The following is a 72,089-nucleotide window of genomic DNA, read 5'->3' as shown; positions in this document are numbered from 1 at the left end:
CATAATGCTCACGATAGAAGGATTCAACACCAGGAGAATCCTTATGGATAATGGCAAGTCAGCAGATATCATCTACCTCTCTGCCTTTCAGCAGCTAAAGCTAATTCCAGGAAGGTTACGCCCATTTGACTCCCCCCTCGTCAGCTTCAGTGGAGACAGGGTTTATCCCAAAGGCATAGTAACACTGACGGTCACAGTAGAACTCACCCGAGACAGCTAACTCGTCAATTGGACTTCCTAGTGGTGGACTACCTTTCGTCTTACAATGTGATCATCGGAAGACCCACACTCAACTGTTGGAAAGCGGCCACGTCCACCTATTGCTTAAAGGTGAAGTTCCCAACAAAAAACGGTGTTGGCAACATAAAAAGAGATCAAGTACTAGCAAGGGAATGCTACCAAGCCATGCTGGCTGCAAATGAAAACCATACAAGGATGATCGAGGAGAAGGAAGAAGATAAAGTGGAAGTCTTGGAGATAGTGGAGCTGGTCGAAGGGGATGCAGCAAAGACGACTAGAGTAGGGACGACTCTGAGCCCCGAGATGAGGACCAAGCTCCTATAGCTCCTTAAAGAGAACCTAGATATCTTCCCATGGAGTCACGAGGACATGCCAGGTATATTCCCAAAAGTCATCCAGCACAGACTAAATGTGGACCCCGAGAAGAGGCTTGTCCAGCAAAGATGCCGAGTCTTTGCTCCAGAACGGAATTAAGCGATTATGGACGAGGTTAACAAGCTATTGTCAGCAGGCTTTATTCGAGAAGTCTACTACCCAGATTGGCTCGCCAATGTCATCCTAGTAAAGAAATCGAATGAGAAATGGAGAATGTGCTTGGACTTCACTGACCTAAACAAAGCTTGCCCAAAAGATAGTTTTCCTTTGCCGAGGATAGATCAGCTCGTGGATTCTACAGCAAGACAGAAACTACTGACGTTCTTGGATGCATTCTCAAGATACAATCAAATAAAGATGGTTGAAGAAGACTAAGAGAAAACTGCTTTTATCACGAGTCAAGGGCTCTATTGCTATAAGGTAATGCTCTTCGGACTGAAAAATGTAGGGGCAACTATAAAGTTGTGATTTACAACTATGTGTTATGTTAGTTTTATTCCATGACAAAAAGTGTTGTATTTACTTTGATTTGTTCCTTGTATTTTGTGAAATTTTATTGTATTGGGTTTAGTATTAAATTGGTGAAGAATCAAGCTCAAAATGAAGAATCAGTGCATTTTCACGATTGGCTCGCGAGTAGCTCACGAGAAGAGTATCCCGCGAAAAGGGCACATGAGAAGCACATGCTGGAAGCTGAAGAGTCGTACCAGTTTGAAGGATTTTGCAAATGTCTCGCGAGTACGGCCTTCCCACGAGATACCCACGAAACTCTCTGCCTAGAGTATTTTTAAGTGTGACTTTCTTACCCTTCACCCATACTATATATACCCTCATTACCCACAAATGTGTAAGGAGGCCATTCAGAGAGAAAAACCCTAGATAGGTTTTCAACAACACACACACCCATCTTTTAGAGAGAGAGCTACCCATCCTTAGTGAGAAATCATTGTAGCCTCTTCTCCTTCCCTCTCCCATTGCCATACCTTGAGAGGAGATTTATTCCCAAACACAACCCACACCTTTTCAGAGTGTAGATAGTGTTTTAGAGATTGGGAAGCTTTGGGGATTTGCCAAAAGAAGCCGGTGAGGGTTGGCGGATGCAATCGGGCATATTGCCGGATCAGAAAAGCTAGACAAGACACGGTTTCGAGAAGCCTTGTTGGAGTAGGAGCTTATTGGGCTTAGGTACACTAGGTAGATTAGGCTTGGAGGGTCTCTTGCTATTCATGTATCCCAACTTATTGTCTAGTGGATCGATTTACCGCTTAGAGGATGGCAGAGAGGTTTTTCGCCGAGCTCTTCAGTTTCCTCTTCGATAACACATCGCCGTGTTATATTGTGTTTGCATCTCTCTTCCCTTACTCTTGTGTTTTACTTTTATTATTTGTTCTTCATGTTTATGCACTAGAGTAGTATCGGTTCATTGTGCTCATTTACTCTTGTTTCCGCACTTAGTTTAAGTAAGAGTAAAAACAACCGAGCCGTAATTTTTTAATTTGGCGTCTAAACAAGCTCTTGTGTTTTAACACAAATCCGAGCTTTCAGCAACCTACCAGAGGTTAGTAAATAAAATTTTCAGCAAACAGATCGGAAGAAATATAGAGGTATTTGTGGATGATATGCTCATCAAGAGCAAAGAAGAGCTCGCTCACCTGGACGACCTTAGTGAAACATTTGCCACACTCAGACAGTACCATATGAAATTGAATCCCAATAAGTGTGTTTTTGGAGTAGCATCGGGGAAGTTCTTGGGGTTCATGGTGTCCCAAAGGGGGATAAAAGCAAACCCAAAGAAGGTGTGAGCCATTCTCGACATGACATCACCAAAGACCGTCAAAGAAGTCTAAAAGCTCACAAGAAGGATAACGGCACTCAATAGATTCATCTCTAAAGCAACGGACAAATGCCTACCTTTCTTCAAGACGTTGAAGCAAGTCTTTGCCTGGACTGGCGAATGTGAGGCAGCATTTCAAGAATTGAAACATTACCTGAGAAATCCACCCCTCCTAAGTCTGGCCAAGGAAGGGAAAAACCTGTATTTATATCTGGCAGTATCAGGTACAGCCATAAGTGCAGCCTTGATTCGAGAAGAGGACAGGAAACAGCTCTCAGTTTACCATGTTAGCCAAGCTTTCCAGGGGGCAGAAGCCAATTACCCAAGAATTGAGAAAATCGCATTTACGTTGATAATAGTTTCGCACAAGCTGGGATTGCATTTCTAGGCTAACCCCATCCTGGTAATGACAGACCAACCCATTAAGAATTCCATGAACAAGCCAGAGGTAGCAGGGAGAATGGTCCAATGGGCAATTGAGCTTAGCCAGTTCGGCATTGAGTACCACCCCAAGACAGCAATTAAAGCACAGGCTTTGGTAGACTTCATCGTCGAGTTCACCCTCACAGACGAGGACAACCACCCTAAAGAGATAGAAATGTGGACGATACAGACCGATGGTTCATCGGCCCAAAAGAGGGGAGGAATAGGGGTCATTATCATTACCCTAAACGGAGAAGTGCTTAAATATGGAGTCCAGCTGAAATTCCCGGGCACCAATAATGAAGCAGAGTACGAAGGAATATTGACAATACGAAATTTGCTCCTCTCTAGAGTGATTCTAAGCTAGTAATAGGGCAAGTAAAAGAGGAATATGAAGCAAAGGAGGAGAGAATGCAAAGATACCTTAGGCTGATGAAGAAATTAACATAGGAATTTGACAGGGTGGAATTCACATAGATCCCAAGAAGCCAAAACATGGTAGCAGATGAGATCGCGAAGCTAGCATCATTAGAAGAAGGATCAACGAGCAGGGACTTGAAGATGGAAGTCCATAAACACCCCAGCATTAAAGAAGTCCCTACATTTGCAATCCATAGTACAAATAGCTAGATGACCCCGATTATATTCTTCCTCCAAGATGGACACCTCCCCCAAGACACCAAGGAAGCTAGGAAGGTCAGAACAAGAGCAGCCATATTCATAATCCTGAATGATTGTACAAGAAAGGCTTTTCCATGCCCTACTTGAAGTGCGTTGATGTAGAAGAAGCCTAGTACATTCTAGAAGAGATCCATCAAGGGGTTTGTGGAGACCACGTAGGCCCTAGAGCCCTTGTAAGCAATGTTATCCGAACAGGTTACTTCTGGCCTACTATGCAGGTAGACGTAAGAAAGCTCGTCAAGAAGTGTGACAAGTGCCAAAGATTCGGGAATGTCCAACACCTCCCAGTAGAGACACTAACGACAATAGCCTCCCCTTGGCCATTTGCACAATGGGGAATTGACATCGTCGATCCACTGCCACGAGGTAAGTGACAGGTACAATTTCTACTAGCTATTATTGACTACTTTACAAAGTGGGTTGAAGTAGAGGCATTGCCAACCATCACCGAAGCAAAAATCCAAAACTTTGTATGGAAGAACATGATCCACAGATTCGGGATTCCACAGACAATCGTATCAAACAACGGGCGGCAGTTCGATAGTCAAGGCTTCAAAGCTTTTTGCTCAGGTTTAGGGATCAAGAACCAGTATTCATCTCCGGGACACCCACGGGCGAGCGAACAAGTAGAGGTGACCAACCAAACGCTGCTTAAGATCATCAAAACCAGGCTGGACGACGCTAAAGGATCCTGGCCTGAGGAATTATCCAATGCATTGTGGGCTTACAGGACTACAGCAAGAACCCTAACAGGAGAAACCCCCTTCAAACTCACTTACGGCACTAAAGCAGTGATTCCGGTCGAGATGGGAATAAGTAGCATCAGACGAGAAACATTCCACGAAGAAGGCAACGACGATCAAGTAAAGATTAACCTGGATTGCTTGGACGAGACCAGAGACAAAGCCATCAACAGATTGACGAAGTATCAACAAAAAATGGCCAAGTACTATAACAAAAGAGTGTAGCTCAGACGACTTGACATAGGGGACCTTGTTTTGCGCAAAGTCTCCCTGGCAACCAAGGACCCAACCCAAGGAAAACGCGGCCCAACTTGGGAAGGACCCCACCAAGTTGTCCATTATTCAAGACAAGGCAGTTACCACCTGGAGACCTTAGACGGACAGAGACTTCCACAACCATGGAACATTGAGCACTTGAAGAAGTACCATCAATAGATGTAACAAATTGTATTCATTTTAGAGATGTAATAAAAAGATTATTCAGCCAATGACCTAATGCGAGCAAATTTAGCAGCCTAAAAACCCAAAAAAATGGCTAATTAACAAGATTCCACACAGACGGATGTAAGTTACTGACAAAACCAAGAGTGACAAGATCCCTTAAAGGGGTGTAAGTCACAAAGAAAATGGCAAAGTAACAAGATTTTGCACAGACGAATGTAAGTTACTAACGAAGCCAAGAGCGACAAAATCCTTTAAATGGGTGTAAGTCACAAAAACAATGGCTAAGTAACAAGATTTCGCACAGACGAATGTAAGTTACTAACGAAGCCAAGAGCGAAAAAATCTCTTAAATGGGTGTAAGTCACAAAGAAAATGGCTAAGTAACAAGACTCCGCACAGACAGATGTAAGTTACTGACGAAGACAAGGGTGACAAGATCCCTTAAAGGGGCGTAAGTCACAAAGAAAATGGCTAAAGTAACAAAATTCTGCATAGATGGATATAAGTTACTGACGAGGCCAAGAGTGGTTAGATCCCTCAAATGGGTGTAAATCACGAAGATAAGTTACCGACGCAGAAGGAGTAACTAAGGGAATGAGGCGAATAGAGATCACACAGAAACAAGAGTACAAACAAGTAAGTATACAATCACGAGTATAATTAAAAGCCCAAAAACAATGGGCAAACACCATCATTTTCATACTAAAAATTAAAAGCCCATAAACACGAGACTAAAAACATTATTCTTAAATTAGAAATTTTGTTCTGGAAATAGAATTAAAAAAGCCCAAAACACATTGGGCACCCAAAAAAATATATATACATGTGCAAGAAGTCATAGACAAAATAGGTTCAGGCACCAGCAGTAGCAGAGGGAAAAAGGCCACTTCTAGGAGCATTACCTTCAGGTGCATCACCCTCAGGAGCCGTGGACTAAGAGGCTTCATTAGCTGCCATCTCTCTATCCACCTCTTCTAGATCCAAATTCTCGAGATCCACTCCTGTAGGGTGCTTGACGAGGTATCGCCTCAGGAGCTCAAAACCCTTATAATACTAACTAAAGAGCATTGTGTTGTACTCCTCAGTCTGGTGAAAAGCCTCAACGGCCTTAGCAGCAATGGTCTTGAGTTTCTCCCTCGCAACTAGAAGTTGCTCATCTTTCTCTAAAGTCAGTTATTGCTCAGCTCTGAGGTCGTCCCCCAAGGTTTTGACCTTCTCCTTAACGATGTTGGCCTCGTCCATCACTTTGATCAAGTCCTTCTACAGTGTGGAGTTCTCTGCCTCTAGAGCCTTCATTTTGGAAACCGCTAATACGACCTTGGGCTCTTGAGTAAGGAACTTCGAGGTAATATGAAGACTCTCCCCCAACACCTGTAAAAGAAGAGTGAGGCCTTGCCAAAAAAAAAAAGAGGAATGAAGGATGAAATGACGAGCACTTTACCTGGATGAGTTAGTGGATATGACAATCCATAACCTCGTTAGAAGGCATACTGGAGAAAACCTGCAGCTCCTTAGGAGTGACGACCTCATATGCCCTCTCTACCGCAAGCCTGGCATCATCCAAACATTAGAAGGATGAGAATCTGCCTTCTCCTTCCCCTTGTCTTTCAACTGTGGTCTCTTTAAGATAGGGGTGACCTCTTCAACTGAGGTGGCTGGAGAAGTGGTCCTCGGCGTCTCAGTGCCAGGGGCAACTGGAATGACGGAGACTCCCTTCTCTACCACCCGCACTGCTCTCTTCCCTAGATTAGACAGTGGCTCATTTTTCTTTAACCTCATTTTTGTGTACATATCCTTGTTAAATTTGGTCGTCATTCCTACAAAGAGGAAAAACCCGTTAAAAAAAAAAGAAAAAAAGAAAGAGAAGATAAAGTTAATAACGAACTGAGCTCACTTTTTCTCTCCTCTCTCTCAATAGTCCGCAGGACGAAGGCAGAAGGCTCTAGCCCAAGACAATGCAAAGCCAAAGTGCGAGAATCAATCAAATCGTTGAAATTGTCAATTGACTTCGCGTACTCGATAGCAGCTTCAACACGATTCTTATACCTACTCTTAAGTTTGGGCCATTTTTTCACTGTATGAGACAACAAACAGGAGAGTTAATGGCAACAGAATGTAAAAATAAATAAATGAAGTGCAAAATACTAACAGGAATGATGATGCACCTAAACTCGGGGTTCTCCACTAACAGAGAAACCTAGGGAGATCACCCCACACCTCGTCAGAGGGAGTCTCCCATTCATCCCCGGACACAAAAAAGAAGCGAGACTTCCAATATTTTAAATGACAAAGGCAGGTCCCTAACAATCCTGGTTCTCCACTCCCAAGGTACCAACTCATAGTACCCATGCTCCTTGGACTCCTTTAGACGAAACAAATAAACAAGCTCGTCCACCTTGATCATATCCCCTTTAGTAGCGGCCAGCCATATTTCCATACAACTGATCACTATCCTCCAAGAATTGGGCATAAGTTGCCCAGGAGCAATGCCGAAGCGGCCTAGGAGCTCCATAATGAAAGGATGGACGGGGAATCTGAGTCCACTTAAGAAGGCAGCCTCGTAGAAGCATACCTCCCCAGGCGAGAAGTGGCAAGCTCGTTCTTCCTCGTGAGGAAGACGAACCCTAACCCTATCAGGAAATTGGAATCTATCCTTGAATCTAGAGAGCATCTCGCTGTCTAAGCCACACATCTCCCCGAGGGCATGGAAAGCCTTAACTTCACAAGGGACGGAGACGATGGTATCTCCCTCCACAGGGTCGTCGCTAGACGACAACCCGGTCTCAAGTTCACTTGATCTCACCTTAAACATTGCCCCTCTCTCACTCACCAAACTCTCAAACCGATTGATCGATTGACAAAGCACAGGAGATAACTCACCCAAAACAACACCTAAACCACTACCCCCAAAAACAAAATTCTCAACCAAAGGGAGAAAAGCACGGGAAGTACCTAAAGAAGCCCCTAAACGTGTAAAAACGAAGGAAACCGAGGGGCAAGCTACCCTAACCTCAGCGCTATTGACCATGAAAACCAAGAAATGGAAAGAAAGAGATGAAGCCTAAAAAGCCCAGAAAGCCCAGAAACAAACACACAAAGGAAGAGAGAAAAAAGAAATCAGAAATTCGCCATAATCCATGTCGTAAAAGAAAAAAGGAAGGGAAGAAAGGCATACCTCAAAAGGAAAATGCAGAGAGAGAAGTTTAAAAACCAAAGCACAAAAAACTGAAATCCAACGGAAAAACCAAGAGTCACACAATTGGCACATTAACTGAACTAGCCAAAACGCGCCACGTGGCCACGATGTACGAGGCACCGCCACTACGCATTAAAGGTGGAGCAAAACCCCAAGAGCCACGCCTAGTCAGAAGACCTTTTGTGTTTTGATGGTCGTCCTGACACACCACAACGACCACAAAACTTGGGGGGCAGCTGATGGGATTGATGAGATATCTCGTCTTGGAAAACCCCAAAAAATACCTTCATCCATCCATCCTGGGCATAAACGAGGACAGACAAGTCATTAATAAGAGGATTCAATACATCAGACAGTTACAAGCCAACTATCAGACTGTTGGAGCCTCATCAATGTGCACACTAATAAGCCCTAAGGTGTTACAAGAAAGTGAATTAAAACCCCAATCAAGGCCCCAACGGCTGGAAACCAAAAAAGTTATACATACACACTCATTAGGAATACAGAAGGTACATAATTTCAGCCCAAAAGAAATACTTTTACACTTCTCACTTACTCTCAAAAGATTTCTAGATACTAACTTAGGCATCAGAGACGTGGCAGGCGCCACACTGGTGTCCATCTCAAGAAAGCTTTGGCCCATTTTGCAGGGGCAGTGACGAGGTCTCGGCACCATCTAGACGGGTACACTCGACTGACGAATAGACTTTATCAACTACATCTTAATCTTTAAGCACCCAGTTTAATCTTTTAAGTTATTCATCATATACTTATGAAATCCAATTTCATAAATATATATTTTAGTAACTCCTTACTAAAGTAGTTAGGCCTAACACTCTGAATAACAAAACTCATTAAACTTATCTCAAGGAAATATTTTGTATCTCTGTTAAAAGATTATGAATTCCATCTTAAGAATATATGTTCTATCAACACTAAATGTGGTTGCCCAACATACTGAGGTTTTGATCGTGACTTTTAGATCTCACTCCTAATATATCAAACAGCCTACGCCTCATGATCAGGTCCATTATTCTCTCAAGATTAAGAGTTCATGTAAATAGAAGTTGTGAGATTTATTATTCATTTGACAGTCATTAAGAGAATAATAAATCTCACAGCGGTTCAGTTCAATATGTCTTAACCCTTAAAACATATCAACACATTAACTAGAAGTATCCACTTCCATGATCAAGACAAATTTTTTTAGTTAACATGTTATAGTCTCCGCAAATGAAACGCCTAATTTCATCACCGACTACGAACTATAATTTTGAGTTTACAAAGAACTTGTGCTCTATATCTTCCATGACTAAATCACATACTATGCATCTCATGGACTATATGATAATATCCAATATTCATGTTATCATTATTTTAGATAATAATAACACAACTTTATTAATCACAACATTAAGTCATACATAATGTCATACATAACATCATACAATAGGATTTAAGAGCACTAATCCTTACAACCCCTTCATAAATATTCATAGTAATACAAAGTCATGAATGCAGACTGCCACTTTGAAGATTACTACATCTTAATCTTTAAGTACCCGATTTAATCCTTTAAGTTATTCATCATATATTTATGAAATCCAATTTCATAAATATATACTTTAGTAACTACTTACTAAAGTGGTTAGGCCTAACACTTAGAATAACCAAACCCATTAAACTTATCTCAAATGAATATTTTTTATCTCCGTTAAGAGATTATGAATTCCATCTTAAGAATATATGTTCCATCAACACTAAATATGGTTACCCAATATATTGAGGTTTTGATCGTGACTTTAGATCTCACTCCTAAGCAACCTACACTTCATGATCAGGTCCATTATTCTCTCAGGATTAAGAGTTCGTGTAAATAGAAGTCATGAGATTTATTATTCATTTGATAGTTGTTAGAAGAATAATAAATCTTACAACGGTCCAGTTCAATATGTCTTAACTCTTAAAACATATCAACAAATCAATTAGAAGTCTCCACTTCCACGATTGAGACAAATCATCTTAGTTGATATGCTATAGTCTTCGCAGATGAAATGCCAAATTTCATCACCGACTACAAACTAAAATCCATGAGTTTACAAAGAACTTGCAATTGATATCTTCTATGACTAAATCACATAAATCACATACTATGCATCTCATGGACTACATGATAATGTCCAAATATTCATAATACTATTATTTTAGATAATAATGAAACAATTTTATTAATCACAACATTATGTCATACATAATGTCATACATAGCATCATACAATAGGATTTAAGGACACTAATCCTAACAATGCCAAGTGGCACTCTCCTTTGAGGATTCTCTTGCAATAAAAGATATAGACTTTTTGTTTTCTTTGGTTCATCGTTTCAAGATTATTCATCTATCTCTCACCAAGATAAGTACTCTTTGTTTACTAAATAAACACCAATTAAAAGATAACGAATCTTTATTTTCTTAAGTACATCATTTCAAGACTATTTTTTCCTCTTTAGGTTTTCACCTCTTGCACTTCTACTCCTTTATTTATTCCTACCCATAGTCTTTTTCATCATCCTAACTCAAATGCACCTATGAGATTCTCCAAACTAGGAAGGATGTAAACGACTTGTGGTTTTGATGCGGAAGTCAGAGGTCATTGTGGGTTTTTTGAAGGTTGTGATTGGATATGGGCCTTTGGTTGTTTGAGATTTTTTGAGTTAGAGCTTTTGTGTTGGGTTTACAAAGATGTGTAACTAGATTTTTGCCAACAGGCTGAAGCCATGAAGAAACTTTTATGGGCTTTGAGACTTTTTATTTGATAGATATATATATGTCACTATATACTATTCTGTCAACCTTCAACCCTTATTTTACTTTTTTTTCTTTTTCTTTTTTACTTATTCTCTACGTTAATCTTTTTGTATTTTTTTTTTTTACTTATTCTCTACAATAGTCTTTTTGTATTTTTTTTACTTTTACTTTGATACTAATGTATTGTATTGCACACGCATAAATAAAATAATTTTTTTCCCTTGTTAGTGTGAACTATAAGAATTGTATTTAAAGTTATGAATGAGGTTTATAATTTAATAGATTTGAGAAAATTTGTTAATAGTAAACATGAAGTTATTTTATATGAATTTAAAAAATCGTACGAAATCTTTAGATTTTTTTTTTTTTTGGCAAAATTCCTTATACTATATATATATATATATATATATTGCTCAATTTCCTAATACTATATTTGAATGCTTGGGAGCTTGCTTCACAAATATATTAAATACTAAGAATATTTTGAATATGAACATTGAGGATAATTGCACGGATACTCTAACAAAGCTAATTAAAGAAAAACTCATTTCCCTCTCCCTTATGTGTGTGTGCGTTTGTTTCTCAAAAAAAAAGAATGAGTAATTGTCCCACATTACTTAAGAGAATATATTGTGTGTAATATAATTTGTCTCACCCTCCCTTAAAAGTTACCATGGCTTTTGAGTAGAGTTGTAGTGTGCCTTTGTGTTAAAACCTCTTTCTCTCTCCCTTGTGTGTGTGTGTGTGTGTTTGTTTCTCAAAAAAAAAAAAAAAAGGATAATTGTCCCACATTACTTAAGAGAGTGTGTTGTGTGTAGTATAACTTGCTCTACCCTCCCTTAAAAGTTACCATGGCTTTTGAGTGGAGTTGTGATATGCCTTTGTGTTAGAACCCCTTTCCCTCTCCCTTGTATGTGTGTGTGTGTTTGTTTCTCAAAAAGAAAAAAGATAATTAAAGAAAATGGCATACCATCAGTTTGGAAAGTAAGTATTTTCTTTATACCTCATTCTGTATACTGTAATTGCAACTTAGTACCAGTTTTTCTACATATTAATTTTAATATTAAATTTATAATATGATATGGTCTTCTAGGAATGCCTAATAACTATACAATTTCAATATCATATAACAAGGGTCATTCTACCGTACCTCCAAAAAAACAAGGGGGTACGGTACCCACCTATTTCTGAGTCGTTAATTTATTTTGGTTTTGATTTTGACCATTGATATAATTTTAAGGGTTTTTGGTTACCGGTGAAACCGGTTTTATATATAAACAAAAAATTAAAACATTCTTTTCAGCCCTTTCTCCTGTCTCACGTTTGCTTCTCTCATCGTTTGCTCCTCGCATCGTTTTCTCATCGTTTGCTTCTTCTCTTCCATTCTAAATCGGCGGCGACACCCACAATCTTCAGGTTCTCTGTTTCCATCTCAATCTCCAACTTTTATTGACTATTCTTTCTTCTGGGTTCAACCAATCACTGTGAAAATTTAGGGTTTATATTGGGTTTTTCATTATACCACGTTTGGTTGGTGAGAAAAAAAGGTAGGAATCGAAGAAATTAAAGTTAGGTTTTTTTCTTTATCTGGGTCTTATAAAAGTAGTAATGTGAATGTCCACTTAATTTTGCCCAACAAACAATTTTGGAGAATAAGGCGTTAAAGACAGGAATTTTTCTTAATGCTATATATATTATATTGTGCTTAACTATATATTTTTGTTCTGTATATCTTTTGCTTCCATTCATTCACATAGATTCTCTCTCTGTGTTTTTGTGGGTTTTAATGTTTTTTCAGTGACAGAAAAATTTGGTAGTTATGGTCTTCTGGGTTTGGTAATCTCAAAGAGTCTTACATTTGTATCCCTAGCTCGTGTGTGAGCTACTGGATTTAACCACCATGTTTCAGACTAACTGGGAAGCTGATAAAATGAGAGTTCTTTTTCACTCTTCCCCTACATTTTTGTTCTTGTTGTTGCATTATTCTATCTGGGTTTCTCTTTTCTTATCATTCTATGGCTTTCCTTTGCTATTTTCTGTTTGATTTGGGTTATGGGTTTCTAAGATTTTCTGGGTTTTTTCTCCTTTTTTTTTTTTTTTTTTTTGTATAAATTATTTTGATTCAAGTTGTGCTCTTTAGTTTTGTGCTAATTTGTGTGTGTGTGTGTGTGTAAATTTGCATGTGTTGTATTTGTATCTTTTCTGTACTTTAGGGTTTGTGTTTTTCTGTTATTTAATGGAGTTAAATTTGTGCAATAAGTGATTTAGTATTTTTATTTTTATTTTTATTTTTTATGTTTGTGGTTGTAACATTGGGGTTCCTGGACTGAAATTGTGTAATGATACCACAGTTTCTTTGTACGCTTTCTATAATCTCTATTTCGTATTTAATCTTGGGTTATTGTTGTTTTGAGCTATTGTTCTTTGTAAAAGTTCTAATTTTTCTTCCCCTAATATTCATGACCCAGACAATATGTTCTTGCTACTTCTAAATTACAGGTTAGATGTGTATATCCATGATTATTTAGTAAAGAGGGATTCAAAGGCTTCTAAGCAGGCTTTTCAAGCTGAAGGGAAAGTATCATCTGATCCTGTTGGTGAGTATATTAGAACAAGATGTTGGGATGCAAAGACAAGTCTCATTTCTGAGAGACTCTTTTTTCTTCATCTCTTTTTAACCTTTTTAATTGGTTTACATTTTTGGAACATGGGTTACAGCTATTGACGCCCCTGGAGGTTTTCTCTTTGAGTGGTGGTCAGTATTTTGGGATATATTTATTGCTTGAACTAATGAGAAGCACTCAGAGGTTGCTGCATCTTACATTGAGGTTGGTTAAGAATATTTTATTTTCTTGGACATTCTCCTTTAGTATTTGTTTTGTTTTGACAATGATTGTACAAGAGAGGAGGAAATGCGGTAACTACCTGGTAAAGCAAGAGAATAAATAAACTTGCGGTTCAAAGACATAGAACTTTTCTATCATGCATTTTCCAAATTGTTTCATCTAAAGACACTTATCCTTTCAAGAAAGTATGGATTTTGAGCTTCCCATGCAGAATCAACTTGAGCTCTTATGTGGCATTAATTATGGGAAATTATTGATTCTCTTTCCATCTCTAGTTTAGTTGGTGCAAAACAAAATTATTTATTAAGATTTGTTTGAAAAACGTTAGTTCTGATCTCACTCTTAGATGTTTATACTTTGGAATCCTAGATATCAGCTAACTTTGTGATTTGCTAATTCTAAAATTGCTTGTTTTATTCCTGTGACTGGTGTAACACATTTATAGTTATCATGGCCTTTCTGGTATTTATCTTTTTCTTTGTCTCACATCTTGGAAATCGAAACTAATCTGCTTCTGTTGCTCTGTCTGCTTTTGGAAGTCTTTAACTTGGTATCATCTATTATAATTATTGCTAACTGTATCTTGCATTTGTCCTTGACTATGACAAGAATTTAGAATCAGAAATGAAGGTTTCTCTTTCTCCATGCTTAGCCTTTAGTTTTTCTTTTCCTTTCTGCAACAAGAGTTCATCTCCCCCAAAGAAAAACCTGTGTTAGGTGTTTCTCTTGCTTGACTGGTTTATATTTTTGCATTGCTCATTGACAATTGAGTGAATGACAGAATTTTTCTTAAAGAAACTAAATCATGTTATCTCCTTTACATGTCCTTATGTTAGATGTTTCCTGCCAAGATGTTTGTAGCTAAACTGATTGGCACCTCCTAGTGTTTTAAACGGACACATCTAGAGTTCAAATCTTCTGCCCCCAACTATTGAATTATCAAAAATAGATGTGCCCTGATTGTTCCTTTTCTTTGATTTCTCTTTTTCCTTGGTACATATGAGGTGAATCTTTGGCTTATTTAAGGGGTGGGGTTGTGAGTTTGAAGATCATTTGCACATCTTCAGTGATAGTCATTTCCCATAGGTAGCCATTTAAGAACTTTGATTTGCTGACGTAGAATTAGTATGCCAATCTTTGTGGAAATCACTTATTCTTTCTGCAAAACTGTCAAATAGCATAAAGTTCCTAGTTGGAAACATGGTATAGGGGGGTAGCCTATTTTGACATTATAATTGTTACGAATTTTTTTAATGCTACAAATACAATTAAAAATAGATGTGTACAGCATGTCATTCCTATGGAAAAATATATGAATTCTCCCCCAGTACTTTTGGGGGGAAGCTGCACCAGACAAACACATTCTTGCATTATTCTCGTCATCAATTTTTACTACTGTACTGTATCAGTCAAAGCTTATGGAATTATGAAAATGCAGACGCAGTTGATTAAATCAAGGGAGCAGCAGCAGCAACCTCAACAACCACAACATCAACAACAGTAGGTGAGACATGGATCGATGACGTGGCAACTAGTTACAACTGTTGGATTAAATTAAAGGTTGAGATTATGAATCCAATTTTTCTTATATGAAAGTACAGAACGGTGGTACTACTCAATAGAGAATTCCATAAAAGTGCACTGACATGTGATATTGGTGTTGCATAATGTGAGGATAGTACCTTTAAATGTGAGAAAAAAATAAGAGAATTATGAATGTGATAAAAGTAGTGGCGGAGCTAGGATTTTAGTCTAGAGGGGGCAAAATTAAAAGACGATATTAAAAGTGAAATTTATCTAATAAACATTAATCAATATTAATAACAAAATAAATAAAAATTGTAAGCAAATATGAATATATTTCATATTATTAAAATAAATAAACAAAAACAACAAATTCATAGCTACTAAAAAATTTACAAACTGATGGAGTAAAAATATGATTAGTGTTACTTAAAAAATATAATGAATAAATGTTTGAAATTATTTTTTGTGATTGGTGACATGCTAATTTGTAAAACATAAGTAGTAAAATTTGTAATATCTCTAGCATCATTTAAAGATAAAATGTTGTGAAAAGTATCATAAATAGTAACAATGATGTAAATAATGATATAAAAAAAATAGTGAAATAGGTGGTTTGGTCACTTTCAAGTTTCAACAAGTAGAAGTTTTTTTTTTTTTTTTTTTTTAATTTGACTAATAATACAAAAAAAAAAAAAAAATTAGGAGTCAAGCGGGGCAAGTGCCCCCCCTCTGGCTCTACCAGTGGATAAAAGTACAGTCACATGTGATGTTGATATTACGCAATGTGAGGCTGGTACCATAAAATGTGAGAAAAAAAACAAGGGAATCACCGAACGTGATAAAAGTACAGTCACATGTGATGTTAGTACAGTCATATGTGATGTTGGTATTACGAAATGTGAGACTAGTACTATAAAATGTGATAAAAAAAATAAGGGAACCATCAAATATAACCAAAAAAATAGTCACAGGTAATGTTGGTACTACGCAATGTGAGGATGATACCATAAAATGTGAGAAAAAAAATAAGAGAACTACCAAATGTGACAAAAGTGCAGTCACGTGTGATATTGGTACTGCGCAATGTAAGAATGATATCATAAAATGTGAGAAAAAAAATAAGGGAACCATCGAATGTGACAAAAGTACAGTCACATGTGATGTTTGTACTGCATAATGTGAGAATGTTACTATAAAATGTGAGAAAAAAATAAGAGAACCATTGAATGTGACAAAATTACAATCAAATATGATGTTGGTACTACATAATGTGAGGATCGTACCATAAAATGTGAGAAAAAATAAGGGAACCACCGAATGTAACAAAAGTATAGTCACATGTAATGTTGGTACTGCGTAATGTGAGAGTGAAAAATGTGAGAAAAAAAATAAGGGAACCATCGAATGTGACAAAAGTACAGTCACATGTGATGTTGGTACTGCGCAATGTGAAGATGATACCATCAAATGTGAGAAAAAAATAAAGGAACCATCGAATGTGACAAAAATACAGTCACATGTAATATTGGTACTACACAATGTGAGGATGATACCATCAAATGTGAGAAAAAATAAAGGAACCATCGAATGTGACAAAAGTATAATCACATGTGATGATGATACTGCGTAATGTGAGGATGGTACTATAAAATGTGAGGAAAAAAAATAAGGGAACCATCGAATGTGATAATAGTACAGTCACATGTGATGTTGGTACTGCGCAATGTGAAGATGATACCATCAAATGTGAGAAAAAAAATAAAGGAACCATCAAATGTGACAAAAATACAGTCACATGTGATATTGGTACTACACAATGTGAGGATGATACCATCAAATATGAGAAAAAATAAAGGAACCATCGAATGTGACAAAAGTATAATCACATGTGATGACGGTACTGCGCAATGTGAGGATGGTACTATCAAATGTGAGAAAAAAAAAATGGAACCTTCAAATGTGACAAAAGTACAGTCACATGTGATGTTAGTACTACACAATGTGATGATGGTACTATTAAATGTGAGAAAAAATAAGGGAACTAACGAATGTGACAAAAGTACAGTTACATGTGATATTAGTACTACACAATATGAGGATGGTACCATCAAATGTGATATTTTGGTAACCTGGTATAGCAGGTTGACTACTAGTGGGTACCATACCCCAAAAAAAAAAAGGGGGGTACGCTAGAATTACCCCATATAACAATATTAGTAAACAAAAGACAATCAATAGTTTGGAAGTACTTCTAGAATAAGAAAAATTATAAATATGAATTAAGAAAAGAGAGCTAAAGCATTCGACAGTAGTTTGGGAAAACATAAATACTATATACAACAGAAAACATAAAAATTATTTCCAAATGAAACTACAAAGTGTCCGCACATTGCGTAGGACATTATTTAGTTTGTTTCAAATTTTGAAATCAATGAAAATCCAAAAGTATCTATTCACGTGATTTCATCATACTCATGTAACACCTATTCAACTTTTAAAATTTGAAACATATAACGCCTATTTAACTTTTAAATTCAAGTTTCTAGGAGATAGTTTCACATACACATACACTTTAGATTAGACTAGAGTAGAAATTATATCTTTTATAAAATAAAATAAAAAAATTGAAACATGTAATGCTTCTTCAACTTTTAAAACTTAAGACATGCAACGTTTATTCAACTTTTAAAATTTGAGGCTGAGAATGGAAACAAATTTCACATTAGACGACATTTAATGTGGCAAAACTGATGGTAGATCTGAAACAGATTGAAATTTGAAAACATCTTTTCATTTGATTTTATTTGAATCATGCAATAATTGTTATGGTTATAGATATTAATACTGAGATAAGAAATGATTTTTTTTTTTTTTTACGTGAATTTTATATGACTCAACTAACATTTGTTTCAATTTTACAAATCGATGACCATGTAGACAAATCAATTACACAAATTTGACTTATTTGTCTTGAGATTCAATTTGGCAGAGTAGATAGAATAATTAAATAGTAAATACTATCAATATTAGGAAGAATCTAATCACATGATTACATCATACTCATGTAATGCCTATTCAACTCATAAAATTGAACCACCACGCACCCTCAGCCGCTCAGCGTGATAGTCATTCTATAAATACAAAGTTAAGAGGGAAGCAAGGGTCTAGGTCCAAGAGGTCTAAAGGAGAGTAAGGTCTGAAGTGTCAATCTCCAAGAATAAGTTTTATACACATATACACCTAGATTAAGTTAAAGTAGAATATAAAATTTTTATTTAAAAACCAACTTTTTATAAAATTTTATTTGACGTAAGACCAATGGCAGATCTGAAACAAATTGAAATTCAGTATGCAAATTTTTATATGTAACTAGAAACACAAGGTAAAAAATTGAATCACTACTCTTTTATATATGAAATGTAATATGTTGAAAAAACTCCACCAGAGTGCTATTTGATTGGAGCATCATAGTATTGTGAGTTTCAGACAACAATTGATACATTATTCCTAATTAACCTGTCCTCAGAATGTCATCCTAATAGAATTAAAACTTAAAATCTTAAAGAGCTGCATGCCCAATAGAATTAATATTTAAAAAGGGTAGCAGGCTATCTACTTAAATGCCTGCTTTATTTTCTTATCAAGTTAACATTTGCAGTCAAAGATATATTATTAAGTTATATATCACTAGCAGAAAAATGAGCTATAAGATCCAAACATCTACCAAGAAAATCAACTACATCTCACTTACATAGGAAATCTTGACTATCATTTCAGAGAGGAGAATTTACACACATTAAACAGATAATTGCGACAAATCCTACTAGTTTAACAAAAAAAGCACAAAATTTCATAGAGGAATTAATCCAACTATTGCACTTTTGCTTTAAGATTTTCTTTGCAGAAAGGAGAATTTACACACATGATACAGAATTGCGACAAATCCTACCAGTTTAACAAAAAAGCACAAAATGTGTCACCACTCACCAGCCAAAATTTCAGAGGAATTAATCCAACTATTGCACTTTTGCTTTAAGATTTTCTTTGCAGAATCGTATTTTAAATCAGGTTCTAATAACATACTGCAATGAAGCTGCATAGCTTTCAATTTAGTAATTGAAAATATGAAAATTGATATTCCACCAATAGGGAAGATTGGATGCTGCAGCTGTAAATGCAGCCAACTATGAAACCCATGAAAATGTGCTCCCTAACAGCATTGAATTTAACTACTAGCAGAGCCTGCTTACAGGGTCTAGGGTTGATTGTGGTGGCACAGCTTCAAGAACTTAGGCATGTGGAAGATGTTTCTACAAATTAATTCTGAAAGGTCACAATTGCAACCTTTTGAAAACTTGGAATTACAGATTGTTGACCAACTATAGGCATGTACAAGAATAACATAAGGAATGCTCCCTTTTTTTGGCAGTTGAGTGTCAACTGTCAAGTAATCACAGGAGATGCCATTTCTGAATTAGTTTCCTTCATTTATCCACATATCTAGGTTTCAGACATGCAACACCATCCCAAAACCGTAGAAGGGGGAAAAAATTCTGCTCTGTCAAAGATATGCTGGAGTTTCCAAATTGACTTACGCCTTAAATGGAATGAGATTCAGATAGCTTGGGTACCTCGAGCTTCCAATACTTTTTGTATTGCATAATGACATCTGAAAAGTATTAATTCAGTTAAGTACATGGTATCAAAACAACTTCTCACATTTCATATTATGTATAGAGATTATACTAAAGTATCCAAGAATTCACTAGTATTACCTCCAAGGGAGATGGTCAAGAAACATAGATGGTGACACAATAATATCTTTGAAGTTTTCTCTGTTTGCTATGTAAGCTTTATAACTTTGAGCCTTCTCTAGCACAGTACAGCATTTCCACAGAGACGTATGTGAGCTTCTTTGAAGTGGTACCATATGAATTATAAGGCCTGGCAGATACAATTCTGGGGGATCCCCAGCTGACCCATTTTCAGATCTTGGGACGGTTTCCATAAACTGAGATATGGGGTCATCACGTGTATTTACAGTGGTTGCAATAGGATTGGTGAATTCACCATCATCGATTTCAATAATAGAATCATTATTGTCAGCCTCATTCCAGAGGGAAAACCCTTGATGCTGTCCCTCGCTTACTGCAGTGGAAGTGGGAATTGCTCAAATAAAAAGATTATGCTCCCTAGTTACAATAGGTACAACCACGAGTGCTAAATGATCCCAGTAATTGATGGCAAAAATAATAATTATGAATCTTTCAGCATAAAATAAAAAATAACCACAAAAAAACCCTACCCCCATCCCATTTTATTTGTGAAGTAATCCATTTTTGGCTGCATCAAAATATTTGTCCAGTTGTAAAAGTCAATAGTCATTAATTTTGCTGACATCCCAATACAAGTATTCCCTTCCATAGAGAATTTCGAAAAAATTGAATATATTTTCCTTCAAGAGACAACATTAAATGATGGTCCCTTAAAAAAATTGATTTTTTTAAATTGGACAAATAAAATGAGACAGAGGGGGTATTATATTATAAAAAAAAAACAGGGATACCTTGAGAATCATTCTGATTCTGAGTCTGACTTCCATTGATGTGGTGGTTGAAATCTTCAGCTGTGATGGCCCCAGAATAAAAATCTGAAGCAGGATCTTTTACCTCAGTCCTGTTTCTCTGATAGTTGCTCACATGCAAAAATCTGCGTGCAAGTTGAAAAATCATGGCGGTATCAGTCTTGTTATCTTGTGACAGTGCTGTAATTGCGGCTGCACGAAGCCTCAGGATTGATCCAATTGAAAGGCGAGCTGAAAATTCATTGTTGCATACAGTGCTGCAGAAGGTTCAAAGACTTTAAAATACAGAGAACAACCTACAAAAATAGAATCACTGGCCTCGAAACTATGAGCGGCATGGTGTAGGAATTATATGTACCTTGTAACGAAGTCTGAACAAGCATTTGCAACAACTGAATCCACACATGGAAGGGGCCCATACGCATAGACATGTAAATTTGGGTATCGGCTATAAAGCTGTGCACAAAAGATAGGATATTTAGACAAACAAAAAAAGATTTCAAAGCAATCAGAACAAGTTAAGAAAAAGAGAAGGGGGAAAAAACATTAATATTAGCCCTTGTCTGGTTGAATGTCTAAGTAGTATAGACTTTTGATTGATCTTATATAACAAAGTGGGAGCATCCAATCATTTTCCTTAACAATGGATATCAATATTTCTTCCATCGCCAGCTGCTACAGAGCCTAGACCTTTTGATATCTGATCTTGTGTTTGTCATCCTATTCATAAATTGTTATCCTTCTTATCGCTTGTAACATATTTTCCATCCATTCATTAGTATTTTCTCCTCTATTTCCATTCCTTGTTCTTATGTGCAAGCCTCACCTCCAGATAGGTCGAAGACTCCAAGGTATGAATGATAATTGGAAACTAACTTGTCCAATTCCAAGCAAACACAGTTGAGTGCCACAGGTCATATTAGCACAAATTATCCTAATAGTACCATTGAGCACCAAAAAGGTTGTTTAGTCAATAGGAGCAATACTCATATGTTTGGTGTGGATTCATTTTAAGCATTCTCTCCTATGGCAAGACTCAATTCTGTTAGTATTATTTATAAAGAGTGGCCTGATTATTAATTAGATATTAAGAATACTTGTTACCTAGGTATGTGCTTAGAGGAAGGCAAACTAAACTAGGTTTGCATGTTGAAGAAAGCAATTTATTGTCTTAAGAGGTACACTAGGTTTTGGGTCTTTATAAAGTACTTGAGGCTATTTGATAAAGGGATGGTTTAGGGTTTTGAAGTTTTGGATTTATGGGTTTAAAAGGTGACAAACCAATGTGTGTTTGCAAGGTTTTCAGGCTTCTAGGAATTAAAGCAAGGATTAGAAAAACAATAAAGTTCTAGGCATCACACCTAGGATTTCCCTGGCATCATGCCTCGGAGCAGGTTGTGTCACAAGGGCCTCAAAAAAAGCTCCATAGCTTCAGAAAATATAGAAAGCTTATTCTTCTCCTTCAATAGAAAGTATTAAATCCATATAAATAGATTGACTAATACCTCATCCAAGTGGAACATGGATTTCTCAAAACTCCTGAAAAGAGCTCGACATGAACTCTGTGGGCTTTTACTACTAAACTCCTAGTATTTTTGCTACGAAGTCCAAAGTAAATAATTAAACTCATATAAAACCAAAATACGACCCAATGGATTAATAGAAACCAGAAAATTACATATCTGCAACTAGTACATAAAATTAAATTAAAATGAAATTGGCTAGACGCTGCCTGCATCACATTTAGACACTTTAGTTCAAAAGATGAGTACAAGATTATGATCCATATAGCATGTGGGATGTTATGGATGACATCTCTCCTAGGAAAGATGGGCTTTTCTTCTCTCTTCTTTTTTTTCTTTTTTTTTTTTTTTTGAGAATCCAGACCCGGAGGCCAAGCTTTATTCATGAATGAAAAGATTACAAAAAAGATGGGCTTTTCTAATCTTTAAATTAATAATGATAATAATAATAGAGAAAGATAATAATTTTTTTAAATACACACACACACACACATATATATATATATACGTGTTACATGATAACTAAGCAGCAATGTATATGCCATTTTGTCTAAATTATGGTTATGATAAAGCAAAATGCAACATCCTATTTCAAGCTTTGCAATCAATTAGAATTTAGAAGGTACTTTTCATAAGACATTAAGGAAGAATCATTTTTTAACTTCATAATATGCCAGGCATTATAGACGTCCATGATCCAGCTTGCAGAGGGGAGTGTCAAGAAAATTATGTGAACAAGGCAAATCTTGTACTTTTACTACAACATATACAGAGATGATAACATCATGTCTATCTTCATCTTAGAATTTCATAATAGCCATGAAATAGAATATTAGAATCCTTTTCATTAGCTTCTAAGTAATAAAGGTCAACTCAAGGTTAAGATATAATTTTGATAAATCTAAAGGTCATGTGCCATGTCATTTAAAATCTCAATGTACTAAATAAGGAATGATAACTGCTGGTGACTCAATTTAAATGATCTAGCCCTAAGTACACCTTTAGATTTGTAAAATCAAATCTTCACCAAGAATTGACCTTTTTCATTATCAAAATCAAAAAGAGTGAATCCTCATCCAAGATTAGCATACATGCCGAACTAAACAAATACATTCTTTCAAGAAAGGCCATACTTTGATTCCTAGCAATGCACCAATTGAACCTCCAAGGGAATGCCCCACTATGCGAACATTATACCCATCACACTCACATCTAGCTCCAAGCAATGAGGAAAGGTAGCCACTTGATTTAGACTCTGCATCTCAATTTACATCACATTGTCCAAAGTGAAAAAGTAGTTAGGCAGAATGCAATTTGCAGTAAAATTGTGTCAAAAACAGAAAATTTCAGTGTGAAACAATTATAAAGGACTTGATGAAATGAAAGCAGCCCCTATTTCACAAAGTTGGGTGTAACAAGGTTTATAACTAGAAAATATAAGAAAACTCATAATATGAGCACTTTTATCACAAAATAATTCATATAAGACATCCTACATCATCATTAATAAAGATGTCAGCAGCTTAAACTTTGCAGTTACATTGAACTTCTTCAGATTAGAACATTACAATCTGCAACCCAGGCATTCGCATTGCTCGGACACACTTCCCATTATAAAATCTTTAGAACAAGCTAAGTTCTCCCCTCATGAAAATTTTGAAGAATAATGCATCAAAAGGGTTACAAATTCATACATACAAAATATATAATATTTTCCTCTTTCCAAGGTCTAAGCTTCAATATTCATCAAGCCACTGTTACAAGGTGTATGGCGAATTGATGTGGATACCAAATCAAACCTATTAATGTTGATTGATATTATTGGACCTATTTGACTAAATGTAATTGATGTGGATGAAAGACGTTTTGGGATTTAATTTTCTTCTATTTTCACATTTAATGTAATTGGTGACAACTGACAAGTTATTTTCTTTCCTTGTTAAGTTAGAAATTAATTTTCTTTCCTTGTTAAGTTAGAAATTAATTTTCTTTCCTTCAATGATGTAATTTAGGTGAACTATTTAAGGCCCCAAAATGCAATGTTTATGCTAATCATGGATTTATAACATTTGGGTTAAGAATTTTCTTCTAGTGCTTGGTGCAAATTCCAAGCAAAATCATGTGCTGATCCTTAGGCTCCTATCATGATTGGTACTTATCAGTGTTGGTAAAAGCACGAGCCACACTTAAGTGCAAAGGTCTCTTGGAGCCTAGGCGTAAAGCGCAAGGCGCGTACTTGGCGTAAAGCAAAAGCACAAGTGTGTGCCTAATTGAAGTGAAGTGTATATTTAAAAATAATAATTTAAAATTTTTAAAAATAATTAATAATGAGAAACAATCAAACAATCAAATTATCATATAAATTGATATAAAACAGTTTATATAATTCATATAACATTTATATAAGGCCTACTTTTGCAATTTTAACACAAAAATTGCAAGTCAAGTCATTTTAAATTTTTGGATCAGCTGGCATGAGTACTTCAATGTAACACCATTTCTTAAATCTCCGATAGCCGTAATGCCCTATGACTAATTACTAATATTAGATAATAATTTAATCACTTATAGACCATAAGTCTTTAAGAATTAGTCTTTTTAAGTTCAACATCAACTACTAAAGTAACTAAACAATTACCACAAATATATTATATCATACTTTTTTCATGAATGAGCTAAAGAATATGAAGACATAGCAGTATTGTAATTGATATGAAGTAGATATCCAAAAGCAAAAAAATAGAAGAAGAAGAAGAAGCAGAAGCAGAAGCTGGGTGGGTAATTGTTTCAGGGAGGTAAAACCAAGAACAAATAAAAATAAAAATAGAGAAGAACTATATGTCTTTTTGATAAGTTAGGACAAGTTACACTCAAATTCATGTCTTTTTGATAACTAAGTTACACTAAGTATATGCCAAATCAATGGTTTAATATCAATAATGTCAAGATCCTAAAGTTTTAATTCAGTTTTGATTTTTTTTAATATAAAATTTTTTTTAAAAAAAGCAATAAAGCATGCTTCTTTGAGTGCGCCTCGCTAGAGGCAAAAAGCGCTAGAGCCTTGGGGCTATGCGCTTTGCACTTAAGCGCGATTTTACCAACACTAGTACTTATTCCAAGCAGTCCCAAGTGCTGATGCCTAGGTCATATCAATTTTCCTATTTTAACACTTGATGCTAATTTCAAGCAAACCCTAGGTGCCGATTCCTAAGTCCTATCCCTTTCTATTGTTCTTCTTTTGTTCCCAAAAAACACAATCACCTCTTAGAGTCTATTGTCCTGCATCATAGATATTCTGCATGTTAGCTCAATTTTGAATGAGAAGAGAAAAACTTTAATGAAGCTTAATCACATATAATTTTCTTTCTTCAGATAATTTTATTCCATTGGTGTTAATACCAGTTTCCATTTTGAGAATATACACAACTAACCCAAGTATATATGAATTTATATATAAGCCAAATTTAAAAATAAATGGTAATTTTGTTGAAGCAAAGAAATAAACAGTCAGAATCTTAGGATGACTCAAAAAATTCAAAAATTTTATATTAAAATGGTCAGTAAAACAAAGCTCAGTAAGTTTGAAGGAAAAAGGTCATAAGTTTACCATGGTCAAAAGCAGTCCCGTCAATTTGCATGAAAAGATCCTGTGCAGCCTCAACTATACCTGAGTGACCATAGTGTGGGAAAGATGAGTCTACGCTGCACTTCACAACTGGATCAATATCACTTGAACTACAAACAAGAATGCAGAAGTTAAAACCAGCGGAACTGTTCAGAAGAACAAAAACCCACCACAAATAAGGCTTTTATTTTACAATGGCGGAGGGGGGATTTAAATTATGAAAGTTTATGTAGGAAACACCAGGAACTGCCAATTGAAAAAAAAAAAAAACTAACCACAAATAAATCCATTTAAGCAGATTAACACAAATTTTCAGCAAATCGGGGAATCTAGAAGAGAACAATTATGCAATAAGTCAAACTAGAGAATTTTAAAAATCTTATTTGGCTTTGGTCCCACCAACTTAACTGCAAAACCCACAGCATGAAGGAAAGAAGATGCTGTGGCAGCAGAAACTAGCCCCTTCCTCCAAATGCTTCTCCTTCAACATTATTTTGCAATTCAAGACCTGCTCTCCTTTTCTATCTTTATCTCAAAAAAAAAAAAAGGTCTGCTCTCCGTTTCTCTTCTACTAAAGGTCAAAAGTCAGACTGTAAAAAATGTAATGGATCTTCATATTGCCAAATGTTGAAAGATTGAATTAAGATCAAAGACCATGGAAATGTGATGAAGACAAATCCAAATTTTGAAACTTCTGACTTGTTGGGTCAATGTTTGAGAGATTCCATGACCATTTTTTTTAATCAACAGATATGGAAATTGCAATAGTAGATTAGTGTCAGAACCAAAGTACAATATTGACTACAATTTTTTTATCCCATTTCTTTATATTCAGATCTGCCTTGTTTGAGGTTGGCAAGTGGACCAGCTAAATCTTGATTTCCATGGATGTAGAAACAAATCTATAACAGTCAAAGACCATGGATACTATTGTAGTACACGTCCCTAGTCTCAACTCATCAGGGCTGAGCCCCTAGTTTGGAGTACACCCCTAATTTTCAATCAAATTGTGATAATATGTTTAAAAATTAGCTAAATTTCAATAGTTTTTTTTTTTTTTGGGATAGCGTAGAGAACCTTTCTAAAGAAGAGTTCTTTGGGCCGCCTATGATCAATAAAGCTTACAAGTAACTGATCCCACCCACCATTCAGTAGATATTTTTTTAATAAAGGTTACCTCTTTTTACAAATTTATTCTGATAATATTGAATTAATTATGGCATCACCTCTGTTGAACCTGCAGCAGTTCAACCCCAAAACCTTGAACCTCTCCATTTCATGGTTTTTTAAAAAGTCCAGTCTTTAAAACAGTGCAACAGGCCCAGCTAAAAAGTTTATTCACACAAGATTAATTTTTTTAATTTTTTTTTTAAAGCCTTATTAGGATGTAAAATTGTACATTATAGAAAGTTTCAGACTCACTGCAAGATTTTTTTTTTCCCCCTTAAGTATTAGAAATTTGGAACATACCCAAATTTTGTCTAGATGTAACTTCAACGGAAATTTGACAATACAAGTTCTAAGAAAGGACATTAACTAACCTACAGTGGAATGTTAAAATGCTGAAGCTTTTAAGGATCACCTAAGCAATGATTCATCATACACTCACCCATAAAAATACACAATAGTACACAGAGAGAGAGAGAGAGAGAGAGAGAGAGATACTTCATCAATCCATCCAAGTCATCTGCAGAAAGGGTGCACTCCTTACATAAACCATCAGTTATGAGATCTTCAGCGGTCTCAGTTCCTCTTATAGCAATTACTACCGATCTCAAATGATGCAGAACCACAATGAAGTATGCAGCTTCACATTTTGCCTGGAATAGAAGGTAAAGAAAAAGAACCAAATTGAAATTATATGTTGCTGGTAAAGCATAACATAATAAATCAGAACATGGCATACTTAAGAACAAAGGAAAGAATATAGACATATTAGACACTGAAAAAGGGACTTTCAGGATTCCGAAAACCACAAACAACAAAAAAAATTCAGCCATTTAAGACCACAAACTCACAAAACTCCCAATTACAGATGTGGGTATATGCATGCATGTGCATGTATTATTATAGTGCTCCTAGAAATCCCATAAGACTTTTTCTTCATTTCTTTTTTTTTTTCTTAATTTGATTGAGGTAGGAGAAATGTTTTCGAACTTGGAACATTCAAGGAATTCAAAATTTGAGAGGATCAAGGGTTGGAAATCCAAAAAATCAAGCAAACCAACATCTGACCATAACATCATAAATACTTTTAAAAATTTACTATAATAGAAATAAAAACTAGGATTTTTATCTATATAAGTAACACAATTAATACCAGGAGAAGCTTTGGCCTAAAGGTTAGACGGTAAAATAATCATAAAGTTTGGGGTTCAAGTCATAGCATTTATTTTATGTTAATTTTTATAGTAGAGTACATTTAGGGCTAACCATACAAAATACTAACATGGTCTAATGGTAAGTACCTTGCATATCTATCACTTCATTTGAGACTCTAATCTTGCCATTATCAATATACACATTTTTTCAATAAAAATCCCGAGGATACACTCACAAGCATGACCGGGCAGTTCGTGATTTGGAGGTTACATCTAGTCAGCCGTCAGACAAAGTCTCAGTATTCGGTTTTGACCAAAATATAAAAATGTATAACCAGACAGGAAAGCAGACCAGCTCCTGGTTTAATTGTCCACCAGCTAGTCTAGTTTCCAAAACACTGAGTAGAGAAATAGCTACATGCACAAAAGGAAAATATATATATATATATATGTGTGTGTGTGTGTGTGTGTGTGTGCGCGCGCGCATGTAATTGGTTGACCATTTTTTATTGCATTATCTGGCAGTTAAGTAGTTCCCAATTATGTTGATGGGAGATCCCTAGAAGTCACAAATTGACTTCCTTGTATGTGTTCAGGGATAGCAGTAGATGGTTAGTCTTAAAAGTCTGTCTTTGTGCTGAACATGAAGCATATAGAAGCAGAGGAGTACTATATACTTCCAAGGGAACTAGCATGCCAATAACAAACTCAAGTATATTTATCATAAAAATATTTACTCAAAGCCTCCGTCACTATTACAAATAAAAACAGAGATAACAACCTCCTTGCCTCAACCCCCTCTAGCTACCAAAAAAAACCGCCTGCGACTTAAATTAAAATAAAAAACAAACTGCCGAAACAAAATATTATCCATGATCTCCATTTCTTGCCAAATCCAAACAGCTCTAGCAAATACAGTAGGAAAAGCCAATTGTCATGATCATAGGCTTTCTCCCAGTCCAACTTGCATGACAGTCCGAGTAGTCAAGCCTTCAATCTACTATCAAGACATTCGTTTGCAATCAACATTGAATCAAGAATATGCCTTCCTATAATAAATGCATTTTGAGATTGGGAAAGAAGCTTCCCATGGACAACCTTCAATCTATTAGCAAGCACCTCCACCTACAAACTTCTGTATTGTCATGCTTTTAGATGATTTTATTTGACAAAAAAAATGTATAAACCTCCAACTAAGCTAAAGGGTCTAAAATCCTTAACGTCAGAGGCTCCTAGCTTCAGAATAGGAGCAATAAATGTTGCATTTAGAATTCTCTCAAACAACCTCGATTCATGAAACTCCCTTGAGCGTATTCACAAACCACTTCCCAACAATTTTGAAAGAAAGCAATCACGACACCACCTGGACCCAGTGCGTTGTCCCCATTCAACTGTATAATCGTATCTACCGCCTCATCTACAATTAATTCTCTCTCCAGCTACGTAACATCTTTGTTCTCTAGGAATATGAAAGATAAACTTTCTAGCAAAGGCCTCCATGACCCAGTTCTAAATACACACCTTATAAAAGTATACAATGGCATCCTATATCTCTCCCTGAGTATCCCAAGTACTCTCCCTACAGGAAGATTACTCCAAATGGGCTGATTTTCTGATGAACATTCCTGTGATGAGAGTTCACAAGGCGATGGAAATATTTCATGAATTTGTCCCCCTGCTTTAACCACACAGCACCCCAATTTCTGTCACCGTGAGATTTCCTTTTAAAGAGTGATTTTTTCTAACTCGATTATCCATTGAGAGAGTCCCACTATCTTCTCTTCCTTCCAATATTCGCATCTCATTTAATACTTATTTTCCCCATATTCCCATATCTCCCAATACCTCCTTATTCCATTTCTGATAATCCTTCTTCAAAGCTCTCAGCTTACTTGTCAAGATATAACTAGGAGTTTCTTGGCTTGTTTTCAAACTTAAAGTGAGATTTCATTGAAACCTCCGTTATCAAGCACTACTGCACAATGAGCAGAGAGAAGCTGGGGCAACACATTTTGGGTTATATCTGGGAAGTGCTCATCCCACTCAGCCGATAGCAAACAACTATCCAACCTAGATTTGGAATGAGGCTCTTGGTTAATGGACCGGTTGTACTTTATTCGCAGTAGAGGCAAATCCACCAAACCATCCAATATAAAATCTGAGAACCCCCACATGGTTGTTGTATGTCCCCCCTTCCCCACCCCCCTCTCCCAATCTCTCGCCATTCTGGCATTTCCCAGCAACTAAGCACCCCACCAGTTGTCACAAGAATCTTCTATCAGCATACTAATTAGGGCCATAAACATCAGAGAAAGCCCAATCAAACTAGTCTATAGGATACCAGAACTTGCAAGAAATTGCATGCTAACCTTTGACGCAGTCCAGAATTTCAATTGCCCAATTGTCCCACATCAGTAATAACTCCTGCAGTCCCTACTGCTTCCAAAATCACCAATTCAACAAACCTATTCCCCCATAGACTCCTCACCGCTTCTCCATTGATTACCTCCATTAGTTTCTTGCAAACAAATTAGCCTTGCCATTTCAAGAGCATTTCTACTGCAAGTTCTTCTCCTTATTCAGCCCACTGACAATCAATAGATGATTTATATTCATTAAGACAGCATTAGACACCTTGATCTGCAAGCACCTGCCACCAGATAAATTCCTTGTCTCTCAAAACTAACCAAAGATGTCAAATTCCTTAACTCCCTACACCCCTTGACTGGCCGCTGATGCTGCTGCACCTTCAACCCATTTTTCCCCTTTGGCCTCCACCTAGCCTCAATGGCCTCAAAGGAATAAACAACAACTCTCAGAACAGTGGCAGTTGCACAAATCATTTAATCCCTTTAAAGAACTTACCTATAGTCTTCCAACTTTAGTTCCATTCAAAGATTAACAGATAAAGAATGCTCATGGGGAAAGATGACATAAATAATGAGAAAATAAAATGAGATGAGTTTTTTTTTTTTTTTTGATAGGTAATAACAATCTTTATTGATAATAAAAGTACAATGAGTTTACAATAGTAAACTCACTGCACATATATGAATACAAACCAATCAAATGGAAAAACTAACAGAATTAAGTCAAACAAAGAGAGACAATGTATAAACCCCCAAATACAAGACCACTCAAATAAAGTCCTAAGTAGCAAGGACTTCACACAATCTACCGGTCTCTCAATTTCCTCAAAAGTTCGGGCATTGCACTCCTTCCAGGTTAACCACATAAGACAAGGTGGTACCATATTCCAAACATTTGAAGAATGAACCCCCAACCAATTCCACCATGCAGAGAGAAGAGAAACAATAGTCTTCAGCATCACCCATTGAATCCCAAACAAAATGACTTCACTCCACAAGTTATGAGCATACTTACAATGGAGCAATGAAGGATCCACAGTTTCCTCTTCACATCGACATAGGCAACACCAATTAACAAGAGGTAAATTCTTCTTAACAAGGTTGTCTGTTGTAAGAATCCCACCCCTAGCAGTTGTCCATAAGAAAAAAGTCACCCTTTTAGGCACCTTAATACACCAAATGCTCTTCTAAGGAAAAGACACCGACAGAACTTCCAGCAATGAAATATAGAAAGAGCGCACAACAAAAAACACCACTACGATTCAATTTCCATATCATGGTATCATCCCCCCCCCCCCCAAGTAACTTGGATGAGATATGCGCAAAAAAATCATAAAAAATCGCCGTCTCCCAATCTTGAAATTCCCGAACCGGACATAAATCTTTCAAAGCAGTAGGGCTACTACAAGGGTCATGCCAGAATCTAATACGAAAACCCTCACCCGCCGCATACAACACATGACCAAAGAAGCTCTCAGCCCCCTTCCTAATGTTCTTCCACATACCACATCCATGTGTCCCTTTAACAACTCTAGTACACCATCCACCACTGGCCTCCCCATATTTGGAAGCTATAACTTGCCTCCATAAACGTGTGACCTTATTCCCAAATCGCCAGAGCCACTTCCCAAGAAAAGTTTGGTTGAATAGCCCAATCTTCCGAATCCCCAAGCCACCTGCCTCCACACAACTTCTCCCAAGCAACTAGCGAAAATTTAAAGACATCAGTAGATCTTCCCCAAAGGAATCCTCTAAATCTTCTCTAATCTATCCGCCACATGTTGTGGAATAGTAAACAGAGATAAATAATAAGTGGGGAGGCTTGATAAAGTACTCTTCAATAAAGTAAGTCTACCCCCTTTTGACAAATATAACCGCTTCCAACCTGAGAACTTTTATTTCCATCCTTTCAATGATAGGGTTCCAAATCGAAGAATCCTTATAATGAGCCCCCAAGGGCATACCCAAATAAGACATGGGCAAACAACCAACCTTACAACATAACATACGAGCTAAGGCGTCTAAATTCCCAATCTCACCAACCGGCACAATCTCACTCTTAGCAACATTTACCTTCAAACCTGTGATAGCTTCAAAGAAAATTAGAACCATATGAATATGTAATAATTGTTCCCTAGATGCGTCACAAAAAATAATAGTATTATCAGCAAACAAAAGGTGAGAGATATGCAAACCTCCATGTGCATTGGGACTTGCTAGGAATCCACTAAGAAAACCTCCCTCTTCTGTCTTTTTCAACAACCTACTCAACACCTCCATTACCAACAAGAATAGGAGTGGAGATAAGGGATCCCCTTGGCGGAGACCACGAGAGCTACCAAAGAAACCAACTAGAGAACCATTAATAAGCACTGAAAAACGAACAGTAGAAATACACACCTTCATCCATCTCCCCCACTTCTCCCCAAAATCCATCATCTTCATAAGGTAAAATAAGGCACTCCAATTCACATGATCATAAACCTTCTCAATATCCAATTTAACAATCACACCCAGAGTACCACTCTTCAATCTACTATCCAAGCATTCATTTGTGATAAGAAAAGAGTCAAGAATCTGTCTTCCCCCAACAAAAAAATTCTAGGAGTTGGAAATAAGTTTATCCAAAACACAACGTAGTCTATGAGCCAAAACCTTTGATAGCAGCTTGTACAAACTACCCACAAGGCTAATAAGGCGAAAGTCTCTAATATTAACTGCATTAATCTTCTTGGGTATCAAACACAAAAAGGTGGCATTGAGAGATTTTTCAAAGATACATTCTTTATGGAAGTCTGCAAAAAAAACCCAAATTCTCCCTCTCAAGTACACACTAACATTTTTGAAAGAATGCCATAGCAAAGTCATCTGGACCGGGAGCCTTATCACCCTCAGCCTCTCGGAGGGTTGCAATGACCTCCTCCTTCTCAAATTCCCGTTCTAGTGAAAGTCGATCAATTTCATCCAAATTTGAAAACTCTAATCCATTAATAGTGGGCCTCCAAGATTCAAACTCCCAATACAAAGACTTACAAAACCCACCACTTGATCCTGAATTGCAGACTCATCCTCACACAAAATGCCCTCAAACTCCACACCTCTCATAGTATTTGTACGTCTATGGGAATTAGCAAGCCTATGAAAAAAACCCAATATTATTATCCCCTTCTTTTAAAAACAAAGCCTTCAATTTCTGCCTCCAAGAAATCTCCTCCAAATAAGCTAAATACTCAATATCAGCCTTTATCTCAGATCTTCTTGCACTATCTGCCGATGACAAAGATTGCATCCCTTCTCTCAAATCTAAGTCCAAGAGCTTAGACAACAAACATTTTTTCCTAAAAGACACATCCCCAAAAACATGTTTATTCCAATGCTTCAAATCTCCCTTAAGAGCCTTCAATTTGCAAGCTAGAACATAACTAGGAGACCCCACAAAATGGTATCCATTCCACCAACCCTGCACCTGCCTCCACAAGAAGAGGATAGTGATCTGAAATCACACAAGGAAGAGACCTTTGAATCACATCCAAAAAGTGATCCTCCCAATCAGCGAACACCAAAAAACTATCGATTCTAAACATAGAAGGGTTCTCTGAGTCACGAAACCATGTATACTCACCCCCCACCAAAGGTAGATCAACCAAAAAGTTCCTCTCAATAAAGTTCGAGAATTTGAACATGGCTAGACTAAAAGAAGTACAACCAAGACGCTCTGCTGAATATCTGATGATATTGAAATCACCAAAGACACACCAAGCTACACTCCACCTTGCTCTCACACTATCAAGTTCAGTCCACAAAGCATCCCTAAGGCCAGCATCATTCAGACCACACACCCGTACATATCCAAGAAAAACCGTCTACCGCACCCTTTAACAAAATAGAAACAGAAAAGCATCCAACCACACAATCAATTTTTTCATACACCCTTGTGTCCCAAGCCAAAATAACCCCTCCCCCTTCTGTATGAATGGCATCCAAAGCTACCTAATCAACAAAAGGGCTAACCCAAAGACTCTCACAACAAAAGAATTGGCAGAGTCCAGTTTAGTTTCTTAGAAACACACAACATCACATTTCCACTCCTTGAGTAAATTCTTCACAGTATCCCTCTTTTGAGAACTATTTAATCCTCTCACATTCCAAGATAAGATTTTCAAATTCATGGACAACTAACTGAACCCACCCCACAAGAATTTGCATTCCCTCTGGTTTGTTGACCAGATTGCCCCTCATAGTTTGACGGAAGAAACTAAATTCCTCAATTCCCTCATACCTTTTTTAGTTGATGAGGCAATGCGACAAAGACTACCTCCAGTAGCTTGTTTTTCCCACACTTTCTCAAGCTTTTGAAAGAAAGCAATGCACTGCTTCTCACATGAATCAATAGGAAAGCCCACACATTTATCAAAGCCTTTAATCATCCTATTCACCCACACTAAAGGTTCCAGATCATCCTCCACAAAAAAAACATCCAGTGCAGCCTCCTCTGATACTAATTCCAAACCCCCGTAAGGATCCCACTTAGCCAAAGGTACAAAATCCAAAGCATTCCTACCATCCTCATCCTTACCTGACCCCGTGGAATTGACCCAATCCAGCAACAGCATGTCATCACCCTTTGATCTGTTTATGGATATGGTCTACTCTTCGACAGTGCGAGGGTTGGGTCCTAATCAGGTTTGTTGGAAGCTAGCTAAGGGTACAGGTTTTGAGGTTAAAGGATTCTATCTTTCCCTCCACCCTCCTACCCTCTTATCCTTCCCTTGGAGAATGATACGGCATTCGAAAGTTCCTCCAATGGTAGCTTTCTTTTCTTGGTCTGCTTCCTTAGGTAAGATTTTAACAACAAATAACCTTCGCAAAAGACATGTGCTAGTTCTTGATTGGTGCTATATGTGTAAGAGGTGCAGGGAGTCTGTGGAACATCTTCTTCTTCATTGCCCCATAGCTTGCGAGTTGTGGTCGTTGGTGCTCTGTTTGTTTGGTATCCACTAGGTTATGCCTCACAAGGTTATTGGGTTGCTAGAGTTTTGGCAGGGTATGTTTGGACGGCATCATAACATAGATTTGTGGAGACTTGTGCCGCATTGCTTGTAATGGTGTATTTGGCGTGAAAGAAATGCTAGAAGTTTTAAAGGATGTGAACGCTCTTTGTTAGAGATTAAGTCTTTTTTTTTTTACACTCTCCTCGATTGGAGTGTGGTCTTTTGTCATATTTCTTGTTCTTCCCTTCCTGTTTTGCTTGATCGTTGTAGCCTTGGTCCTTGATTTGTGCCCCCTTAGTACATTCCCAATGTACTCGGGTTGGTTGTTTCTCTTTGCTTAATAAAATTTTTGTTACTTATCAAAAAAGAAAAAAACTTGTGATGGCGAATCATATCGGAGAATTTGAAAACCGATAGAGGTGGAGAAAGCAACTTTTTAGAAACATCGGGCTCAGCGCTGTCAAACTGGCCATCGGAGTTTGGAACAGCATCGGAGTTTGGACCATCGGACCTTGCGAAGTCCCCACCCAACTCACCGGTGCTCAAAGGCACCATCAGAACCTTCTCGGCTGAGACATGTGACCCCGACCCTTTGCCCACCTCCCATGAGCTGCTTTCAGTCAATCTTACCAAGTTTTTAATGAAATCATTTTGGGCTTTGGTGGGTTTGGCCCGATAAGCTTGATCATGTTTAACCCCAAGCTCTAACGTTACTGGGCCCAACTTAGCTCCTATAGGTTGGACAAAATTACTCCAGCAGACCATACGTTGTGTAGCCCCCATCAAAAGCAACAGTAATTTTTAATGAGAAATAGGCCAGAGTCCATTTGGCAAAAGGACCACGCAAGGGGCGGCTATTAATGGGATGAGTTGGATTATTTGAATTTTGAAGAGTCAAATCCCCCAAAACTCTCCTCCTGATTTAAATTCCCAGTAATATTTGGAAGCTGATTCAACTCCCTTCCTAATTTCACGTCCCCATTAAGATTTTTCCAAACTCGATTCCTTGAATTTCTAGTGGATTTTTCAAGCTCGCCACAGCTAACAGCCACCTCCTTCCCCGGCCTAGAAGCTGATTTTCCCCAAAAAAAACACGTAGCTTCATTTCAAGGAAAGCCCAACCTCCCTTGTTCCTCCCTTCCAGGACACGCAAACAACCACATCTTGCCCCATTATGGTACTCATAGATCTCCACAAAAAGACCAGCCTTGTTCGACCTACTAGAAAACTCCAAGATTTTATGATGCTCATGAAACCGTTTGAAAAAGTGTTGCTTGCTAAAGTCCCACTGGCACAGCTCTACCAAACAAGCGATGGTCCAAGCCAACCCCGATCTACCAACCCAGATAGAGCCGTGATGTCTACACCGTTTTTCAGAAATGGAATATGCATCCATACGACCGCCATCAAAAGCCAAGAGAAATGACTTTGAATCAATACGAAAAGAAAAAGAGTGTCTCCCCTCTGACACCCCTGGTTTTGCAGAAAAAGGCTTGTGAATGGGTTTTGATGGGTGCTGTGTAGGCTTGGGATTCAATTCTTTTAAGGGTAAGGAGTGTTGGGTTGGGGTATAACGAGGAATGTACTGACCAAACTGATTTGGCCAGTAGAAGGATTGTGGGAAAGAGCAAGGATATGGGGGAAAAAATTGTTGTGAAGTGGGGAAAAAATTTGGGGAAGCGAAAGGTGGGATTGGAAATGTCGCAGGTGGAGGATGGGGTGGCAGGGAAGAAGAGAAAGGTGGTAGTGTTTGTGCCGGAGGGGGGGGGGGTAAGGTGGAGGGAGGGGGGGCAGCCTTTTTCATTGACCTGCAGGGTGGAAGAAGCTATATCTCTCAAAGGAGAGAGGACTGCGCTTCCTAAGAGATGAGTAATCATTAGATTTTGTACTTCTCTCCTTTCTACTGGTCATTTAGACTAGAAGCCGCCATGCCAAGGCTTCCCAATCTCCCCAAAATCGGACCATGCTTAGTTGTAAAGGAACAACAAATCAAAAACTGATTCCATGATTCCTTATAGGATTTCTTTCCCTCTATCAATGTAATCCGAACCTCATGAGTGTCCTGCTGAGCTCTAAATTTTATTCATAGTAAGAACAGAACCTTTATTATGATAGTTAGGGTATGTAAGAGAAATAGATAGATGATGTTATGGGTTGTACTCTTTTGTTGAATGGGCGGTACTCTTCTAGAAGTTTCTAGCGATGATGTGTCCCTAGCTGTCTCATTCAAGAATATACTTTGTCCTATTGTAACCACCTTTTCCTATATAACAAATGGATAGCAAGAGGGTTGGGAATCAAGAATTTCTAGCACCTCCTTTCAATAAATATCATTCTTATTGTTTTCTTAAATCCTCCCTTTCAACAGGTTTGAAAATTTTTTTCATTGATCATCATCATAAAATATCAAACATGGAACTTGTTTAATTATTTCTTGATTTATGAGCAATAATCAAGATAGCAACCCATAATCAAGATTTACATTGAAGTTTTATACACATAAAGAATCAATTGGCATAAAACAAATTTGCACCCTAGTTTAGAAATTTTACGGCACTAAATAAGTAATGTTTGATCTACAAACCCAGTACCTTTTTTTTTTTTTTTGGATAAGTACAAACCAAATCTGCCAAGGACCACATAACCAAGGAAACAACAGAATAACAATAATATTTATGAGCAAACCAACTAAGTATATAATTACATATAAAAATTTTCATAAGAGCTCTATGTTACTATGCATGGATTGAAACAATGGCGTAATGACAGCTAGTATTCAGCAAAGTTAACTTTTGAGTTTTGACCCTTTAATGAACAAACATGCTCCTCACCTACAATATTTTTCTTTTCTTTTCTTTTTGAATAAGTAATTTCTCACCTACAATCCTAAGAAGTGGAATGATGTGATATGTACATGGATAATGACATTAATGGCCCCAGACATGGCAAATACTTGATCTTTGAAATGTCCCATATGTACATAACAACTAAATCAATGAGAATTAATGCTGTGTGTAAAAATGTTTTTTTTTTTTGATAAGTAGTGTAAAAATAAATTATGATATAAAGCCACATCTGTTTAAGCTCTTGCTGTCAGTCATGGAAACATCAGACCATTAAAATAAATCACCTGGTTAACACGCCCATGTCTAAGTACTTCTGGTGTTAAATTAACATATTTTAAAAAGGCTGCTGCATGGCCTCGCCACCAGTTGTCACCATCAATTATGGGCCGCCTAAGAAGAAGAAATAGAATCATAAGTACCAAAACGTGCAAGACAGTATTTTTCTAAAAGATCAAGGTCTAAGAATGCTTTTATATTTAAAAAAATAAAAAAACCTGAAAAACAAAATAAGACCAAAATAATGAACTCAAGCACCTAGTTTCTTTAATTATGTCTAAATTATAATGTCACATATGCATTTAAGCAAGATACCCGATGGATAAATGACCTGTTACGAGTCCAGGGCGTCAAAATCCCTTGCCTATAAAGCCATGCACAAGGAAAAAATAAAGGATGTCTTCCAATATCAAGTAAAGGACCCTGCACCATGTAACACTTTCAATAAATTAAAAAGATAAACTCAAAGGCTGACATAATAAAATTTTAATGCAATACCGTGTAGGCAGCTACTGCAAATTTATGAAGAGCTGCTGCCTCCTGAATGCGTTCTTCAGGTGCCTCAATGACATCGTCAAATGATTTTAAGGAATGACCATGCCTCTGCAATAAGGCTAGACCTGGCCAGGAATGCTCTCTGATGTCATGGAATGTAATGCCAGTGAAATGAAATGTTGTGCAACCAGTTTGAGGTATGACATACACAGATGGAAAGTGAACAGGAAAAATTTGATGATAATGCAAGAAAAATAAAAAACAAACTTCCATAATAGACTAAATTCAATCAACAGTTAAGAATCAGCAGGTGACCTCTCTAAAGTCTTTAACCATTGAGACCTATAGAAATATTCCTAATGTCTCAAGTGAAATGAAACCTTTCTGAACCAAATGTTCTTCCAAGGAAACACTAAATAAATTACATTGAAAAACCATTTAGTTTACCTTCAGAGAAACGCAGCATCACCTATGAAGCACGGGAGCGTTTCCGGATTCGGGTACGGGTGCGGATGCGGGTATGGGTGCGGGACTCGGCAATTTTTGAAAAAGTAGGGTGCGGATGTGGCGGAGTGCAGTGATTAAATTATTAAAAATATTTTTATTTTTATTTTCTATATATTGCTAAGCATAATTTTTCACATTATATTAACATATATCAAATTTAAGAGCAATAGTAGATAAAAACTAAAACATGATATTCATAAATTAAATACAATCCACAAGTTTGAAACTAAAACATTCCATGATGTTCAGAAATTAGAATACAAGGAGGGAGGCAAAGAGCAGAGAGGCAATGATGGTTTTAGGGTTTTTTTTTGTTTAAGGATGTTCAAGTTCAAACGTTGCGTTTTGCACACTTTTTTTTATAATTTTTACTTGAATTTTGGCCTGATTCAAAGCTGGTATCGGACTGAATCGGCCTGAATCAGTTGGTTTCGGCCAGCTGATACAATCCGATTCGACCCAAATCAGCGCAAATCGGCCCGATTTGGCACGAATCGGCTCGAGTCGGCGCCGAGTCTGCGCGAATCGGCACATATCCGGAAACAAAAAAATAAATATAAAAAAGTCCGACCTGGCAGCGGCGTCGCCCACCACACCCCGCATCGAACGCCAGTGCAGCACCCCTGTAGCCTTGTCGGTGCCTTCTAGAGCATCACTAGCAATATATAGATTAAATACTAGAGAAAGAATTTGAATACCTCCTTTTATTTGGTATTGTAGAAAGAAAGAATACAGCTATCTCATTAAAGAGTAACAAAACAAAAACCCACAGATTTCAATAAAAATTGCCACCTATAAACAAGAAATATACAGACAAAACTGTATTTGTATGTGTGTGTGTTTCGCTCACAAATTACCATGAACTATGCAAAAGCAAAACCACACATCTAATAATGCGAAAAACTCAGTGCATATATATATTATATACTCTCTCTTCTTACTGTAAATAAACTAAACTCGACCAAAGTTATGATTCAGCAGGTGATCTCTAAACTCTTTAGTCACTCACACCTAAAAGAATATTCATAAGGCCACCAGTGAAGAAAAACCCTGTCCACAAGGCCTCTAGAACCATGGTCGTCTTAAATTGACACGAAGTACCTAGCCCCAGGTTTCTTTAGTAGCATTTCCTCTCTCTTTTTGTTCCGGTTCATTTGGCCTAATTATTGTAACGGAAGAAGACGATCAAACACCCATCCACACACCAACACACAGGAAGAATATTATACAGTAATAATACAAAGAAAGTTGCTTGTTTCTTGTGGGCAACAGCTTTGGGAAAATCTTTGACAGCCGATAATCATATTAAACAGATATTACTTTGGTAGACTGGCGTTTATGTGCAAATCTAGCAGTGGAAATCAGCAGATTTGAATCCTCATTTGTTTTTTATTTGCTGAAAACAAAAATGAGTCTATTCTCTCTTTCCTTGAACTCAATAGGGGAGGATGGGCCCCATTTCTAAAATCTATGATTAATGATTCATCCGAGCTTTTCATGATTAGGAATAGGAATTTGTTGTTGATTCTTTTATGGATTTTTAGTACTCTAATATTACAATTACAGGTGGAACTGATCATTATGATATGGGTGTCGAACCATAATGATAAGTTCAGCATTCATTCTTAAAACAAAAGTTTGTGATTCTAAGATGAGAAAATTATCATGGAAGAGTACTTGGCATAGTAAAGTTCCTAAGAAAGTTGCTTTCTTTGCATGGAAAGCTACTTTGGGTAAAGTTCTGACTCTGGATAATCTTATCAAGCATAATGTTGTCATTGTCAATTGATGTTGCATGTGTTGTAATGAATCCTTGGATCTTGCTACATTGCTCATTCATGAGAGATTTTTGGTCGTTTATATTTTCTGCTTTTGGGATTCATTGGGTGATAGCAAAGAAGGTGATAGATGTCTACTCTAGTTGGCAACGGATCAGAATAAGAATAGCCTCATTCTTGGAATGCAACTTCTCATTGCCTAATGTGGACAGTTTGGAGAGACAGGAAAATTTGAACATTTGGAGGCGTCAACAAGACCGTCTCATATACTTTAGAAAAATGTTACTTGCACAACATTTTCACAACAAATCCTAAGTGATAGGTTGTTATTGGTTGTTATGGGTGGGTAAAAAAGTAATTTTAAATTGTGGATTCAAATTAAAACCAATAACTACTTGCCATATATGATTTGTTACGAAAATGTCGTGAATGTAGCACCTCTCTATACTTTATGAGGTTTGAGTTCTTTCATTAATAAAATTTTTTATTACATAATAATTAATACAAATGTATTGAAAGTCTGTACAAATAACTAACATTCCACAAAAAAAAAAGTAGATGAGTAACACTATCATGTATCAACTAATTGTGATAATTTTCTTAAAATTTTCAGGAATTATACATTTCAGCTTTCAAGTGAATCCAACATTAATTCTCTTGTAAATTGATTTTTCTTGTTAACTGTTCATTTCTTGGAAACTTAAGACTTGATTGTAGAGGAACAACTCAAAAACTGCATGGAGTTCACCAAGGCAACTTCACATGCATAGATGTGAGGACAAATCCAAAGCTCTAACAAAGTTCAAGATAGACAGTCTAGGGTAATTCCTACAACATAGCATGTTCAATGCTTACTGTTAAATTACTAATTGTCCTAAAAACTTAAGCTATTAAGAAACGGTGAGTTCAATCATTTAACCATAATTCTAACTCTCTCTCACTTGTAGGCCTAAACTTCCCCTTAGTAAGTGGAGGCTTAACAAGTGGGAATTTAACATTTTAAATGGGAGATAGAATGAAGACAGGGATCAAACTCAAGAATCATAATCTCCTGCTCTGATACCATGTTAAATTATTAATTGTCCCAAAAGCTTAAGCTGTTAGGAAATAGAAAGTTTAATCATTTAACCATAATTCTAGCACTTACAAATGCCCACTACCAGAAACTGCATTCTTCATCTCTAATACCCACATGACCCACCAGATTAGGAGAATAACGGTTTCTAAATATGGGGGAATCCACATTCTTGGTTCTGTAGGATTACTCTCATAAGTGTTTCAGAGATGTCCTAGCATAACAGGAAAAAGAGGAAAAAAAATGGACCAACTATATAGGAATCAATAGTAGTTCAAAGTCACCAAGGGCCTTGTAGTTCAATTGCTTAGCACCTCCTGGTGTTTCCAAAGAAAACGTCTAGGATTCAAATCATCCCACCCCCAACTATCGAATTATCACCAAAACAAAATAAATAAATAAAAAGTATTTCAAAAGTCACAGGTATAAAAGTTCTCTCCCTCCCTTTCCAATTCACTATATTATCTGTTTTTTGTGTACCTCTTCATACAAGCAGCAATTTGGCAACCACTGGTAAATCACCAAAGTTCAAGTGACAAAGAATTTCTAATCACAAATTAGCCAACTCAATTAATAGAGAAGCACTAATAATAAAGCACATTTTATGTACAAAGAATAGATGGAGCACAGATGCCTGCCTTAAAAATATATAAGATATGACTTGTAGCAACCATGAAACACCATACAAGCATAACATGGTATGGAACAGCATGATTTCAAAACAAACCTGCCAAGAGTTCCAGATGCCCAGTTCCTGAAGCACGATAAGCAACAAGGTCACCCAATAGTCTTGCTACAGAATAAACTTCATCTTCCTCCGACATACTCCTTAACAGATGAGAATGAAATGTAAAAGATTAAAAATTTAATACACATTAACATCAGAAAGTTAATATAGATTAGAATTGCGTAGCTCAACCAAAATGCAGATAAGCCTACAAGTATTTGACACGACCCAGACAGCACAAAGCCTCCCGCATGCCATTATCGAATACTTCCCGATAGTGAGCTTTCCATGCATTATCTTGGGTTGCATAAAAAGATCTCCACTTTAGAATATCTGGTCCCGTAAAACACTGCACTAGTCCAACAAAGCACACCATGATCATAAAAGAAACCATTAACTTTTGCCCCCAGCTGCTACTGTCTGAAATCATCCCTGCATTATGAAATATTTAGTTTAAATAACAAAGAAATTTTACTAGGAAAAAGGAAAGACCTTAAGCATACAGGAAGCTATGAAGCATGGGTGCGTTTCCGGATTCGGGTGCGGGTGCGAAACTCAGCAATTTTTGAAAAAGTAAGGTGCGGGTGCGGCGAATAAAAAATTATTAAAAATATTTTTATTTATATTTTCTATATATTGCTAAGCATACTTTTTCATATAATTGTAAATATATATTAATTTAAGAGTAATACTAGATAATAAATAAAAGATTATGTTCATAAATTAGAATACAATGTTATGGATACTGTTTCGGAACCCATTTCGGTTTGTCCAATGGAACGAATATTTCGCTACCAGGCCTATTTCAGCGTATCGTTTCAAGGTGTTTCAGAATTCTTTAAAAAATTAATATTATATATATATATATATATATATATATATATATTCTTATACAACATAAAATTATCAATTCAAATAAATAAATATCAAATAATACAAAGTATTTAGTCATTACATAAAATGATTTATAACAGATCATTATTCATAACAAGACTTAACATAGTATGTGTGTGTATATATATATATATATATATATATATATATATATATATATATATATTATTCTCTCTTTAGTCATTCCACTCTAAAGCCGGCCCCACCTACCCATTCTCTTATGTATTTCTCTATCTTCTCTTTCTTAAGTATTCCCTTATCTTCCTTTTTCTCTTAAGTCCTATCTCTACCAAAGCCCAATATTCCCATATCCCAATTCCCAAATCCCATCCCAGATGTGTATTCTTTTTTTGATAAGTAATAATGATATATATTCAAGAACACTACCTTATGCAAAAAAAAAAAAAAAAAAAAAAAAAAAAAAAAAAACAACAACATAGAGCAAGGAAAAAATTACAAAGGGAAAAGAAAGAGAAGAAGGTAAAAAGAAAAGAAAAGATACTAATTATACAGGAGCGAGCTAAGGAACATAGGGAGAGAATCACTAGAAATGATTCCCCAAATCTTAGACCAGTCAAACATAAAGCCACTAAAAGAAGCCAATAGCTAGTCATTCGAGCTATCCATGTCCTCAAAAGTCCTCCTGTTTCACTCCCTTCAAAGGCACTACATTAAGCACAATGGAGCTAAATTTCAAATACTAGACAAATGCTTTCCAGGCCAATTCCACCACCCAAAAAGAGTTTCCACAACCGATCTTGGCAAGACCCAAGAGATCCCAAAAGATCTGATACCAAACTCCACAACCGATAAGCCTTACCACAATGAAATAACAAATGATCCACCATCTCCCCATTGCGGCAGCACATGATGCACCAGTCAACAAAAACCAACCCTCTACCTCTCAAATTGTCAACTGTAAGAATCCTATCCCATACAGCAGTCCACACAAAAAAGGAAACACGCCGAGGAACCTTAACCTTCCAAACACATTTCCAAGGGAAAATAATGGGCAAGGGACTTCTCAACTTATTGTAAAACGATCGGATATCAAAATCCTCATTCTTTGTCGACTTCCACCTCATACGATCTCCATCCTCATTGGGAGGTAGATTTGAGCCCAAGGTACGGAGAAAACCATCCACCCCACCCATTTCCCAATCATTAGGTCTCCGAATAAAATGAACATTCCAGCTTCTCCGTTCCTCTATCCCTAACCGCTCAAGAGAAGAGGCCACCGATGCCTCCTTATAGGAAGCAATCCCATACACCCTCAGAAAAGTCAATTGAAGAGGAGAATCCCCGCACCAATGATCTGTCCAAAGCTTAACTCTATCTCCCACCCCTACCTCAAAGCGAATATTTTTGCTAAACTCCTCCCAACCCATACGAATGCTTCTCCACACCATGCACCCCTCTACCTAGCTTGGAGGTCCATCCCCCCCATTCTTCCCCAAATTTTAAAGCTACAACCCTTCTCCAAAGCCTTATCTCCTCAATCCCAAACCGCCATAGCCACTTCCCTAGTAAGGCTTTATTAAAAGTAGTTACTTTCCTAACTCCTAACCCACCATTTTTCAAAGGTGCACATACCTTGTCCCATCCCACCAAATGAGTCTTGGAGTTCCCCCACAAGAAATTCCTTTGCAACCTCTCAATTTTATTGGCCACATGCGTAGAGATGGTAAAAAGAGATAAATAATAAGTGGGAAGACTAGATAACGTGCTTTTAAGCAACATTAGTCTTCTACCTTTAGACAAATACATCTTCTTCCAACCGGCTAACTTACGCTCAATTTTCTCCAAGATCAGATTCCAAACAGTGGGGGACTTATAGGACGCCCCCAATGGCATACCAAGATTGGTCATAGGCAAAGACCCAATCCAGCATCCCAAAATCTCTGCTAGGACATAGACATTAGGGACCTCCCCAATGGGAACCATCTCACTCTTCAACGCACTAACCTTCAAACCTATCATGCCTGGAAACAAAGAAGAAGCATCCAAACATGAAGAATCTGCTCCTCATCTGCATCGCGAAACAGAATCGTATCATCCGCAAACAAAAGATGCGAGACACATTCCCCTCTACCCCGACTACCAGCAGCCCTAAACCCTCAAATCAAACCAACCCCTTTGGCTCTTTTCATCATCTTACTGAAGACCTCCATCATAACCGGAAACAACATGGGAGATAGCGAGTCCCCTTGTCTCAAACCCCTCGAACTCCCAAAAAAATCAGCTCGAGACCTGTTAAACAAGACAGAGAATTGGACTATAGAGATGCAGGTGCGGATCCACCTACACCACCTCACCCCAAAACTCATTCTCTTCAACAAATCAAGAAGCGCATCTCAATTCACATGATCATAGGCTTTCTCAATATCTAATTTACAAATAACTCCCGAAATCTTACTCTTCACCCTACTATCAACACACTCATTAGCAATAAAAACTGAATCAAGTATCTGTCTACCACCCACAAAACTGTTTTGAAACTCAGATATCAGTTGATCCAAAACCTCTTTCAGGCAGTTTGCCAACACCTTAGCCAGAATCTTGTAAACACTCCCCACCAAACTAATAGGTCTAAAATCTCGAATATTGGAGACACCATTCTTTTTGGGGATTAAAGTTATGAAAGTTGCATTAAGAGATATTTCAAACTTACTGTGTTGATAAAACTCTTCAAACACAGCTAAGACATCTCTTTCCACAACTTCCCAACAATGGTGGTAGAAAGCCAAAGAGAAACCATTAAAACCTGGAGCTTTATCTCCTTCCAATTCCTTGACCGCTTGAATAACCTCCTCCTTTTCAAACCTCTGTTCGAGCCAGTCCCTCTTCAACCTCTCTATCTTATCAAACTCCGAGCCTTCCACCAAAGGCCTCCACTCTTTTGTCTCCTTGTACAAGTTTTTATAAAACTGTACAACTTGGTCTGCCATCTTGGATTCGTCCTCATAAATAACCCCACTTACCTCCAACATACTAATATGATTATACCTTCTCCGAGAATTGGCCACCTTGTGGAAAAATTTTGTATTGTTACCTCCTTCCTTAATACAAAACATCCTCGATTTATGTCTCCACGAGACTTCTTCCAATGAGATAAGGTTCTAAATTTGAGATCTCAACAAAACTCTCTCACCTAACTCCACTTCAGAAAGGCCACACTCCCCTTCCTTAACATTCAATAATTTCAAAGCCTCCAACAAGATTTTTCTCTAACGCTCTACATTTCCAAACTCACTCCAGTTCCACTGAATAATATCTTCCTTCAATGCCTTCAGCTTCTTGGCAAGTACAAAACTAGGGGTACCTAAGAAGGAATATCGATTCCACCAAGAATGAACCCTATCCTTGAACCCATCCGTCTTTAGCCACATGTTCTCAAACCTAAAAGGACTTTTCCCCCTTAATATCCCTCCTGCCTCCACTAATATTAGGAAGTGGTCTAAAATAGGACAAAGTAAGACCCGTTGGGTCACATCCGGATAGTGATCCTCCCAATCATAAGAAACCAGAACCCTGTCTATCCTAGACATCGAAGGCTGATCCGAACCACTCGACCATGTATAACTCCCTCCTTCCAATAGCAAATCTATCAAGCTAAGATCCTAGATGAACTCAGAGAAATTCTCCATAGCCGGGGTAAGACGTCCCCCCAACTGTTTGCTTAGGAAACGAACAATGTTGAAATCCCCTATGTAACACCATGGAACTTCCCAAAGTTGCTGAATACCAATCAGCTCATCCCACATTTACCCTCTAAAATTATTATCGTTCGGGCCATAAACCCCAGACCATGCCCAAATAAAACCATCCCCCAAACCCTGCCACCGAACTGATACGGAAAATTGACCCACCATTACCTCCAACTTTTCTAAAGCCCTCCTATCCCACATCATCAAAACCCCACCAGCTGTCTAATCCGCATCCAAAGCTACCCAGTCTACATAAGGACAACTCCACAAGCTGCAAATCAACTGTCTATCCATGCCCGCAAGCTTAGTTTCTTGAAAGCAAACTACATCACAATTCCACTCCCGTAATAAATTTCTAACTATCAAACGTTTCCGCGGATCATTCAATCCTTGAACATTCCATGACACCATTCTTAACTTCATTGAAACTGTAAACTCCCTACTACGACCTCAGTAAAGCAAACAAAGATAACTATCTTCTGTCATAGTTAACCGAGGAAATCAAATTCCTCAACTCCCTCTTCCCTTTATCCTTGGAGACAGCTTTCCGATGGGCAGCATCTTTCCTGTGCACCAGATTGGCTGCTTCAAACTCCGTCTCGAGTCTTTGTAATAGCATAATACACCTCTTCTCATGCCGACACAAAAGGAGCCCCATCATCTTGCTAAAACCGGGGAGTCTATGTTTCACCCAATTAGAAACACTCAAACTGTTATCAAACCTCATCACCTCAGAATTGCTATTCAAATCAGCCGTCACAACCAACCCTAAAGGATTAATAGTCATCAACGGGGAAGAACTAACTGCATCACCCAGGCCCTCCTCTGCATAAGTTCTTCCTACCTTAGTCAATGCCAGCACCGCCTGATTAGCCGGAAGGGAGGTATCTAACCCCTGAATATCACTTGCACCCTCAACCCGACCACCTTCATCTCCACCCGGCACAACCAATTCCTAAAACCCAATTCTTGATGAACTCAGAACGTAATTGGATAACACAAGAGCCATGTCAACCTGTCTCTGCCTTACCCAGTGTGATCGGAGGCTCAACAGAGCAAGACCCACCAGAAAAAGCCTCTACCAAGGTCTCCGCAGGGCCTCCCATAAGCTCGGGTAGAGGAGCAGACATCAAATCTGTCCTCGTGGTGAGGAAAATATCAAGATCGGCCCTGCCCCGTGGCACCAGTGAGTCCCCACCATGAAAACCACCTGACAAGGGACGACGAAGCTCCACCGATGCATTTGTAGGACCACTGTTCATCTCAGTTCAACCCACCGAGCTCATCATTGTCTTCAAAGGTAGGTGTCAAGCCGTACCGGCCTTCTCCAATGGCTCTGGCAACACCTCAGTGAAATACCCTGCAGCACCAGTGTTGTCCTGAGCAACCAAAGCTTCGTGAGATGCTTTGGACATCGCCGGTGTGTGGGCTTCCTTATTTAAGGAACTTGGGTCACCCAAAGATGGGCTTGCACCCACTACCATCCCAAAAGGGCCAGTGGGCTCAGGATCAGGGGTCACAGAAAGGCCCACTTGAGCTTGATCTGAGCCCACCACATTAAAGTGAACCTGTGACCCACTAGGACCCCCACGTGCTCCCTCTAATCCTTTGTGACCCATTTAGAATTCCTCGGTCCTCTTTTCTTCCATAACACACGCCTTTTTCTTTCTCCATTCAGCTCTACAGTCAAGCCTATTCCTATCCAGTCAGAGTTCCTCAGTTCACCTTTTTTCCAGAAACATGATCAATCCAATTTGATTTGAAATACAACGGGGATCTCCTTTTTTTTCTACCAATTTTGTCTTTTCAAAATTAAAAGCCTCTGTGCTGCACTGAGAGCCCATCTGACCTAGGAAGCTCGCCGAAGTTTCACTCAACCATCTATGTTCAAGTGCAGGGTTCTATTTCTCCCCCTTATTCTCCCCTAGTTGCAATTTCCCTTTACCATGGGCACTTAATAGATGTGGCTGATTTCTGTCCCTTAATTGCACCTGATGCCCGCGCACCGTATCGGCATAAAATTTAAAAGGATGAACCCCTAAGTTATCCTGATGAAGCAGAGCCACAAATTTCAAATGCCCAAACCCACCATTGACATAGTTATCAAGTTCCAACAACTTCCTTAGCTCTAACCCAAAAACCCTCCATCCATTCTTTGCTCTGCCAACTGGAATATTAATGGACCTCCTAGACCCTCCCAGTTTAAGTTCAGTCAAAAGTAGGAACAACCAAAAAGAGTTGGAACACCGTTGGAGGGTGTATGCTACATCACCATCCCAAAACGTATAAAAATACTTCGGATTAAACCCCACGACTATCTGTTCTGTACTCTTCATCAACCATTGTGCCGCATTCTTACTCATGAAGACCGACTTCATGAAGTACCTACTCCGCTCAAAAGTCCTTAAAGAAAAATACCGTCCCCCTTCCTCTACCACCAGTTGAAAAAATTTGGATTCAATACAAAAACAGCGAGAACCACCCATAACGAGTATCAAAAAGTACAGCAATCAATGCATAACCCACTTAGCTCCAAAGATGTTGAAAAACAGAGTCCATGACTCTAGAAATAGAACAATGAAGGCCGTGCATTCAAAATTTACTTTGAAGTTTCCTTCTTCTTTTTAGCTTTTAGGACTTTAGTTCTCTAAACAATCTAGACACTCTCTTCTTCCTGATGGTAGTCTGCTACTAGTCTCTATCTCCCTCTCCTCTCCCGTTATAGTCAGCTCCAAAGAGTGCCTCTACTTGTGCTACAGAATTCTCTTCAAGAAATGCTTGAGCTAATCTCTTTTCCAGAACTTTCAGAGACAAGGATAAAGCTAAAGAAGAGACAGTGGTTTTGAGTTTAGAGTTTAGACCCAGCTAAAGGAGAAACAATGTGGCTTTGAGTTTAGACCAAGCAAGAAGACAAAATAGGTAGGTAAGGGAAAAGAAAGCCAATATCAGCCGGTTTCGGCCAATTTCAGTTGGTTTTGGCTGATTTTGGCCGGAATCCGCACATGTCAGCACAAATCGAAAAAAAAAAAAAGGCGAATCGTCGCGTCGGAGGAGTGTCGCCGCAAGACCGATGCGGGAGCGGCAGCCCTGAAGCGGCACCCATGCTTTCTAGACAGGAAGTATACAAACGACTCACCTAGAGTACATGGAAGCACCCTTATCTATTGTAAATCTAAACAAATCAGGCAACAAATATTTAAAACAAGAATCCTCACACCATAGATCATACCAAAACTTACCTAATACACGTACGTCCCCCAACAACAAATTTCATAGATCAAGAAAATTCATCCGAACCTTATCTAATGTTTTTCCATATATTTATTAAAACTACAAAAATAAGCATTAAATTAAGGTTTACTCTCTCCACATAAATAATCAATCTATATTTACAAAAACAGGAAAAAAAAATGCAAAAACATCCTCTGAACTTCGCGTCAAACTCAAACTAACTTTGTGTTCTTTTAATTTGAAATGAGAAGTCCCAGAACGTTAGGAAATGTCTAAATCAATCCTTCTGTTACTATTTTGTGAATTGGATGGATGTGGGATGGAAGATGCTAGCACGACTTATGGTGGTTCCTTTTTCCTACAGGAACCACCACCACCACAAGCTTTGCCAAAGCTCCACCATCCCAGCCTACTGTTCCTCTTAATAATGCAGCAACACCATTGCACAGCCACACACTCACAACAAGAAGCAAACAATCCACTTGAAACCCCGCCATCAATGCTCCTTCACAACTAAACCAAGCACCAGCCACTATTTACATATTACCCACACTCATCATCCAAACTAAATCCCGACATGCGTCCTTCATGAACTGCTTTATCCAACATTCTTCCAAGAGCCTCCATCACCAAAACAAATAACAATGGAGACAACGGGTCATCTTGTCTCAAACCTCTGGAACTACCAAAAGATGAAGAAACGGACTGTAGATAGACAAAAGAAGATCCATTGTCTCCATTTGGCAAAGAACCCACTTCTTTCTAACATATGTAAAAGAAAACTCCACTTTACATGGTCAAAAGCCTTTTTAACATCCAGCTTACAAATCAGCCCCGGCACCCCAGACTTCAGTCTGCTGTCAAGACATTCATTAGCAATAAGAACAGGGTCAAAGATCTGTCTGTCCCTCACAAAAGCATTTTGAGATGTTGATATTATATCCCCCATAACCGTGCGGAGTCGGTTAGCCAAGACTTTAGCAATAATTTTATAAACCCCCCAACCAGACTAATGGGCCAAAAATCCCTAATCTCACTTGTTGCATGCTTTTTAGGGATGAGAGTAATAAAAGTTGCGTTTAAACTCTTCTCAAACTGACCTTTCACAAAAAAAATGATGAAATACGGCCATAAGATCAGCTTTAACAATCCCCCAGCAAACTTGGGAAAAAGCCATTAGGAAGCTATCTGGTCCAGGAGATTTATCACCATGAAAACTCTGAACAACATCAAAAAATTTTGTCTCTTCAAAAGGTCTCTCTAACCAATCCACATTATCGCCAGATATCATTGGAAAAACCAACACATCTGGAAACAGTCGCTCAACCTGCTGCTCAGAGTACAAATTCATGAAGAAATGAGTAATGCAGTCTACAATTATACCCTGATCCGAAGACAAGGTAACATTAACCATTAAGCTTTCAAAACCATTACTTTTTCTATTAGAATTAGCCATTCTATGAAAGAATCTGGTATTGGCGTCCCCTTCCTTCAAGTGCAACACCCTAGACTTTTGTCTCCAACTAATCTCTTCCAAAAGAGTCAACTTTTCAATATATGTACGAAGATTAGCTTGTTCTAACTTCTCCTCAGCTGATAAGCTATGTGTCTCCTCTTTAGCATCCAAAACATTCAACTTGTTGCAAAGGTCTTGTTTTTTATACGTGACATTGCCAAACTCCATCTCATTCCACTTTTTTAAATCCAACTTCAAGGCAGCCAACTTCTTAGCTAGTACAAAACTTAGGGTTCCTTGGAACAAATAGGATGCCCACCACTTCTTCACTTTGTCGACAAAATTTTCCACCCTCAACCACATATTTTCAAAACGGAAAGGAATTCTACCTCTCCGCTGACTCCCACCCTCCAACAAAATAGGAAAATGGTCTGAAAGTACTCTAGATATCCTTTTTTGTGTAAATTATGTGAAGTGATCTGCCAAAAGTGGGGAGAAAAGGAACCGATCTAGACGAGAAGCTAAGGATGTATTGGACCAGGTGTAAAGGCCCCCTTCCATAGGTATATCCATCAACCCATGCAAAGAGACAAAGTCAAAAAATCCATACATAGCCCAAGAATAGCTAGCAGAACTAGTTGTCGACTAATCCATGGGCATTCACCCCCAATGAGCTAAGTAGGTTATGCTCATGCCAAGGAGCAACAAAGATAATCAATTATACTTGCAAAACTAATCAATGAAAGTTATTTATCCTAGTTTTAACGTTTTTATGTGAATTAGTGTTATATTATTGTTATCTTTTACCACTCTATTTTATTTAAGTTTTTCAAGATAGTACTATCGGTGTTTTCAACAAAAATTAAAATATCTAAGGGTCCGTTTGTTTTGGCTTCAAACTATTTCAGAAAATCATTTTTCATAAAACCGTGTGTTTGGTTGCGCATGGAAAATAGAATTTCCAGAAATGCATTTCATTTGACCATAAAATTAAAGGGTTTGACCGATAAATGGTTTGAAGTGAAAATTTTCACTTCAAACCATTTCCGGACTCAGACGCGCAAAGAGGGAGAGAGAGAGAGAGAGAGAGAGAGAGAGAGAGAGAGAGAGAAGAGAGATCACACCCCAGCACTGGCTCCACCAAGATCACACCCTAGCACCGGCGCTGCCATCTAGATCGTGCAATCTAGTTCGCGCCGCCTTCGCCATCGATCGCACGATCAAAGCCTCTGCAGCGCCAATCGAAGCCTCCACCGCACCGATCAAAGCCTCCACCGCGCAATCGAGGCCTTCGCCTTCAATAATCGTGATCTCGCCTCTCTCTCTTCCTTCTTCTCTCCCGAATTTGATGATTTTTTTTTTTTTTGTTTCTTTTATGTAACTCTACTGAGAAATAATGATATATATTTATTTGGATGTTGAGAAAATGTGAGCAACAAGTAGAAAATGTATTTTCTATGGTATTTTCAAGAACATAACCAAACACTAAAAAATATTTTCCAAAGTATTTTTTAAAACACCACCAAACACCTAAAAATATTTTCCTTTCCGAAAAATATTTTCACCTGATAATATTTTACACTTGAAAAACATTTTACATCGAACCAAACACAGCCTAAGATGCATCAAGTTTATCTTCTACAGTGATATGTTGGTGGAAAAAAAGAAAGTAATCCTTCAAATCAAATGTGAGAATCTCATATTTTCTTGAATCTTGTCAAACCAAACATCCATCATTACATTCTCAGATAATCGAATTCCCAAGCATCACACTCTTAGCAATCTAGATGCCAAAGGGTATAATGTTATCCCCATTACATTCTCAGGTAATCGAATTCCCAAGCATCACACTCTTAGCAATCTAGATGCCAAAGGGTATAATGTTATCCCCAAACTAAACGCCAAGTAAAAGAGAACCTAATGTCACATGATATAGATGAATTGAAACCCAAGAGAACAAGGCATTGAGAAATCAAACTTTTTATCTCCCAAAAGATAGTTACCTTCCTTCAACTGCCCACCTATTCCTCTCAAACCAAATGTTCCATCAAACAAGAAGGTACAACTCTCCAATCAACAAGACACATTCCACCACAAAATTACATATTCCAAGAAGCCAGCAAATCAACTAACTAGCAAGGCATAAGTGCATAACCCAATCTTATACCAAAAAGGAAAAGAAAATCAAGGTCTAAAGCTCCCAATCCACCAAAAATGAAGAATGAAATGGCCTATTGTTTCCCCATCACATTGCCACATGTAACACAAACTAAAAAAAATAAACAAATGAAAAATCCTTCACTTTCATAAATTTTAGCTACCAAATTATGAGTCAAGGTTCCCCTCCACCCAAAGTATTCCATTTTAGTTGGAGCAATTACATGCCAGACACTCTTCCAAAGAAACCTCATATCTTCTATCACAGGAAAGTCCCATTTAGAAACTTTTCCCCTGAAACATGCAACTTATACTTGGTCTCCAACACATCCCATATTCAACTGAACAAACCTGAATATTATAAGAAGGCCGAAGAAGGGCATTAGTTGTCTCAATTAAAAAATCCTGAACAAGCCGAAAGAAAACATCAAATTTCAAAGCAACGCAACCCCTAACCAACCTACACAGTTAGCAACAGTTGTCCTCTCATTCACATCAATAGAGAATAAATAAAGAAATAACTTCTCAAAGGCACTTCTCCACACCACAGATGACAGATCCCATTAAAAAAACATATCATCGTACACCCACATTAAAAGAAATATTCTCTTCAATCTCAACCCACCACTCATATTATGTTTCCAGAGGCCCGCCCCCATTTGTTTTACAGCTACCACCCTCCTCCAACCAAGCATCCCTTTACACAACAAACCTTCATGACTCTGTCGTCACTTACCTAAGAACCTTGATTGAATTCACACAAGCACCTAAGCCCCCTTCACCAAATTATATCTAAATTCATCACTCTTCCCAATGCAAAGGAGATTCCATTGAATTTTACAAGTCTATCAATCACTAAAGCCATAATGTAAGAAAGGAGATTAAATAAGTAAAGATGCTAGACAGCACCTAAGGCCCCCTTCAAATAAGTACTACCCCTTCTAACTGATGAGTGCTCTCTTAATATAGTTGCGCTTATATAATTCCAATATCCAATATTAGCTATTAGTATATATTCTGTAAATAACTGTAAAACCATAACGTTTAGACAACATAATATCGACATTTCATTAACCTTCTTCACAATGGCCACACACACACACAGACATATTGGTCAAATCAAAACTACTTACTATCACCAAAATAGACTTAGTTGGCATGTATGTGTAACATAAAGATAACTAGAAGAATACAAACTGCAGATGCAAGGTGAAGCAGTATGAGTATGAGTACGAGAGTTGTGTGTTATAAATCTCCCAATTAAAGAAGGGGCCAAAATACATTGTTAGTCCCTAAAGTTTAGTACATGAGAGATTTTAGTTCCTGAAATTTAAAGTGGTAGTCCCTAAAAAACTTAAAGGAATCGCTTTCAGTCCCTAAAAAACTTTAAAGTGAGTGATTTTAGTTCCTAATAAACTTAAATTGATTGCTTTTAGTCCTTATGGAATGATGCCATGTCAATTTGTAGTTTGATCATGTCATCTACGGGACTAAAAGTGATCACTTTAAACTTGAGAGACTACCTAACAAACTTAAAAAGGAATTGCTCTAACAAACTTAAAAAGGAATTGCACTTAGTCCCTAAAAGACTTAAAAGTGATTGATGTGAGACCTAATAAACTTAAAGCGATCCCTTTTAGTCCCTACGTGTCAGATTCTAGTTTCAATACATCATCTTAAAGGACTAAATGCAACCATTCACAACCCATGTACTAAACTTTAAAGAACCAACAATGTATTTAAAAGCCATGAAAATAAATAAAAACAAAGAATTTTAGAAGAAGGAACCCACCTTACCTAAAACACAGTCCTTAAACTTTCCATCGTGAAACTGAGATTTATGTTTGGCAACATGGAACACAAGATAAATTGCACCCACAAACTGCAACGCAGTAATTACCAATGCAAACCGACTCCACCTTATCCATGTCTTATACCTCCTCTGTTTAATCAACAAATAGACTTAATCAAAACACAAAAGTTAACATTTTTTTCATCTGGGTCATGATTGATTTCATAGTTCATAGTTCATAGCTCGTACCCGTCTGTCAACAATGGCAGAGGAAGGAGAGTCAAGAATCGTCTGGGCAGTGGCATATTGGGCGAGTCCACACTGCACCATAACCACGAGCCTAAACCCAGAACCCAAAGAAACAGCCACAAAGGGAACCAAGTATTGGAAATCGCAAGATGAGTGAGCAAGAATCACGAGCAACACACCCAAAAGAACCACCACCAAGTTTGAAGTTCCCAATATTATGGTTGCCCATCTTAGCTTTTTCAGCGACGGCTTACACGCCCGCATTGCCATTTTGACTTTGGCTTTGAATTGAGAATCAAAATCCGATTCGAAAATGGCAACGTGGGGTGTGACTTGTTTGCGGCATATATGTGTGTAAATTCTCAGGTGCCTTGGGCTTGGGATTTAATAGCAGGTGGGAATTTGATTTTGTTTTCTGGGAAAATAGAACATGGAATGTTTTTGAAAGAGGGAAAGAAAGCGGTTTCTTACAAGCTGGGGATATTTTGAAGTTGCGGGTCGCACCACATGACTGAATAATCACATTATCTTTTGTGACTTTTTTGTTTTTTTGGAAAATTCACTTTTCAGTAATTATCTACAAGAGGTGGTGCGTAGATAATATTTTTACAATATTTTCACAATAAATTATAAGTGACTAATTATTATTGGTTCAAATTTGAACTTAACACTAAGATTACTTTTTTACCCCAACAATAATAACCAGTAACAACCTGCCACTTATAATTTATTGTGAAAATGTTGTAAAAATATTGTGGACATATCATTTCTCATTATCTATTCTATACTACTATTTAAACGCGGCCCTATTTGGACCGATTTTTTTTTGTTCCAAAATACCCTTATGTCCCTAAATTTAAGTAGAGACAGAACTAAAGGATAGTTTGGTAAAAATATATGTCTAACTTGCATTAAAATATTGCCTACAAAATAGGAACACTCCTCTACTAACCCATTTCTTTAAAGCAACTATACATTTATTGTTTTTTTTTTAAATAGAAAAATAAGTTAAACACCCCACGTTTATCCAAATATATATATATATATATATATAACTAAAGAACCATTCGGATTTTTTTTTTTTCTAAAAGACCCTTACATTCTTATGTATAAGTAGAGACAAAACTAAAGGACAATCTTAACTTCCACTAAAACATTGCCTAAAAAATAGGATCACTTTTCTATTGATTTTCAAATTTAATTATCCACTTATAAATTAGATTCTCAAAATAAAAATTATATCTATACTACTATTTAAGCGACTGCACCTGTTTGGGCCGAATTTTTTTTTCCAAAATACCCTTACACCCCTAGGTTTAAGTAGGGACAAAACTAAAAGATAGTTTGGTAAAAAAAATTTCTAACTTGCACTAAAATATTGCCTACAATATATACTACTATTTAAGCAGCTATCCCTGTTTGGACCGAATTTTTTTTGTTCCAAAATACCCTTATGTCCCTAAGTTTAAATAGAGACAGAACTAAAAGATAGTTTGGTAAAAATAAATGTCTAACTTGCACTAAAATATTGCCTACAAAATAGGAACACTCCTCCACTAACCCACTTCTTCAAAGCAACTATACGTTTATTGTTTTTTTTTTAAATAGAAAAATAAGTTAAACACCCCACGTTTATTCAAAAACAGATCTAAATATACATATATATATATATATTAAAAATTAAAAACTAAAGAACAATTCGGACTTTTTTTGTTCTAAAATACCCTTACATTCCTATGTTTAAGTAGAGACAAAACTAAAGGACAATCCGGTAAAAATAAAACCCTAACTTCCACTAAAATATTGCCTAAAAAATAGGGTCACTTTCCTATTGATTTTCAAATTTATTTATCCACTTATAAATTACATTCTCAAAATAAAAAATATATATATAATAAAAAACATAGATCTTTTTTTTTGCTACTACCACTAAAAAAAAAAGCCTCATCAGACGTGCGGAGCGTGTGGGATGAGGCTAGTATATTTAAATGAGAGTCAATTATTACACTTACTTACTGATATGTACGAAATTTTATTTTTAGAAAATGATTTCATAATTTTAAAATTAAAACTAAAATTGTGTTTTAAAGTTATTTACAAATGTGTGTAATAAACATTAATTTATTTAAAATAAAATTATTTGGTATTCTCAAAATATACACCCAAAAGGCTTCAAAAAAAAATCTAAACCCAAAATAAAATCCTATACTCTCTCGTATCATTTTTTTTTTACCCATAAATTCACCTTTTCATAGTTATATTTTCAATAAAATTATTTAATAAGGTAGAGTGAATTATTCAATGCATACGGAATACATATTATATATATGGGAGTGTATTCATGTTATTCTTTGTGAGGAAAGAATGCCAAGTAATTGTATTCATGTTAGTCGCTGTGTTTTTATAAGTTCAATTTTTGGTATTTGTGATAACGTTTTATTTTGGTTCTTATCATCATCTCACTTAATTTGATAATTAATAGAATGCTAACATGGTATGATTAAAAATGATGTGACTTAAAGAATTATAAAAATATTTAATTGGTATTAAAAAAGATACATCAAGATCTAATACATAAAAAATCTGTGTAAAAAAAATTAAAAAAAGAAAAAAAAGAAACTCCATATCCAAACACAGCACACACACAATTACCCCGTGATGCACAACAGTCTAAAGAAATGACAATTTCAAGGCTGTATATGAATTAGAGAACCTAACTTGGTCTAATGACTTAAATGATCTTCCAACACATTGCAAATTGGGAGAATGATGAGCTAGATAAGAGTATTAGCATCAGGTGTGCTAAGTGCTAACTTTTTAGCATTTAGAATTTAGCATACCAAACACCAAAAACTACCTATATCAGATGTGTAAATCTCAAAAAAATTGGCATGGAGCTATAGTAATAATATTCTAAAAATGAGACAGTACGTCATATATGCTAAATTTTTTTAATTATTATTTATTCACCTCTCTCTCTCTCTTTCTCTCTCCTTTGTCTTATCTCTATCCTCTACCTCTCTAAGCAGTGTTGGTGGTGTGGTAATCTTTGTCGATCATGTTGCTCCCCTCATGTTGCTCTGCTACTTACTAATCTCTTTGTTTTTGCTTCTCAATCTGGGTTTTAGGTGATGGCTTATGGTGGCATTAGTTTTGGCGGTGTTGTGCGGTGCTCAAACTGTAAAAGGGGAAGAAGGGAATTATTGTTGGCTCCGGTTGTCTCAAAGGGTGGTGGTGGGGATTTTAGGGGATGGGTAGGGGTGGTTTAATCATTTAGGGTGTCTCTAGAAGTTGTAGGGGTTGGATTTTTGGGCAGTGTCTTATGGCGGAGTGGTTTGTGGTGATTGGGTTGTGTGGGGTTGCAATGATTGGGTGGTGGTGGTGCATTTTCAGTGATTGGGTTATGATTTTGGTTTGTGGGTTTATGTGGTTGAGGGTTATGGGGTTTTGGCTACTGCTATGGAGAGAGAGAGAGAGAGAGAGAGAGAGTGAAATGAATATAAAAAAAAAAAAAACGAATAGAAGTGAAAAATAAGAGATGTAATGCAATGTGAGTTGTAAAATGGTGTATTATAATAGAAAAAGTAACTTTTTGATGTATCAGATTCTAAATTTTTTAGAAGAGTTGATGCTTGTGCTTTAAAGTTCTAATTGTGAAGGAAATACTTTGATCCACTTAAAGCACTTGGTGCCCTTGGTCCAATTGGGATGTACATGCTATTCTTTAGAATATTGGGAGTTAGTTAATGAGTTAACATAAACAATAAAATAAATATATATAAAAAAAAAAAAACTTGAGTGGCTTTTTTTTTTTTTGCTGAGATCTTTGAGTGGCTACATACATAGGGAACTTAATCATACATATATCACTGTAATTCTTAATATGTTAGGACCTAATAGTTTTGAACTTAATTGTTGAACTGGTGAAGCCCTTTTCCAACTAATCGGTGGCACTGTTCTCCAAGGTGGATGAAAACTTAAGAGACAGAAGATATATCATATATTTCCTTTTATACAATTTTTGCTTTTAGAGCATCAACATTTGGTCTTCTATATGGTATAATACGCTATATTTTAACATCAAAGCACAAAAAGAGCCCATTACTTGGTCTTCCAATTCTTAAAAAAAATTACAATTATGCTACTATACCATCTTAAATTTATGATGGAACTGTAGTTAGATTGTAAACTTATTTAATAGTTTTATATTTCTCTTTTTCTCTCTCTTCCTGTCACTTTTTCTTCCCTCCTTTTTTCAGTTTCTAACTCTCTCTCATTCAACCTCTCTCTCTCATTCACTCCCTCTCCATTCCCTCTCAAATCATACGATGGTGCAAGTGGTGAAGCGGCCTGGGTCTAGTGGTGCAGTGGCGTGGGCAGGTGGTTCAGTGGCGTGGGCAAACTCTTCCCTCTTTTATTTCTATTTGATCTCTCTTCCATTTCTTTCTCTCTCTCACCTCTTTTTTTGTCTCTCTCTCCCCTTGAATCAAGAGCTCATGGGTTTGATGTGGTAGACGTGGCAAATCGGGGTGGTGGATTAGTGGGTGGTGTTTGTATTGTTGATGGTGGATAGGGGTGGTGCCGTGGTGGTGGATTGACGGGTGGTGATTGAAAAGTTTTGGGTTTGGGTGGTGGTTGTGTTGTTGATGGTTGGGCTGATTTGGGTTTAGGAGGTGGTTTTGTTATTGATGGTTGAATTGAGTTTCTGTGTTGGGGGTTTATTTAGGGCTTATTTTGAGTTTCTGTGCTAGGGGTTCTGGGTCTTCACGGTGGTGATGGAGGTGATGAGTGGTTGAGAGAGAGAGAGAGAGGGAGAGAGAGAGAGAGAGAAAATATATATTTTATTGTATAGATATAATATTCTAATGTGTTGTATAGGAAAATAAAAGTTGGGATGTTGGGTATATTGTAAAGCGTAATGGTATAATAGGTAAAGTAGCTCTTAAGATGGTTAAATGATATATTTTGTAGAAACCGGATGTTAATGCTCTTACATCGTATAAATTTTTAGGGACATGGTATTGTTTTATGGGCAATTTCTATCACACATAATGTGTACATACATACATTGCGTGCAACAAATGAAAAATACTATTTCCAAGTCATGATTTCAAACTTAAACACATGACTTGAAGTCAATATTTCAATTCATCAAAAAAAAAAAAGTCAAGATTTCAATTGTTTGCACTACACACTGTGTGCAACAATCACTACTTTTGTTTATTATGTTGTTTTTTTGGCCTTGCTATATGCATTTTTCAACAAAATACATTGTATCAATATAACCAATATTATGGTGTATAGTGTAAGATGAAAGTTTAGAAAAATGCAGTATTAAAAAAGTCTGAAAAATTAATAATAACAAATTTTTTTATTTTATTTACATTATTAAATAATTATTTATAATATTATGGTCTGATCTCAATTGGATTAGAGAACTAAAACCCACTTTTTTTAATAAAAAAAAATAAGCTTTTAAGTAAAAAATTAAATTATTTATTAAAAAAAAAAAAACTTGGAAGGTGAATGTTATAAATGGTAATGTCACTGCTGAGCACGTGGCATTTGTTTCATGGATTGAGATAAGCTGCAATTACTTTATCTCCACTCATAATTTTTTTTTTTATTCTCACTTTTTAACTTTAATTTTTGAATATTTTTATTATTATTTTTATCCAATAGTTCAAATTGAAAGTTGTTTTTTCGGCTAAAATGCAAAACTGACCTTCTAACTTTCTTTAGATTTCATTTCAGTCCTTCAACTTTGCTTTTGTTTATTACAATCCTCTAAATTTCAGATTTATTCAATTAAGGCATTTTCGTTAACCTTTGTTAAAATTTTTTGAAAAAAAACCTAGAAAATATTTTTCAATCATTAATTGAATTTTTTAATTTAAAAAATTTGAAGAAAAATTTATAAAATTGAAAAATTAACCACAACATATAACAAAAGTTGATGGAAAAACCTTAATTGAATAAACTTGAAAATTTGAGGACTGAAATGACCAAAAACAAAGTTAAAAAATTGAAATGAAATCTTAAGAAACTTAGGGCTTGTTTGGATCACCATGATTTTGAGTGATATCACTTAGTTTTCATCACTGAGTTTCCAAAATATGCGGGTCTCATCGAAAAGTCTTGTTTGTCTTGGTTTTTAGGTGATGTTTTCCATCACTCAAAATTCAAAAATTTGAGTGACGGATGATGAAAACTGAAAACAGAATTTTGGTGTTTTTAGTTTTTGAAATATGAGTTATGGTGGCAAAATAAATATGAGTTATGTGACCAAACAAGAATTTTGGAGTTTTTGAGATACAGTGAGGTTTGGGTTATAAGTAATGGGTTTTGAGTTTGAGTTATGAATATTAAGTTATGAAAACTAAGTCATGGTCAAACCAAATGAGCCCTTAGAGAACTAGTTTTGCATTTTACCCTGTTTTTTTGAAATGTGGTTGTGGGGTTTGGATTTTTGAGATGTGGTTATGGGTGTGGGGTTTGGATCTGAGATGTAGGGGAAGAAAAAGGTGAGAAAATGTGAGAAAAGTTTGCTGGGCTTCATCTGCTCTGTTCTTCATGCATCTGGGTCCCTCTTTTTTTTTTTTCTTTGCCGAAGCTGGTTCTCATTTTATGAGAGGCAGAGTGAGGCAAAGCAAGGGTTTGAAGAGCTGAAGATTGGATTTGGGGTTCCTTCGTGCTAAGACTATGGTTCGTGGAGGGGTTTGGGAGAATAAGCAGGGGTGAAGGGGAAAAATAAAATGGAATGAGGTATGAATGTGTGTGAGGCAAGTAGGCTAACAATATCTTTGACATGGTGCTTAGATAGTGGGTCTCACAAAAAGTAAAATTATTTGATTTATCAAAGTTAGAAACAAGTGCTAAATATGCCACTTTAAAAAATTGTAGTTTTTTCAGTAATAAGTAATGAGTTATAAAGTGACAAGTGAGCATATTTCTTTAACCAAATAGCCCCTAATTCTCAGTCTTGTTCACATAGCAACATTCACGAAGCTCGAAAATACACAGATCCCAATGCAAATATTTGGTTTTTGGACCAAGACCTTGCTGCTACTTCAGGTATTCACAGCCCCTTCAGTGAGATCACAACAGGTTCACAAATGCCAATGGCACACCTTCAATTTTGCTTTGGAAACTGAACAAGATAGACTACTAATACCAGCCTTCTCAATAGTGATTTTGTCTTGGAACGGTGATCCCCCAGACTCAGTATCTGTAAAGATATGAATCTGAAAGGTCATCATTTATCCATTTGTTGTACGTACTAGCTCAACATTAACTAAAAAATGTAGTTAAAAAAGGGGACAGGAAATGCAAGACATGGGCCACAACAATATTGCTGCTGATTCATGCATTACATTTTTCTAATTGATTGTGTAGTACTTAACTTTCGAGCAGAAATGTATTGGAGCCCATCATTGTCCTTAGTGCTTACAGAGTAACAGTCTCACTGATCACCAGGGTTTACCAAATGAGACTATTCTATAACAAGCAAAACATAAGAAAGGCTTCCCATAGATTTTTACATTTTCTACTTCAAATAAGACATCATAAACCAGCTTAGCATGGCTACACCAAAAGGTTGATTCCACTTATCAATGTCTCCAATGCATGATTTTCTATTTTCCACAGCTCAATTTAAGAGGCTTAAGGTGTCGAGGGACTTGACCACTGGGACTTTGGCTTGTGGGGTCTGTTGGGATGGGAGTGAATGGACATACTTGCAGTTGGGACAAGATGGAGAGGATTTGGAGAGAATGACTAGGAGATGGCAATTCAAGCAAGCCAAAGCAATCATGTTACCATTTGAGGAGTATTTCTTCTTGGAGTCCTCAAGTGTAACAGAGCTGCCACTGCTGTACTGCTCAGAACAAGTTGAGTTTGTTGAGATGTTGAGTTCAAGGTCTAGCTTTTGATCCTTGGGCCACTCCCAACTCTTCCTCAAGGTCTTCCTGTTCAGATAATACATTCTACCTGACTGCAACAGCAATATACAAGAATCAAAATATGAAGTGACAAGAGAATAGTATTAATAATGCTAAAAATGAAATTCTATTGAGCAGAGTTAAGAATACAGTATCTTTCACAACTTTTTTTAATATATTTTTATATATATTTCATAACTAATAAAATGATTTGTTGGCATGCGAGTAATGTTCTAAATCCATCAATATAACACAGCTTTTATTATACACAAATCATGATAAAACCCAAAGTTGTGAAAAATGTTACAAAACAAATTCCCAAAGCTCATCAGTCATTGGAATAAGATCCCATTTTTACATTTACCAAAGAAAAATCTGACAGAGGCTATGTTAATATAATCAAAGAATAGGAGAGAGAGACAGAGAGAGTTACTTCAAGATCAAGGCATTGCTCCCAGTCCAATGGCAGTGGATCTTTCAGTTGAAGATCAACACTAGTGTGAACTGCTTGGTCAGTCTTGAGCGAGTGATCGTTGAAAAACTTCCTCTTCCGGGAAGTGTTGCTGTCAGATTCTGGAGATGAACTAATACTGCTCTTATTCACAACAAACTGTGTTGGAGCCAAAGAGAGCTCCGGAAAGTCCATTTCTTCTCACAAAGTCCTCTTCTTTATAAACCAATATATATATATATATATATATATATATATATATATGTAGTCAAAGAAGCAGCTCCTAGCTAGCTCCCTATATGCAATCTTGCTTTGCGCTTTCTTTCCCCACCAAAATATAACTATGCTCTACTATTCCTAAGCAGTAGAAGAAAAAGAAAGATGAACCCGATTGAGGAAACTTTGGGAGCAAACAAAAAGTAGAGGCAAAGGACACCCAAAATTCCCTCACCTTTGGATTGCAAGAGAAGAGAGTCATGCAAAGAGGGCTTGTCTACTAAAGAGGTTTCTTAAATTTCCTTTCATCAAACCTATTAAAAGGAGGGCCGGCCAAGCATTTAAGGTGGCAAGTAGGTCTCACTTTAATGACTCAAAATCCTGCTCTCCTTCACAGCATTTAAGACCAATCTACACATGCCCACCTCAAAATCCAACTCAATGTGCCTACTTAAATTCTCAAAAATTCTTACCAATTCTCTCCCTTTTCTTTCTTTCTCATGAATGAATGGTTTTGATTTGACACTTTCCTCTTCACTTAACATGCGCTAATACAAATCTAACTATTAATTGATAAGTCTTACTAGTATTTGATTACAAGCTTGGATTCATTATTTAAGGGACTAAATTTGTGGGGGAGAGCTAGCTATTGATGTCACCATCTTGGGCTGATATATATTTGTGAATAAACAGTGAAAGCTTACGTATATGCAATTATGCATGGCATTTATATAGTACTGCTATATAATATACTTTAAATGCATCACACATGGTCCCCCCATAAGTAACTAATGTGGTTACCATCTCCTGGTTCTGAAGTTATCGATATGGATGTAGCTTCATACAATGATGTTAGGTGATTCCCAAGAATGATATAAATGAAAAAAATTACACGTTTTACAATTTCAAAAAATATATATTACCCTTGAATATATGGAACTTGCTAACCTACCCATGGGGCTTCCGTATCCGGTAGTTTATCCCCGTAGGGTTCCATCAATCACGTATTTTTAAATTCAACTAATTGCAAATTGGAAAAAAAAGATGAAGTATTTGATATATAGATACAACAGATTTTCAGAATACATTGTTCGCTTTATAATAATTATTTTTTATCATCAAACTAAAATATCAATTGATTTTTAGTGTAGACAAAATTCAAACTCCAAATCTTTTATTTGATGACAAATAACTATACCAGGGACGATAATACAATTCTGAGGCTTACAACTCTACTTGCAGAAATCAAGACGTTAATTAGAACTTGTACAACAGGGTATCTCTTAATGCATTTTGTTAGACTTTTTACAAAATCAAACTGCTGAGACGCGATTCCGGTTTCCACAACAATTATAGTAACTGAAAGTAATGAGGCATTGATACATTAGCGAAGGCACAAGGAAAGACTATAATTAAATGCGAAGTGATAGTATTAATGAACCTGGCTCCCTTTTTGCTTTCTTTTACTCTTTAACGTCATCGTGACGATTATAATAGTATACTAATAATAATAAATTATATACAAGTGTAATTAGATTTCTTTAGACTTTCGCATGGGTTGTCATACTCATAAATATATAGGCTTTTGAAATATGAAGATGAGCAATAAATTAGAGTACATAGGAAATAGTTTTTGGTTAATTGAAACTAATTAAACCATCACATATTATTGGTGTAATGATCACTTTGTAATGTACACTTAGATTAGGTTAGAGTAGAATTCTATCTTATATAAAATAAAATAAAATTGAAACCAATTAAAACCCATGTATCACAATTTTTGTTAGAATATAAAACAATCAAGTACTGAACAAATTTTAAGTAAATTATGTTTAATCTATTTTAGACAAATCATATTAAATTACGTTTAATCTTCTCTATATTCTTCAATTTGGCTTTTTTTTTTGGGTATTAATTTTGTCTTGCATTTGATCTTCTTCTTCTTCAAGTTGATGAATTGATTTAATCAATAAGATATCATAATCTTTGTATCCAACTTATATCTTTTTTAGGTTTATTAATTGATTTATTGAATTGCTAAGGATCTTGTAGTTAAATCAGCATCTCTCTATGCATAAAGTGCTTGAGAGTTTAGGGAGGAAATGATTCGAGCCTTATTTGCCTTTTCTTCTTCTTTTATTATTATATTTTTTTAATTCAATAAAAAAGAGAATTTAAATTATGGATGTTTCTTTTGAAAATACAAGAAGATGCCAAACATTTGAGCTAACAAGGTTCTTAGCTTAATGTTTGCTTCTCTGTTGGTTTTAATTTTTTTTTTTTTTTATCACTAAAAGGTTTTGTTCCTATGTTTTGGTGTCTATCTTATTGTTATTGGTAATCAGCTCTAATCTTCTTCAGGAATGGTTTTAGTTTGTATTCTAACTTTTGTTATTTAATTAAATGTATGCTGATACATGGATTGAAAAAGTATTGTCTACTTATAGTTTAAGATTGGTAATCTAAATTTTTTTAAGTAAATGAGGAATGAATATTTTTCTGAGTTCAGAGGCATGCACTTGAGTTTCAATGTTGATTATATTCTCACATTACCTTTTGAATTCTAGTGAAACTAAGATAGTGAGAGGTAAAGGAGATATATAATTTTTTTTTTCTTTTTTTGTCATAGACAATGAAAAAGTCATTTCCTCGATAAAATGATGATCAAATGTAAAGAACTTTATTTTTCTGGTTTCTTGTATAATTTTGTTTTTACATTCTAATTAGAAAGTTATAATGGGAAAGAAAGACTTGAACCCTAGATATTTTTGTTGAAAACACTAAAAAAAAATAAGTTGAGTTACAACTTACAAGACTCTTAGCCAAGAGAGTCAATCTTGTACCAGAGATTGTACCGGTTTGACCAGTGAAATGATATATTTCGGTACCGGTCAATACTGGTGTACCGTTTCAAGTTTACCATTATTTTTATTTATATATATATATGTATGTATGTATATGTGTGTGTGTACATATATATATATATTATAATAAATATAAAAGTTTACCATTAAACATTACCTCAATTCAGAAAAAAATTATTCATGATTTTAGACTTTAGCATCAATTAAAAGAAAAATATATATAAAATAGAAAGTTTAATTGTTCATTGCATACTAAAAAAACAAATAATACTAATAAGTTAATGTAAGTAAATTACCATTCTGTGTTTACAAAAATTTAAAAATTACAAAATTAAAAAAAAAAAACTTTTTTTATGTACCGGCTGGTATGCTCAGTATTGCCCGAAATCGGCTGATATCACCGGTACATGGCCGGTATGGCTAGTATTTAAACTAGTATAAAACGTTAATGTTTCGATACCGGTATATGTACCGGTACGGTACATACCGGCCAGTATGGCTGGTACCGGTACGGTATCGACCACTTTGCTCTTAGCACTTTGTGATGCATAGCTTTTAAATGACATTATAATACTATTTGAGTAAATTACAACAAGAAAATGTAATATATATATATATATATATATATACCTTCTTCTTCTTTTTTCTGGATAATTACAGGGGATAGAGCCCCGAGCTCAAGGTTACAACGAAACCAGGTACCACTAGGCTACAAGGCCTGATATTTTCAACGCATTTCATTCTCTTACGCATCGTGATTTCCCACGTACATCACTCTGACAATTATATCATATTTTTAATTTCCACATGACTCACCATGCATGGGTTGTTTCTTTATTTTATTTTATTTTTCTTTACTCTTTTAGGTTTAATTAATAAAAAGCTAAAAAATAAACTTTATGCACCATTTATATTATTCTAGTTAAAATGCTATTATCAAAATTCTAAGGAAATTGAAACACTAAGGCCCCATTTGGTAGAGTATCTTAAACACACATTTTCAGTTTTTAAACAACATTACATGTATTTTCACACACTTTTTCTCTCACACATATTTCAAAAAACTACAAACAATATTACTCAAACTTCTCTACCAAACGAGCCCTAAGGGCCCATTTGGTACATGTATTTAAAAACTGAAAATTGTTGTTTGAAAACATTTGTGGAAATACATATAGGTAAAAAAGTGTGTAAAAATGCGTAAAATGTTGTTTACAAACTGATAATGGTTGTTTGAAAACAACCACCAAACACCCCCTAAGCGTTCGTTTGGCATGCGTTCTTCTCCCCTGCGTTTGCGTTTTTTTTTCCCTGGACCAGCGCCTCTTGCACTGTACATGGGATATGAATAGTGCAAAAAGGCAAATGAACCGTAATTTCATTTATGAACAGTAACCAAAAAATCATTTTTATTGTTTTCAGCATAATAAGCGGATCCCAAACAGAGTTTAAGTAGTTAAACCATGGTAAAAAAAAAAAAAGATGCAGCTTTCATAATTGAAAAAATACAAACTTCCCAAACATTGGTTAAAGTGTTTCAAAATGAAAGCTGCATTTTTTTAGTTAAATATTTCTTTACTTCCCTCAATTTTTTTACTGGATGACTGGATGGAAAAGTGGTGATAACCAAGATTGAAATGGAAAAAGCATTTTTACTAACTTTATCTGCAGATTATTAGTGCCATTTTGAGCTCATTGTGGCAAAGGTAAGGATGAATTCTAGTGGGAATGGACTCATATATTGTTATTGCTTGGCAGATTATGCACTCAATGCAATATTGTTAACGACTCTTCCTAATATTGCCTTCGCTCATAACAAGGTGTGTTAGTTCATACCTAACCCCACATAAGAACATTGGTCTATATATGGATTTTTTTCTAAATAACCAAATCTCTTAAATAATTTCATTAGTTAGTAAGGTTTTGAAACTATTTAACAATCTGACAAATTGAGTCTATTTAGTAATCTAACAAATTGAGTCCCTTAGACTCAATTTTGCTCTTTGAAATCAAGCCAAGAGGAGTCAAGTTTCAGTTGGAAATCGAGTGTTTCACACTCGAGTTTCATACTCAAGAGTCAAACACTCGAGTTCCATATTGAAACGAACCCAGATCCCACGCCCTGCTCTAAACCCAAAATCTCTTCCTACGTACAGAAACAAACTTCTTTGTCTTTGCTTATTGGGTTTCTTTGCTCCTCTTGCTGGGTTTCATTGTCTTTGCTTTGGGTTTCTTTGCCCTTCTTTCGTTTTTCTTTGGTTTGCTTGCTGGGTTTCTTTGTCTTTGCTTTGGGTTTCTTTGCCCGTTTTTCTTTGGTTGTTCTGAGAAGATGAAGTGCTTTCTCTTGCATTTTAATTTTGGTTGTGGAACTCGAGTCTTTCCGTATAGATTTTTATGTAAATTGAGGCTTTGATACTCGAGTTGCTACAGTGAAATTGAATTCTACAATCTCGAGATGTTAGTTTTCTAAATAGTTTGAAATTAATGTTAACTAACAAAATTGTTTAAAAATGAGTGTTATTTTGAAAAAAAAAAAAATCCGTCTATATATAGTCAAACTCATTCTCAGATATTTCAAACAAACTACCCCATGTTGTGCCTTTGAGTGCATAATCTGCCAAGTTTGAACACTTAATTTTTGAAATAAAATTAAATGAATCAAATCTTGAATTTAAAACTGGCTCCATTAATCTCATTTATAACCCTATTTCTGCTATAACTATAGATACACACACACTCACACACTTCTTCTTTCTTCGACTTATGAACCCATTCAGATTGTACACATGCATATCTTTTGTCCAGTACTAGTTTAGTTTTAATAGGCTTAAATAGCATTACTTAAAACCAATTACATAAAAATTCAAAGGGATATATTTGAGTAGCTTAAATAAAAGTGTGAGCAAAATATTTCCTACATGGCTTATTTAAACAAGACACGCTTCTGTGTCTCACAAATTTGGATCGAAAATGCTATCAATTTAACTACATAAACCTTACAAATACAAATGACCACATCAATATCTTAATTAAGTTTCTATTGTTGTGATAAAAAAGAATGGGGTGGAGATAGAATTCATTTCACAGTCAACATTTAGTATTTTATAAATTTAAATGTAAAATAGTGTTACATCATTTAAAATCCACTATACCTTTTTTTTGTGTGCAAAATCTGATCCATTAGTTGCATCAAGTATCATTGACCAAATCGCTAACATCAATGTGAATGAGACCTCCATCTACCTGACCCTTATTCCACGTCCAAAACCGATCAATACATCTAAAACTAATTGAAGGAAAACAAGGTCTCCACCTTGAACAATCTGGTTATTCAGTTGGTAATATCTATCTAATTGTGATCACCTCCATTTTTAAAATCTAATTTCTACTAAAAATTATTGAATTTTTAAGAACACTAAGACAATTTTTTTTAGAAAATGCCTAGGCACTATACACTCAGACAATAACATACATGATGAAGTTAGTATATTCAACTTCTAATACCATATGGTGTATTTATAACCTGGTAGAGTGGTTTTCTATCAATTTGGCTAGCTAAGTGTAAATTTCTGCATGAGGGTCTTATTTATTTTTATTTTTATCACATCTTACTTATCACGGTGTTCATGTTGCTGCTGGTCAACTTCCTGAAAATCTTACAAATGCAATAAAGGAGAAAGGTTTAAAGCCGGCAGTCGAAAACAAAAAGAATAACACATATATAAAACAAGAACTGAATACGTAAATTGTTGGCTATATATAATGCAAACTGCAAAGCATCCTTGATTTTCTTATTCCATGGCTTTTGTCACAAGATACAACCTTATTAATTGTGAAAGTAAATTCTTGCAGTACTTTGAAAGTAAGGATATCACTTTGGTTTGACAGTGTCCCACAATGT

At 36.4% G+C, this 72,089-nt stretch overlaps 2 protein-coding genes and 1 long non-coding RNA gene across 7 annotated transcripts; 1 reads left to right on the top strand and 2 right to left on the bottom strand.

Moving 5' to 3' along the window:
• Positions 1–13,233: 13,233 nt before the first annotated feature.
• Positions 13,234–15,101, top strand: LOC142631189 (uncharacterized). Its single transcript, XR_012843540.1, has 3 exons — positions 13,234–13,338; positions 13,460–13,569; positions 15,026–15,101. It is a non-coding gene; the product is annotated as an uncharacterized LOC142631189 (long non-coding RNA).
• Positions 15,102–18,765: 3,664 nt separating this feature from the next.
• Positions 18,766–57,203, bottom strand: LOC142631661 (uncharacterized). 5 transcript variants are annotated; one of them, XM_075805891.1, is made up of 15 exons: positions 56,890–57,203; positions 56,718–56,808; positions 56,474–56,618; positions 43,444–43,663; positions 43,232–43,332; positions 39,148–39,269; positions 38,981–39,072; positions 38,658–38,763; positions 27,512–27,666; positions 25,829–25,956; positions 23,355–23,482; positions 21,057–21,154; positions 20,681–20,955; positions 19,890–20,262; positions 18,766–19,783 (listed from the first exon to the last, which is right to left on the bottom strand). In XM_075805891.1, exons 1-15 carry the CDS (start codon positions 56,985–56,987, stop codon positions 19,729–19,731), a joined length of 2,187 nt encoding a protein of 728 aa, XP_075662006.1. In that variant the 5' UTR covers positions 56,988–57,203; the 3' UTR covers positions 18,766–19,728. The 5 variants fall into 5 exon arrangements, with proteins under 5 accessions (XP_075662006.1, XP_075662003.1, XP_075662005.1 ...); XM_075805888.1 differs by having other exon boundaries at positions 56,718–57,203; XM_075805890.1 differs by having other exon boundaries at positions 39,148–39,263; positions 56,718–57,203.
• Positions 57,204–64,040: 6,837 nt separating this feature from the next.
• Positions 64,041–65,553, bottom strand: LOC142631080 (uncharacterized). The gene is made up of 2 exons (XM_075805152.1): positions 65,091–65,553; positions 64,041–64,710 (listed from the first exon to the last, which is right to left on the bottom strand). The coding sequence occupies exons 1-2, from the start codon at positions 65,301–65,303 to the stop codon at positions 64,366–64,368; spliced, it is 558 nt and encodes a 185-aa protein (XP_075661267.1). The 5' UTR covers positions 65,304–65,553; the 3' UTR covers positions 64,041–64,365.
• Positions 65,554–72,089: the final 6,536 nt, after the last annotated feature.

Source organism: Castanea sativa, chromosome 4 (genome assembly GCF_040712315.1).
Source record: "Castanea sativa cultivar Marrone di Chiusa Pesio chromosome 4, ASM4071231v1".
In the NCBI taxonomy this organism is placed as follows: domain Eukaryota; kingdom Viridiplantae; phylum Streptophyta; class Magnoliopsida; order Fagales; family Fagaceae; genus Castanea; species Castanea sativa.
The sequence above is the reverse complement of the archived record's forward strand: the minus strand, read 5'-3'. Positions and strand labels throughout refer to the sequence as shown.

Excerpts from the sequence above, each read along its gene's own strand:
- LOC142631661 (XM_075805888.1), bottom strand. The coding sequence starts at position 56,987 with ATGGCAATGCGGGCGTGTAAGCCGTCGCTGAAAAAGCTAAGATGGGCA. Across the intron at positions 27,667-38,657 it reads GACATGGGCGTGTTAACCAG|GCAAAATGTGAAGCTGCATA; the intron begins GTGATTTATTTT and ends CTTCTATTCCAG. Across the intron at positions 20,956-21,056 it reads TGTTCAGACTTCGTTACAAG|CACTGTATGCAACAATGAAT; the intron begins GTACATATAATT and ends AACCTTCTGCAG.
- LOC142631080 (XM_075805152.1), bottom strand. The coding sequence starts at position 65,303 with ATGGACTTTCCGGAGCTCTCTTTGGCTCCAACACAGTTTGTTGTGAAT. Across the intron at positions 64,711-65,090 it reads AGCAATGCCTTGATCTTGAA|TCAGGTAGAATGTATTATCT; the intron begins GTAACTCTCTCT and ends TTGCTGTTGCAG.